Genomic DNA, 61318 nt, shown 5'->3' on the forward strand with positions numbered 1-61318 from the left:
GTGTCATGAAGAAGGCTCTTTGCAGGGACTCAGCATCATCTCTCTTTTTTTTCCCTAGAAGTGTGAAGAAAAAGGAGTGACTCATTGCCGAGACAGTTGTGTGTTGGCCTGGATCCCTGCCCCTGCCATGGATTTCCTACCTGATGCTGAGCCGAGTCACTCACAGCAACCTTTTCAGAGGTAGCTATTAGCTATGTTTTATTTATTTTGGCGTTTTGCTTTGTTTTTAGCCTTGTGCTATCCTGGGATGCTGATGTCTCATTTGCAGGAGTATTTATTGCTCCCTGCTGCATGTGAATGGGGACTTGCACTTGACTGTAAAAAAGGCTTTAAAATGCAGAGCGCTCTGGCAAAGAGCTCAGATCAGCATCCCCACCTTGCAGGCTGCATTTGACCTTCCCTCCAGGAATGCTTGCTCTTCTCAAAAACGCTATTCTCTTGCTTGGTATGAGTATTGAAACGGCAAATCCATTATTATCTGGGAAGTGCTAAGAAAGTAGAGCTGTAAAAAAGACCCTGTGAACATTAATCATTGTTTTTTGAGTGGGGGGCTGCATGTTCTGAATAAACTGTGAGTTAATGCTTTGAACAACTCTGTTGGATGTGTCAAGCCACAGGTACCCGCCTCTTTGGGAACCTCTTGAATTGCAGGTGGAAATGCATTTTTTTCTCACTTCTCATCTTTTCTTGCTTTCACTGGCCTTGAAGAAGTAGCACTTTAGTAAAGAGTCAAAGTGTTCGCCGCCGCTTCCCTGATTCCTCATGCTTTCCTAGCACAGGCAAGCCTCTCTGTGAAGAAGTGGCTTTGGTTTTCAAAGCAGCATGTCCCTCTCCGGATAGTGGGTGAAATGGGATTCTGTTCACAGTGGATCAGGCAGAGCTGCCAAATGCGACCTGGCATTTCTCTGAGGTCTGCTAGGTCACTGGAGCTCAGCTTTCCCGCAAGTTTTACTAGGTGCTATGAATATCATATATGGTGACACTGGAAGGACACCCAGCAGTGACACTGTGAATAAACAGAGCAACTCTAGTCCTTCTGCTCCTTTCCTACCTGAGGAATGACAGGACAGGCAGTGGTGAGGCTGGGTGGGTGTCCAGTGAGGTATAGCCCCCTTGGATACACCAGCCCACAAGACTCAGCCCAAGACACATTGCCATGGGCTCCTTCTACGGCGCTGCAGTGTGAGCACTGGAGACTGCCCGAGGACCTTCCCGACAGCAGCCAAAAAGCCTGCAAGCAGAGGCAGCCCATGTAGCACATCTTCTCCTTACCTGCCTTCAGCAGCAGCACTCCCTGGATCATCTAGGGATACTTTGGCCATGTCTGAATGCCGTGAAATATAGACATGAGGTGTCCCAGCTGCAAGTCCCCCAGTTGCTGAGCTAAGGGGCTTGGCTGGAGCCTCGACTCCCTTCCATGTTCCGCACCCAAAGATCCTCCCTAGCCAAACGAGGGAGAAGGGATGAGGTGATGCCTCCTTGGGGTCTCATCCTGGCATGGGGTCACAAGTGCAGCAGTGGGAGGTTAGACAGCCTTCCAGCTGCTGGAGTTTAACCAAAGCCTTAATGCGCTTTTGTAGTTGTATTCTGGTGTCTAATACAGGGCTAGACCTGAGGGGATGTTCATTTTTTGGAGAGGTGCAGAGAGAGGAAAAGATGCTTGTGGCTACCACTGCACACCAGTTTGGTAACTGGAGAGGAATGGAGGTGACTGTGAGCATGGATTCTGCCTGTCCCTCAAATTTCTTCCCTTCCCAGTACAACCCCAGCCTCTCTAGTCAGGGTCCTGCTGCTTGTATTATATAGAACACCTTTTTTTAGGCACTGGGGCAGGAGCTACCTGTTGTACCACTGGAGCACTGACAGTCCTGATGGAGACAGGGTCCCCCACGGTACTGTCTGCTACGGGCATAGCCAAAACCAGCACCCCTGGGCCCAGGCTCCCTAATACAAATCCCTCCATACAAAAAGGTGTAACTAGGCAATGCTTGGAGAGAGGAAGGTGGGTGTTATTAGATCACATGGTTAGCCAGGCTAACAGCACTAAAAGTTTGACTACAATTCAATTAAGGGAACGTTTCTAATTAAAGAGTTCTTATTTTAAGCCCTAAATGATTAAAATAAAGGTAGCTGAAGTGTCCGTACACACGTTCTGATTTCATCCCCCAAGGGCTGTGTCTACGTTCGGGATTTCTTCCAAATTCCCTCCTGCCACCTCAGCCAGCAGCAGGGGGAGAGCTGGGGCGGCCACTGTCTCCCCAGACCCTACACCTGCCTGCCAGCCAGTGTCACCCCAAACCCTGCTCCCATCAGCCATGCCGAGAGCTGACTCTCCAGGGATCCGGTTCGGATCCGTCCTTCCAGGAGCCCTCTTCATCAGAGCCCATCTCCCTCAGTGCCTGTATGGGCCTCCCTCTTGCAGCACAGTCGTGAGCGGCAGTGTTGGGATCCAGCAAATTCCCTCTCAGCTGATGTGCACCCACCAGGGCACGAGGAGGGCAAGCCCTCGGCTGGATTCGGCAGCAGCGGTGTGTTTTATTACCTGCCTTCCCATCTGTTCGCTGTTGCGTAAGCTGGGAAACAACGGAGGTTCAACGGAGCATGGGTAAGGAAATGTCACTGCTACCAAAAACTCAATTAAATTTTAACTTTTTGGAGTGGAGACAAAGTTTTGCGATAAAAATGGCCCGGCAGTGACAGGGGGAAATGGCGCTGGTTCCCAAAGGGTTGCATAAAACAAACAGGAACTATTCCCAGGTCCCAATGACCCATCAACTCAGCGCAGGCGCTGCCTGGTGACACGCAGGAGGGAGGCAGCGGGATTCAGAGCATTGTGGACCACCATCTTGGTATGGCTTGAAGCAACGACTGCTTTCTGCGCCGCACAGTGCCAGCGGGGTTGCAACTTGGGCCTCTTGGTGCCAACAGCTCGTGCTTACGTTGTGTGTTTGGAAGTTGACATGGAGGTCCTGGCCTTGATGCACCCAGGGGGTGGCCTGGTATGGTGGCTCTTGGGTTTTCCCCCATCACACTTATCTCCTCCACCTTTTCCTGACTGCAGGAACAGGCAGTTCTTGACTTTGGGATGACTGTCCCCTTCCCATTCACCCTATGCTGGCCTCCAGCCTCCCCCCGCATTCCTGCTCCTGGAGCTCCCCATGGCACCTCGCTCCTCCTTTGCCCCATCCAGCCCCAACCTCCCACCTCCTGGGAGCCCCCAAACCCTTCCCCAGCCTGGGCTCCGCTCCTGCACCCCTATGTGGGTCTGATACACCCTGGCTGCCTCCCACCCCCCGACTCAGCCGGCTCTTCCTGAGCTGCTCTGGGGCTTGCTGTGGCACGTGGTGGCCACCTGGCCCCCAAACACCCCGGGGGTACCCACAGCTTCGCCCCTATCTGCTGGTAGGCACCCGTGGGCCGCTGTCCCTCCATGTTAGGGTTTCGGTGTGCATGCTGACATTTGTGCGGGTTTGCCGGTGTGTCACCCAAGGGGTGGCCCCCCGCTCCTGAGAGGCATGAGCCAAGGAGCCCTGACCCTCTCTGTGGGGTTGGGGCGGCTCTGACACCTCGCGGGCCTTCCTGGCTGGGCATGCCCCCTCGGCATCCGCCGCCATCGCGGTGGGACCCAGCGCGCTTCTGTGAGGATTCCCCAGTGGGACCAGGAGATGAGGATCCCCAAGCGGTACCATGCAACGGCGCCATATTGGGGCTGCCCCACTGCTGCCCCCCCGCTGCCGTGGGGTGCCACGGGTGGGCTGTTGCCCCACTCCCCCTCCCCCGAAAAAGGAAAAACCTTCAGCGGGGACCCCGGGGGCCGCTGAGGGGAAACGTCCCCCCAAAACCCACCCTCTGTGTGTGTGGGGAAGGGGGAGTGGGCCACCCCCTGTCCGGGGCTGAGGGGGGCCGCCGGGCGGGCGGCGGGAACGGCGGCGGGTGGTTGCGCCTTTAACGTCGGGCGAAGGAGGAGGAGGAGGAGGAGGAGGGCTGGGGCTGCGTTGGGTGACATCAGTGGGTTTGGCTCCGGGGCTCAATGGAAACTGGGTGAGCGCCGGGCTGTGCCGAGCACACGCCGGCTGGAGGGGACGGCGAGCGGGCGGGAGGCGGCAGGCAGCGCCGCGCCGCGCTGAGCCGAGCCGAAGGAGGAGGAGGGACGCGCCGGGCACGGCCGCCACCAGCCCTCCCCAATCCTCCGTCATCCTTCCCGCCGCGGCCGCCGGGCCCCCTGACAGCCGGCGGAGCAGCAGCCCCACACGGCCCCCTTCCCGCCAGGGTGGGTATGGGGGGCGCCCGCCTCCATCTTGGGGCGCAAACCCCGGGGGAAAGGCGGCCCCTCCGGCTCTTTGTGTGTGCGGAGGGAGGGGGAGGGGGCGGGGGAGGGGAGGGCAGGGCGCGATGCGACGGGCCGGGGGGGGGTGGGGGGTGAACCGGGGGGGGGACAGCGGGGGACAAAAGCCCCTTTGTGGGGGCGCGGGGAGGGGGTCGCCCCATCCGGCGGCGGATTTTGGTGTGTGTGGGGGGGCTCCCCCCATCTTCTTCCCCTTGTCCCCCTGCCCGGGCCCTGCCGGCGGGGCCGAGGCGAGCGGGAAGGGGGCTGCCGCGCCGTTCTCCGTGGGGGGCTGCGGGGGTCCATGCCCCCCCCCTTCTCCCCCCCCCCAGTGTGATTTAACCCCCCAACTCACTGATGCTCCCCGTCTCCCTTCCCCAGCCCCCGATATCGCCTGTTTTGGGGGGATGTGTCCTGCTTTTTTGTGTGTGTGTGTGGGGGGGGGTGTCGGTGTTTCCTTTTCGGGGGGGGCGGTGAGGGCGGGGGTCGGCGGCCGGAGCCGGGTTGGGGGGTGGGGGACGACGCACACGGGGAGAAGTTCAGCGCCGTTCCCGGGGGTGGCTGCTTTTTGTTACCTACCCGGAAAAATAACAGCCCGGGTAAGGCTGTCTTCGCGTAGTGTTTTGCCTGTAGGGGGTGGGGGTGTAAGGGACATATTTATTATTATTTTATTTTTTGTGTGTCCCCCCCCCCTTCCCCCCTTCCCCCCCTCCATCCCCTTGTTTTCCTGTTGTGGCTATTTCTTCCTCAAATGTAGTCCAAATGCTCTGTACGTGGGGTTTCTCTCCCTCCTCCCCCCCCCCCCCCCCATCTTATTTGTCGCTAGATCCTCTCCTTTTTGTAAGTGTGAAAGGGTCTGGAGGGGTTTGATCTTTTGCATTTCAATCAAAATGTAATTTTTTTTCTCTTACGTTGTTTTTTTTTTTTTCTTCCTTCCCATTTTTTAAACCGGTTCGAATTATTGTTTTGCCAGCCTCTTCCTTTATTCCCTTCGCACACACGCACACAAAAAGCCATGTAAAGCCTTTATCGTCTATGGGCAAAGCAGCCCCCGCTCCCCACACTTCCCCAGAAAGCTGGAGCGGTGCTGGGCTCGGCAGCCTCCATTATGGAGCCCTGGGTTTGGTTTTGCGTGTGGCTTTTGCTAGCCAGGACATCTTCTTGCTCCCGATCCCCGCAGGTGGGACCAAGGTGGCCCTCCTGTCGTGTGTCCACCCCCCACCCCCAAGATTGTCCCCGCATCTTTAGTCGCCATCGGTGCTGGCACAGCGGAGCGAGATCAACTCTTATCGTGTGTTTATATAATGGCCTTTGTGCCTGTATGTGGGTATTTTATATTATATAAAAGGGGATTGGTGCAAAATGGTGTGTGTGGGGAAGCAGCGCTGGCGGCTGGATAGTAATTTATTTTTTTTATTTTTTTATTTTTTTTTTGAGGCCGTGTAGTATATTGTAGGTGTCTGTGTAATGTTGGGTATGCACGTATGCAGACGCTCCTGCAGAGCACACACTCGCTTTGAGGTTGTATGTGTGTTAATCCCGTATGGAAAACTAAATGGTTTAACTAAATGATTGCCCTGCAGCCCCTGGGAGCGCTGCCTTGGCTGGAGAGCTCAGGGAGGGTGGTAGGGCAGGGGGGGTTAAGCCTGCTGGGAGGGAGGGACGGCTTTTTAAATTTTACACGTATGGACAATATATAGAGAGTAATATAAATTTCATATATAATAATATAAATTTTATATGTAAAATTTTCTTCTTCTTGTAATAGTAGGCCTGAAGATCAGATGATAAGAGCGGAAGCTGTAGATGGTGGGGGTGTGTGTGTGAAGTAGAAGGAAATGTGGTAGATGTTTGAGCTCCTGGAGCAGTTGTTTGGGAGGGGGGAATGGGTGGGATGTGTGTGTCCTGCCCGCTCCCCTTACTGTAAATCCAGGCTGTTGCTCTCTGGCTGTCCTCCACCCAGGTTTTTCCAATCACACTTGTGTGTGTGTTGTGGGGGGATGGAGATAAGGCGAAATGACAGCTGTGTGAGACCCATGATTTTTCACTCCCATTATCCTGCTTCCCTGCTTCCACCCCCTCGCCCTGGAGCATTTTTTAGATTCCCCTTTGGAGCCTGTTGCTTAATCAGCTAGAAGGGCTGCTGCCTGGTTGTGCGAGAAACCCTTCTTAACCTGGCTCCTGCCTGTCCCAGAAGGGTGGGACCAAATTTTGGCTTGTGACTGTGGTGTTGCGGGAGCAGTAACCCCTGTACCCTGGTGCCGAGGGGACCTCGCCGAGACCTGTTGCCCGGCCTCTGCGGCTTTCTCGGCTGTGCTTACCCTGGCTGGGAGTTGGATCCAAGTGGAAGTGCTCAGGGTCCGCAGGCCTGGGGCGAACGTGGCCACGAAGGAAGGAAGTTCAAGAGCCTGTCTCCCTGACAGTGGTGTGACGGGTTCCCGGGGACACGGACCTTTGATCGCTTATTGGAGTAGGAGTGTAAGCAAGTCAGATGTATGTTAATGTGGTTAGACAGAACAGCAGGCAGCGGATAAAAATCATGTCTGTTTGCTGCGCCCTCACCCAGGTACGCCTGCCTCCTGGTTCGGTTCCCAAGGCTCTGCCTACATTCCTTGTAGTAAGAAAGTCAGAAATAGCCACAGGGTTTTGTAGACTTTAGACGCACAGAAACCCACATGCATAAGTAAATACTAGGTGAGGGGACTCCACCTCTAAGTGTTTTGTGTGTGGTTTCTAGTGACTGGAGCTCTGCTTTCAGGGTTCACAATGTCCCCTGAATGCCTTGATAGGATTATTTCCCCGTACATCTCCGCAGCCCGTCCATTCCTCTTTCTGTAATCCCATCTCCTGGGGCAGGAGAAGCAGCTCTGGGTTTATAGTATGCCCAGAATCCTGTAGCTGGGATTATATTTTTTTGTGCTTGTGTCTCACAAGGCCGTTCCTCCCTCCTTTCCTTCAGTGATGCTTTCTTCCCACTGAGCTCTAGCAAGGGAAAGTTCCTCTCACCTACTTGTGAAAACATGAATCATTCCTCACCTTTCCTGTCCCCAACAGGCTCTGTGTCTGCATTTTGTACGCTAATAATGTGGCAGTGCATAAATTAGGAGTGTGGCAAATCCCTCTAAAAGGAACCGCGTTGGCTATCTTGGGAAGAGCCGCGGTTTCTAGAATAAGTTGGTGGCCTTGGAAGGGGCGAGGGAAAAGGGGCTGTTAAGGGGGGAACTGCTGGAACTGTGTTCGGCTGAGGTGTTTGTAGCAGAAGTTGAGGTTGGCAGGGAGAGCAAACTCTGTGGCTGTGGTCCTTCCACCTAGTTGGTTTTCTGTGGAAGGTGAGTAGGCTAAGCCTGGGCATGTTGATGGGGTATAGCAGGTCAAAGGGTTAGCTAATCACCTCAGGTAAAGGGATGAGGAAAGGCCTGAGCTGCTAAAAACAAACAGCCAGCACACCTAGGTAGGCAGCAGAGGCGGAGAGGCTCAGGTAGACCAAAGGAGGCTGTGATCCCATCAGCAGAAGTGCGTGGAGATAAGCAAATGACGTTCCTAGTCAGTGTGCACCTTGCAGGGTTCAGTTCAGCGAGATGCCTCCTCCCTGTCCCCTGTGCTGGCCCCTGCCTAGGGGCAATGGAGTCGCTCCTGGCAGTCTGTCTGTCTCTCAAAGCCCTTGGGTCCTGTCCTTCACCGCCACCAAGGTGCTGGTCTAAGGCTGGGCCAGAGAGCGCTCCTTCTCATGGGGTTTATTTTGCATGTCCTGTCTGGTGCCTCCTGTGGTTATCACTGTCTAGGTGCCAGGTACTGTAGGTTACAAGGGGCAGTATCATTTCTCTTCACAGTAGTGTGAAGTGATCACCCACTGAAATCTTCTTAGGAGGGATGTCCTGCCCCCCCCCCAGTCTCTGAACAAAATGGTGGGGAAGAGATTCAACCCTTCTTCATTCCCATAATGGGAACATGGAGAACATACTTGAAAGGGTCACGTTCGGGCAGCATTTCTAGCTCATGCTGCCTCTGGACATCCAGGAGGTCAGGAGCGCTGATAGGGGCCATGTAGTAAGTGAAATATTTCAGGATTAAAAACTGTACCCAGCCTGTGGGTGAAGTGGGGAGGTCTCTTCTGTAGTCTTACATGATTCACTTCCTGTTTCTGCTCTGACGCTGCGTTTTCTGTGCTTCTTTTCTCAGCACGACTGAACCATGGAGCTTCGAGTGGGGAACAAATACCGTCTGGGCAGAAAGATTGGCAGTGGTTCATTTGGAGACATTTACCTAGGTGAGTGTGAGCCTCTGTCCTTCCACATGCAAGATTGTTTTTCTCAGTTGCGTCATTGTTCTGGGGTTGTTTTTCTTGCCTGTTGATATTTGTGGGCACCATGTAAGGTTGGAGGTGGTGGAGACAAAAAGAGCTTCAAGGAATACTGCTGGTTGCTGACGGTCTTTTGATGGCAAAGAAAGTGGGATGAGCTCAGTTTTGCCTCGCAGGTATTGGAGAGACAGCAATGTTTGATCAGACTGATTTAGATTTGGACTGTTCAGAGCATATTTGTCATACACCCTACTCCAGCTCTCTTACTTCCTTTTCTTGCGCTTGGGTGTGTGTGGGTGGTGGAAGTGGCTGTTCCTTCAGGGTAAACGGAATAAAGTTTTGGGAAGATTGGTAGTGGAAGAGGTGGTCCGTTGCCTGTGAGAGAGGTCTGAGACTAAGAGATGTAAAACGGGTCAGAGAGGCTGGCCTGGTTAAAGTCCTGGGGCCTAGATCTGTTAGATCTGTAATGGGATTTAGAGTTAATGTCTGGAATGACCTGAGCTGGGAGCTCAATGGACAGAGCCCATGAGATGCTGGGTTTCCTGTTATCGCAGCAGGTCACTTGGGGAGAAGCTCTTCCAAGGCAGTATGCTGATGTGTAGATATGTTCCCCGATGCTTTGCCTGCTGATGTTTTTATTGGCTCATACTATGTGGGGCCAGAGTGGTGAGACTACCCAGTAGCCTGATTGATCACTCCGTGAGAGCTGGTGTGGCTTTACCTGTCATCTAGTTCTCACCGCTACCTGTTTGGCTGTAGCCCTGCAAGCCAGCAGAATGATTGTCCTCTGCCTTCTTGGTGTTTGCACCCTTTGGGTACTTACAGATGGTCGTCATGTGCTCCTTGACTGTTAATTTGCTCGGTTGAGTTGTAGTTTGCTTCTCAGTACATCTACCACTCCTTGCTCTTGCTGCTCCTTCATTTTTTCCCAGTTTGTCCATCTGCTGAGCAGCTTGGAGCCTACACAGCATTCGAGGTGTGGCATTTCCAGTGCCTGGCAGTGAAGGGCTACCCTTGAGTGATCTGTAACGTGATGCCTCTGCATAGACTGCTTTGGATCTCCTTGGCTTCCCCCATCACCAACACCCTATCAGGTTGCAGAGTTGGCCTTAGCGCACTGTCAGCTGTATTGTAGATCTCTTCTAGGTTCTGCAACATCTTCCCATCCCTTCCTGAGTTCCTTTCATTGAATACCTCTTGTTCAGATTACTTTTCCCTGTGTTTGTATATCACCTGTTTTCTCCCTCTGGCTTTTATCTCCAGTTCCCTCTTGCTTTATTATTCTCTCTCGATTGGTGTTAGCAGCCTCTCTTGATTAAGTATCCTGTGGGAATCATCAGTAACAGGCTTTGTTGCCACCTTTATCCAGAGCATGAACAAAGATGATAAATAATGCATCTGGGATCCCAATTCCACCATGTGCTGCCTTTACTGCAGCCTGCTCCTGTATGTCACTCCTCTGTGGTCCTCCAGCCAGTTAGTGTCTCAGGTGACAGTGCTTTTAATTCCCAGGTGCTAGGGATTGAGGGATGATAGCCCAGACACAGCATTTTCCACCTATACTAGAGCTTGAAGCCTTCCAGACTCTCTCTAGGACAGTATAAATTGTTGGGATCTTGCAAAACATCTGGAGTACACGTGGAGAAAGAAGGGAGGAACTGAATGGAGAAGCCTGATACTGTATTCCTCTGCACCACGGAACAGGTCATCCACCTGTGCAAAGGGGGCATGGAAAACAGGCACTGGTGAAGGGGTTGTGCCCGCAGTGCCTGTAACCAAACAGCACGAGATGTAGAGGAAGCCCCATCGCCCTGGTGTGGTGAGCACAGCAGGATCCTCCAACTGCCGAGTTCAGCCAAGTTACTTGAATGCAGTATCAAAGCCCTTGTGATGTTCATTGAGGTGCAAGCCAGCGTGTTTTGAAGCAGTGATAGCGAGACTTCTTGGAGCCTGGGTGACTCCCCAGCCTGGAGGGATCGGGCATGTAGTCTCTGATGGTGCGTCTGGAGGACGCTTGTACTTACGCTATCCTCTCATGGTCTGCTCTGCAGACAGAGGGACTCATTCACAAGGACTTCTGTCCTGCACCAGATTCACCTCATAGTTCTCCCTCTTGATAATGGTGTGTGTCGTGGTTTGAGCCTCAAACCAGGACAGTGTGGAGACAGTGCAGAGACAGACAAGCCTTGTCTGTCTCTGAAGGCAAGCGTGGCTGAGCTGGATTTGTCCCCAGCTTCTCTCTTTCAGGATGTTAGCACCTTCACCCACTCTGTGACCAGTGGGTACTACGTGCCGTGCTCTTTGGGATTTGTTTTTGGGTTTTCCTTTCAGAAGGAAACTTGAATTTCTACATGGGCAGACACAAAGGATGGACTCCTGTTAATCCTCAGCTGGGGCTTAAAGCACAATGCCTTGCTTCCATGCCCTATCTTGGGGGATATTCTCCCCACGTCGGCTTGGGAGGGCGGGAGGTGAGATCGGGCTGCCCATGGGACTTGGCTAGCCCATTTGCCTCTAAAAAAGCTCACTTAGGATAGCAAAACCCAGTTTGCAGAGGAATTGCCAAGACCTTTGGGCTGTCAGGAGAGGTGCTTTGTCAGAGGTGTTGGCCGAGAGGCAGGGCAGGGTTGCTGGATGTGGTAGGAATCGCCAGGCTGGGATGCACTGGAGGGGACATGGGTGGTGGAGAGGAGCTGGGCAGACAAAGCATGCTGGGACCTGCATTGGCTGGGGACAGTTCCTGGTGGCAGGCTCCTCCCTTGCTGGGAGGGGAGTGCCTTCCCTTTGTTTCCTGGCCTGTTAACTCTCTCTCGCCCTATCTGACTTCTTCCATCTGTTCCCAGCCCTCCTTTTCTTCCCCTGGCAAGCTAGTGAGAGGGAACAGGGGGGCCGTGCCTGTCGGCTTGCCTGATGCGCAGGGAGGGCGGCGTTTATTGTATCAGACTTGCAGTAAAGCTTCCACTCCGAAAAGATCCTGTTTAAAAAGGTCCTGTTTAGCCGGTGACATCCTCTGTCCCCGGGGCCCCGTTTCAAACAGCTCGTGATGAATGAGTTGAATTTGTGCAGCCCCCACAGCGGAGCGAGACTGGGGGTGGATGTTAGGAATTATCCCCAGTCCTACATACATCTCTCTCGAGTGGCTGAAGGCTCTGCTGCGTTTTTCTGAAAGGGAAAGGGAGCAGAGAACTGTTGCTTTTGTATCTGTATCTTTAAAAAAAGATGGTGGTTAAAGCGTGGAACAAAGGATCAGAGGGACTCCTGCCCTTAAATTCCCTCCTGGTCTGGGTAGGTCTCTATCCAGGAAATGGTAGAGGGAGGATCCTGAAGACATAGGGTGGTTTGGGGAGGGGACGAGCCTAAAGTGTTCAGTTGGTGACCCCCTCAGCGAAGACTAATTCCTCATTAGGTCTGATCCATCTTATTTTTGCTGTTCCAGACCACAGGGTTGTTTCTTCTTTTTCTAAGAGCCTAACACCTGTGTTTAGCCTATGGAAAGTGTGGGGCTGAAAGCCACGTTGATCATTTGAATGGCATATTCACATCTTGCAGAATCTAAGTTTTCTTGATGCTTACCCCTCCTTTCCTTTTTCCTGCTTTACATGCTCACAGATAGCACTCCCCACCTGCAGACAGCCTAGTAGATGGATGCATCATCATCTTCCTAAACACGCGGTGTAATGTGGAGACGAGAACTCATTCATCTTACCACTGTTCAACTTCGGGGAGTAGGGTTCATTCAGAATGCTAATGCTACCACTGCCAAAAGTTAGCAAGACTTATCATTGTGTGTTTGTCAGCAGATGGACTAGGAAAGGGAAGAATTCCCCCAGGGAACAGACAAGGGAGATGGTGCAGAACATTTGGAGGAAAGTCTTCACAAAGGCAGGGGAAAGAGAGAAGAGAAGGAAGCGCTCATGTCTTTTTTGATGTCCTGGGTGTTTCCATGCTGAATGAGGGCCAGTGATTGAACGCTAATTTAAAAGGTAGATGCTAGTTCAGGGCCATGTTCTTACTGGTCTTTTCCTTCTTGCACTCCTGATGCTTGTAAGAAGGGTCCTGTGGTGGAGTGAAGGGAATGTAGAGACTTGTTTTGCTGGCCAGCAGTTTTTAAGTGGGAAATGCCATCATCTTCCCAAGAGTAACCATTGGTCAAATGGCTCTAGCTCTCAGGATGGCTTTTTCCCTTTCCCTTCTCCTACATCTTGAGTAAAATCCCTTATTAAATTCATCCCATTGCTCCTCCTTCCCCTGCCTTGGAGCACCCTAAATAATTCCTCTCCCTCCTTAGTGTTTACAGCCTTCAAATATTTGCAGACTGTTGTCATGTCCCATTCTTTCTCCCCACCCTTCTTAGTTGTATCTCTTGTCTATGTTACATATTTAGCTCTTTTAATCTTTCTTAGTAAATCAATCCCCCTAGGCCCCAATCATTTTTGTTCCTCTCTTACAAATTCCTAGCAGCTTGTCTGTCTTGACCTGGCGCTGTAGTATCTAGATGACGTCTTTTTGCTAACAGGCAGCTCTTGGCTAACTTTGTGTACAAGCCAGAACTCTTCAACAGGAGATGGATATCCTTAGGATCCAGAGGGAAAAGGGATCCAGTTGTGTGAACATTTCCTTTTTCTCTTTGGTCCTTGGCTCTGGAGGTGGTGTGTGAAAAAGGATGGGTGGAGAGTCCTGTCTGCAGCTGTCCTTGTGGACTCTGAAAGTAATCACATGGATCGAGAGGCACGAATTAACCAGACCTACCAAACTAGCTATGGGATATCTACAAAACATCGCCTTTGACTCCAGCTTATGTTTAGCATGCATGTTCTGGAGTAGGTTATTTTATGACAGTGTTTATAAGCTGATCGTGATCAGAGCTGCTCTCTGATTTGTGTTTGAGTACAATTTTTAATAGTTCCGGATATGAGGAAGGGCTTGTCTGTGTGTGTGTGTGAGGCAGGCATGGGGCGGGGGGGGGGGTAGAGAGAAGCAAGTCTTGAGTGTCATTCCCGTGACCTGTGTACAGATCTTCACCCTTTCCATTTTAGGATGATGTGAAACATCTGGAATCCTCTTGGCTAGTACGAGATAAAGACCAGCCTGTTGCTCCTTTGACAGCGCACTTTGGGACCAGAGTGCTGGCTTTCGTGGCTGGCAGCTCAGTTCTTTTCAGAAAGAAGCGCATGGGGTGGTCGGTTTGTGTCATCTCAATCTAGCAATACCTTCAACAAAGGCATCTGAGTAGCTTAATTCGGTACCGGATTTGGTTTACTTCTTCATGCTTCTAAATTAGGATATAGCCAATGTTTCTGTGTTGGCAAAAGATAAAGGTATTATTAAAGCCCTCAGGAGAGGGAGAAGCTGGAAATTTGGGAATTGTCTGTATTGAGCAGGTCAGGGCTGTGGAGAAACCAGAGGTAGCTGGGAATGTTAGCAATGTCTCCTCCTGAACTAATTGGCTGTGTTGAAACAATGTACCTAAGGTAACCAGTAATTTTGCTCAGGAAGAGGTACTCCATATCACTGCCTGGGGGGGCTGGCTTGGGTTCAGGGGCTAGGTATATATATCATCAGGGACAGCTAAAGCTTCCACTCGGTTTAGGTACTGCTGATACATAGAGATTGACCTCCTTAAGTCTGGTGCTTTTTGAGATAAGGAGGCAGTTAACACATTGTAGGACTACTGTTCTGGCCTGGCTGCAGGATCAGAGCTGGTTTTCTGTTCGTGTGCCTTCCTCTGGGCTTGCCTTTGCAAATGGCAGTGCTGGAAACTGTATGAAGTGGCTGAGTCTCATTGCTGTCACACAGGATAAATTTCAGGGCAAATCTTACGGTTTTACCATCTGTACGGGCCTTGTTAAAATTGTTTAGCTTCAGCAGAAGCTTGCACAATCTTTATTTCACCCTCATTTCCCTGCAGGAGCCAATATTGCGACTGGTGAAGAGGTGGCCATCAAACTGGAATGTGTCAAAACCAAGCATCCCCAGCTCCACATTGAAAGCAAGTTCTACAAGATGATGCAGGGAGGAGGTGAGATGGGGAGGAAAGGATGGGGCCGGGGGAGTGGTTGAAGAAGGAAATTATTCTGGAGGGCCTTAGAAAGGAAAGGATTTGGTGTTACATGTGATCTTCTCAGCAGGGGATGCAGCAGTTTTCCTCTGTTTCGTGGGCTTAATCTTTCTCTTTCCCCAGTGGGTATCCCCTCCATTAAGTGGTGTGGAGCAGAGGGGGACTACAATGTGATGGTGATGGAGCTCTTGGGGCCCAGCCTGGAAGATCTCTTCAACTTCTGTTCCCGCAAATTTAGTCTCAAGACAGTTCTGCTCCTGGCAGACCAGATGGTGAGTTTCCTCTGAAGCATTTGTGCCTACTCTCCTTTTCCATGCCTTTTTTTTTTTTCTTTATTTTTTCTTTTCTTCTCTCCTATCCCCTCTGCTCAAGAACTGCTATATCCCAGGCTTTTTTCATTTAGCAGCAAGTGGCTGCCAGGTTTCTATTTCTTGATGAAGCTGGGGGCCTGGAACCTGGGCACTGCTGGCTTTTCTTGATCTCCACCCCGGCTGCTCACCCTGTGTTAACATTGGGTGCATTAGCTTTTGCCTGTGTGATGAATGACTGGCATCACTGTTTGTCTCGACTCAATTGCCTATGTCCTAGGTTTAAGACCCTTGGTTGTTCTGGACTCTCTCCTTTCCCAGCCTGGCTAAGTTTTAAAGTTGACTTGTGTCAATACTGAAGCTCAAAGTTTTAGTCTGTATGAACTTGCTTTCCATCCTTCCTTGTGGTGCTAACGGTGACTTCCCCAGATGGAGGACTGGGCTGGCGTGCAGGGTTGAATTCCATCTCCATTCTTCATTTCAAGATCCTTCTGCCTCCAGAGGGTGTCTTTTTTCCTTGACTGTCATCTCTGATATTCTCTGCAAAATGTCCCTTTCCCTGCTCTGACAGGCCACTCTCCTGGACAGGGTACTTTTTTTAACAGATGCAGTTAGGGTGAGTTACCTTCTCACTTGTCTCACTATTTGTTTATTTATTCCCTCTCTCCAGATCAGCCGTATTGAGTACATTCATTCCAAGAACTTCATCCACCGGGATGTGAAGCCGGACAACTTCCTTATGGGCCTCGGCAAAAAAGGCAACCTAGTATACATCATTGATTTTGGTTTGGCCAAGAAGTACCGAGATGCCCGGACCCACCAGCACATCCCTTACCGGGAAAACAAGAATTTGACTGGCACAGCCCGTTATGCCTCTATCAACACCCACCTGGGAATCGGTGAGCCTGCTGTTGCCCCTTGGTGGGGCTTTCCAGGGGAGGTCGCGTGTCCCCGGAAGCAGGGGGTTGGGTTCTGTGCCTGGTGCTGCTGACATGTGTTGAGATGGTGGGCAAGTAACTGTTACGCCACTGTTACCTCACCTTCCTTTTGTGGCACTTTGAGCTCCTGAAGGCAGCAGTTGTCTACCAGTGTGTGTTTGTGCGCTGCTTAATACAATGGGGCCTATTTAGCAGCAAGGCTGTGGCCTCCCTGACTTTACTTCTACTAACCCTGTCTTGCACAGTTTTTGCTGGCTGATTAGATATATAAAGGAGGCGTTCTCAGGCACTGAGCCTTTGGGGATACGTGCAACCAAAACCTCTCATGTTGACTCCTGAGTGCCTTCATCAGTGATTGTTCTGCAGCTGTCAGAGCAGGAGGATACAGACCCATTGCAATATGGTCATGCTCCTGTTACCCACCGCTGAGGATGGGGACAGCTGTGTGCTGGAAGCGTACAAGAAGCTGAAATAAGGGGAGACTTCCTACTGCCTGGACATCCAGGTTTTGTGATTGAGGATTGGCTGCCATGGGCCTTGAAAATACATGTGTCTGAGAACCTCACTGCCCCAGAGAGAGACTGAAGCATATTTAAGGAGGTAGGGCTCTGTCCTTAGTGTCTATGGCTAGTACTGTGGGGATAAAACTAGTCTGGGAAAGAGTGCTGAGAGTTCAGCCAGGTCTTACACTGGTGATGGCCATCCTGACAGGTTTTGTAAAAACCTTGTGCAGGTTAGTACCCACTGCACTCAAACTTCCTGAAGTCACCTAAACTCTCGTCCTCGGCATGAATCCCTGCCTGGTGTGCCACACCTGGTTGCTGTGAGGAACAGAGGTGAAGATGTCTTGCAGTTTTTCTTCCATTCCCTGACTGGAAACTTCTCTCTGTTGTGTTATCTCTTTCCCCTGCTAAACTTTGGGTAAACTTTGTCTGTCCGCAGTGTGAGGCTTTCGTAGTTACTGTGTACTCTGTTCTGAGCAGGCTGACTTGGTTCTGGTACTGATTGGCAAATCCAAAGAGTAGAAACATTGAAGTTGCCCTGGCTGTCAACCCAGGAAGGTAGCTGCTGTGCTCGCAGCTCAGTTTTTATCTCTGGGAGACTTTCTACTGAAATGTGTAAGCTGGGAATTTGGAAATCAGAGCAGGGAACTCAAACCTTTAAAACTAACAGCTTCCACAGGATTTTGTGTCCTCATTCTTCCTAGGGAAAGCTTCCCATTCTCCCTTCTTGCAGATGGTTTCTCAAAAATCTGAAGTCAAGACTTGACCTGCGGAAAATAAAGCAGTTTCCCATTGTCTTCCTTGTTTAATACTGTATAACTGTAGACTGAAAATGCATTATTTATATCGAAACGGGGTGTGTTGAGAGTGGGCTGTGATCTCCTGACCTCTTCCATGTAGTAAAAATAGTTCTCGTAGGGTTTTCCAAGTTGGTCTTCTGTATTTTGGCTTGACTTGCTTATATATAACTGACTCTCCATCGAATTCTCAGTCAGGATTTCCACAGCCATGGTAACTGTCACAAGGGGACATGCATAAAATAATTCTCACTACTGTGTCTGTTGATACTTTTGTGTGTGCCTGCTCTGTCTGAACTGATCACGAGAGGCTAAATGTCTGGTTGTGGGGTTGTTTTTTCTTTTTGAAGGACTTTATTATTCATCCCACCCCAACTTAGCCCTTTACTACTGGTGCTTGGTTTGTGTATCAGGATGAACAAACAATGTCTGAACACTAATCCGAGGGCAAACTGCATAGGCCATCGGTCACTCTGTTCATGCGCAGCCGTCACTCTCTTCATGCCCTTTGCTTCAGGAAAGTCTGGGTGTGAGTTACTCTGTGCAACAGGTCTCCGGTGTACTATCTCCACGTTGCAGATAGTTCCCCTGAATGGCATAAAGGTTACATGGCTTGCCTGGAGGAAAGGGGATGGGGGTGTCAGGGTGGCAGCTGGAGTTTCTGTTTCTCAAGACCTTGCCACAGGGTGTATGACGGACACATTTGTGAGTTAGCAGCATTGCCATGGGAACCGTCACTCTGAATTTTTTGACTTTCCAGAGACTAAATTCTCTGTCTTAATGTTACATTAATGTGGTTTAGGGAGAGGGAAAGAACCAGGTGCCAGGGTATTCGTGTGACAGGAATAGCAAATGAATAAATGCCTTTATTTGAATGTGCAAGCTAAGGGTTGGGCATTCCAATGTCTGGAGGAAACACATTCTTTTCCCAGTGACTGGGTGTGGGGGGGGAGAGGGCGGGGAAAGTAGGAGGCAAGATCTGGGAGGGTTTCCACAGCTGGAGGCTTGCTGTTGAGGGAGTCATTGGACTGTGCAGGCTTTTGGTTCACGCATTCCAGTCAATTTTCACATGCTCTGGGGATGAGAGTCCCTTGCACCCTCTGGAGCTTGTAAAGTCTGAAATAGATGCCCGGGGTGCCCAGGAGACAGTCTTGGAAGAAGCCTGGTGGGCTCTGTCTGGAAAACAGGAGGCTGGGGGCAGTTCTTCCCCAAATGTCTGTCCTAGATGGCATCAGCGTAGGCTGTGCAGAGCATAAAGTTCTTCTGCCCATCCTACCCTCTGTCACCCATTCCAGATTTTTGTGTGTTTTAAAAGTCTGTTGCCATGCAGTGTGGGGAGAAAGGGAAATGTAGTCCCAGCATGTGCAAAATCAGATCTGAGTATATAATCAGGAAAATGTTGCTTGGTTAAGACTGCTTGCCGCAGTGAAGACAGCTGATTTCTCGGGAGTCCTGCATGGGAACAGCATCGCTTTGAATAGGATCGGGGTGAGGGGAAGCGCTGTCTTGGGGGACCAGGACGCACTTTACACCGCAAACAAGTTTTGTCACGAAACCTTGCATCCAAGGCAACCAGTCCTCGGTCTCCTGTATTTGCCCAAGCATGTCTTCCCCAGGTAACTCACCGTCCTGCTACTCACCCCTGACTCAGCTCCTTCTGAGGACCCTGCTTTGGGGAGGGAGTGAGGGTGCGGGCTGGCTGGGAGCCTCCCTGGGAGTAGGAAGGAACTGGTAACAGATTGCTTGCAGGCTGGGTTGGGTTTGAGGGGTCGTGCTGGGTTGCTACCTTGTGTTTCATGTTGGAAAGGGTTTTGGGAGGGTGGGAGGAAAGGATGAGTGTCTTATAATACAAGTAGCAGTCCCTCATCTCTTGTAGGAGAGCTGAGAAGCTGAAATAAAACGGAGAGAGGAAGTGTGATGTGGTGTCACAGGTCATGACTGTATTCGTGCTTCTGGACTGACCTGCTCTGGGCACGCATTGACGTCACTTGTGTTTCTCTTTCTCTTCTCAAACTGTAAAGTGAGATCTTCTGCCTGCGTCGCAGGCACGCTGTGAGAGTTAGTCAATGATTGTCAAGCTTCTAAAAGTGGAAAGTGGTGATGTTAAATAACGTTCCTTTGGTGTGTAGAGGTGAACTTTTTTTTCTAACTAATTAATTACTCCACTTTTGCTGTCTAATGTTACCTAGTATCATGTGGCTGTTGGCATATGAGGCCAGGCTAAAAAAAGTAATAAATTTGGAGATAGCTTGGAGACATGTAATAGTAACTGAAGATGAAACAAAGAAATGGGAGGTAGGAGCTGTAGTTCTTCACCATCATCCAAGGATGATTCATTCAGGATATTTTAGTCAGGGTCAGAGGTGGAAGATGGCTACAGTGTTTTCAGGTAGCTTGACAGGTGTGACCCAGTATGTTCTGCTTCAAGCTCCTCGTGGATTTGAATCTCACTGAAATTGTTTAAGTGGGCTACAACTACAGATTTTTGTAACCCCTCTCCTTGCCTCCAGTAAGGAATGTAGCATCCCCTGCTGACTTCAGTCTCCCTAAACTCAAGTCTTTTAATTCTGGCCTTCCCCAAATCACTAGGACTGTGCCTAAACATACGTTCGCAGAACATCTCCTCTTGTTCTGGATGGGGTCGGTGGCTGTGCTCCAAGCTGCTGTGCTCCATGCAAATAGTGATGTGTGGTCCAGCCTACTTTAAGCAGTGTGGAGCTCAAGCACGATTTTGGAGGCAAGATCCTGATTTATTTCCAAAAGGCTGATTTGTCTGTTCGGTAGGTTTCTCTGGTTCCCGCCCTGTCTTTCCCTACTCCTCTGAGGGGCACTCCCATGCTCCAGACAGGGAACCCAGTTACAGGCTTTAAAGCTTCAGCACAGATAAGTTGAGGGCTGGCAAATTGCAGGATTGAGGTTACCTTTGTCACTTGTGCTTTCAGGCCCTGGATGTGCATTCTTCTGACTCCTATTTCCACAGGCCTCCTGTCTCAGGATGTAGGTCACTATCAAATATTGCTTAGTTTTATTTATTTTGTACGCGTGCTGTGTAATTGCAGCCCTCTGAGAGTACATGTGTCCCAGCCTTGGGCTAAATGCAAAATTGGGGGATTCTTTTCCCTTCTACCTTCATAGCATCTAAGCATCCCCCAGACAGTCCTGTAGTTATCTTTGGCAGCAGCCTGATAAGATTAGGAAGTATTAGCCCCTTTAAAGTGGGCAGTGTGAGGCAGTAAGTTAGGTCAAAAAATGCTGTTATTTCTGCAGCCTCCAAGAAGGACACTTCGGGGATCTGCATGTCTGCTTTCTCCTCTACTCCTGTCTTGGAACATGGCATTTTTATGGCATTTCATGTGCTTTGAACCAAAAGCTCTCTCCTCGACTCAGTTATGGAGTGCTGACACCTTCCTTTTCTTCTGCAACCACAGTGCCTTTTTTTCCCCTTAATATTTTTAATTTGCCAAGCCTCCTAGTCCTCAAAAACACTAGGAGGTCGTGAGAGGCATGCAGGAGGAAAGAGGCCCATGGTGACCCACAGCTTGCATCGGTACATCTGGACATCTAGATCTGTGACCTGCTACAGCTATTCCTTCGACAGGATTCAGTCCAGCTAGCAGAGTAAGCTGTAATAATCTACCGGCCTTTGGATGGGGCAGGTGGTAGCATGTAACTGATAGTGAGAATTAACCCACAGACCAATACATAATCTGCAGCATCTTCTAGGACATGGCACTGAATCCAGCAAAACGTGCTGTAGTAGTAAATGAATCTAATAAATGAATCTCTTTAGTCTTTCTTCTACCCCTGTGCTCTCCCTCAAGTCATATTTTGCCTCTCTGTTATCTGTGTAAAATACTCTTTTCATAGCATTTAGTTTATTTGGGTGGGGAACAGGGACAAGAGCTTCTTGGCAAAATTTGTAGATGAATTTGTAAGTGTGTTGGAGGAGCTGGGAGGAGTTTCGCAAGTTAACCAGTCAACATTTTCAGTTGCTGAGATTCTGCATCAACTCCGTCTTGAGCTAACTTGCAACTTAAAATAGCATGGCCATTCCAGAGAACAAGTTCAATGTAGAATGTTTTTGTTTGGGAAACAATTTTTTTTGTTTCATAAATAAGCATCTAAAAGCAGGCCCTTACAACGGCATATTAAGGGCAGCCCTTGCTCTGAAGTAGAGTTAGTAGTGATGCCAGTTACACAGTCATTCCCCATTTGGAGGGGAACCTTTTGTTCTAAGTATACCTCTCAATTCATGCCTCTTTCTTCCACGGCTTGAAAAGTGCCACCAGTTCAGAAAGATCTTTGCACAGTGTTACATGTTAGGCGTCTCTAAACTATCAACAAAGTCATTAACCACAAGAACGGGTCGCTAGTTCCTCGTTTCTTCCCTGTGTAAAGAATTTCAGGAGGTTAATTAGAAGATGTGTTTAAAATGGTTGTGCTGGGCTTACCTCTCTTAACTTTGTCTTTCCCTGCCTACCTCTGCCATGACTAATCCCCAGGGTAAAGTATCATTCTGGGTGGAGAAGTGTAGGTGCCCTTCCTCTGGGACTGGGAAAGTAGGCAGTGTTGCTGCAGCACTTCTTGAGCTGTTGAATTCTTGTGTGAATTAAGGCTTGTCCAAGTGAGGAGGTAGTCAGAGTAATTATTCATTTGTGAAGTGGGTTGGGCTGTATGGGGAGAGGAGTGCTTTAACTCTGGCAGTATGAACATCCCCGCAGGAATTTGTACTGGAATGTCTTCTACAAGTTTGTCTATCTATAGAAATCTACCAAAGAAGAGAGGGGGTTTTTTTCTTTTGTTCCATGTTCACCTCCAAAGCTGTGTGATTACCAAAGCAGTTTTCGTTGTTGTTCACTTCTTGCCCCTGTGTAACTTCCTCCCACAGAACAAAGTCGCCGTGATGACCTGGAGAGCCTGGGCTACGTGCTCATGTATTTCAACCTGGGCTCGCTGCCGTGGCAGGGCCTCAAGGCTGCCACCAAGCGCCAAAAGTACGAGAGGATCAGCGAGAAAAAGATGTCAACGCCCATTGAGGTGCTCTGCAAAGGGTACCCTTGTAAGTGCTCCGATCTTTATAGCTGTCTTGTCTGGTGCATGGCTTGCTCTCCTGCTGAAACCCCATGGAGTCTTAAGTCCTGAGGGAACTTAAGTTAAGCCCAGTATCCCCAGACCAGAATGGGGTGCTGACACCAGTGATGAGAAGGTTAATAGACCAGTGGTGGTACAGCTCTGGTTCAGAAGTCGGAAAGATGGTTTTTATGGAGAGTTGAGCTTTGTGTTAGTAAGGGCATGAGGGTGCTGAGAGGGATCTTGAGGACCTCAGAAACAGCCTGGAAAGGGGCTGGGCAGTGAGGTGAGAAGGTGTGCTGATGATCCTGAGTTGTTATGCGTAATGAAGATGAGGGTCAACTGTAATGAATTCCAGAAATAACCAGGCAATGAAGTGGCAAATGCAGTTCTTTGTAGCTAAACGTGGAGTAACGTATGTGATGGGAGAGCGGAAGGCTTGATCCTCATGTCACATGCAGGATAGTAGGCTCTGAACTGACCAGTGCCACTTGCCAATGAGCTGTTGCAGTTACAATAGATATTTGTGTGAAACCATCAACTTTGTGCTTTATGGCTGCTGAGGAAAGTGGATCAGGTGTTAGGGATTACTAGGAAAGCAAAAAGTACAACCAGTGTGCATAAAGCCATAGCCCACTCGTTCCTTGCATGCAGTGTGCAGCTCTGGTCCATCCCATTATTTCAGAAAGGATGCAGTAGAACAGGAAGAATGTCCAGGAAAGGGCCAGAAGGGTGATCAGAGGTGAGGTGATTTCTATACAAGCAACAAGTGAGTGGGCTAGAACCTGGAAAAGAGGTGATTAGAGTGGTGATAGAAGTCTACACTCTCGCTGTGCCTCCAGAAGTTTGGATGGGAGTTGATTATTTGGTGTCCCCAGCTTTTGTACTGGAAGAGAAACAAAACTGGTTCCCACCAGCTTCAGAACAAAATGATGTGGTTCTTCACACAGCCAGTAGCAGATGTGTGGAACTCCTTCCCGGAAGATGATGTGGATTCTTAAAACTTATGGTAGTCCAAGGAGAGATCGGATAGATACAAGGAAGAGAGTTCTGCTGAGGGTTATTAAATAATTAGAAAGTACCTCCAGATCAGGAAGTTCCCTGAGCTGAAAATAGGTGGGAACTGGGATAATGTCAATGTAAGTGTCGGACATGCTTGCCCTGGTCTTTCTCTTCTGGAGCTGTCTACTTCTGACCACTGCTCAAGACAGGCTACTGGACTAGGAGGACTTCTGGTCTGGTCTGAGCTGAGCACAACTAGCCTTTCAGAATTCACATCCCATCTTGTTTGTGCCGCTGCTCTGAACTGCCTTGCTCATCTTCACACCATGTAGGCCTGGCTTCCCAAAGCTCACCTCAGCCTGTTTTTTAGGGCTGCATTCCTACTTGCCTCCAGCAGGCTCTGTGACTTGCTACCTCTTGCTTGAAGAAACAGCCAGAAGAGAGAGATGCGTGAGCATTCCCTATTTTTAAATAGGGATGGGATCTTATCGGTGGCCAAGGCACTGCAACCAGCAGGCTCTGTTTTCATTACGCAGCTCTGTGTCCACCCTGGTCCAGCACATTGCTGATGAAATGCTACAGTGGCTCTGTGGTGGGACCCAGGGGGTTGGGATGGTGTTCAACAGCCAACTGTTTTCTGCTTTCTCCAGCTGAGTTCTCGACATACCTCAACTTCTGCCGCTCACTGAGGTTTGATGATAAACCGGACTACTCGTATCTGCGGCAACTCTTCCGCAACCTCTTCCACCGCCAAGGCTTCTCCTACGACTACGTCTTTGACTGGAACATGCTTAAATTTGTGAGTGTGTGTGTGGGGGGGGAAAGGGCTGGAGGGGCAGGGGTTGATTCATACCATGGAGATGGGGGAGGGAATTTGGAAACTGCCTGCCATTTGTGCTTACCCTGGTGAGCAACTTGAGAAAGGGGACCAGGAGGAGTGAAAAGACGCAGAGTTATTCGGTGGTACTAACCGGGAGTATAGCTACTGTTGTATTAGTGAATGTGTCTGATGGAGCATGTGTGTCGATAGATCTATAGCTGTAGGTAGGTAGAGACAATTTTTTCAGGAGAGAGCTATGTTTGGAGGTGGGACACAGATGTGGATTGCAATATCCACTATATGCTTTCGTCCCCGTTTCTTCACCCAGAGAGGGCCTCATTCTCTTTCATGGAGTGGAAGATTGTGGAGGGAGAACGTGTTTTGGGGATGGAGCTCCGCGTTCTTGGTGTGATGGAGCACTGTGTGTTTTCTGTCTGGGGCTGCTGCTGTCTCTCCTGCCTGACTGCCGTGCATGGCATGGGGATTTCTCTTTTCCTCAGGGAGCAGCCCGGAACCCCGAGGATATGGATCGGGAGCGGCGAGAGCACGAGCGAGAAGAGAGGATGGGGCAACTCCGGGGTTCAGCCACGCGAGCGCTGCCCCCTGGCCCGCCTGCTGGAGCCACTGCCAACCGTCTTCGCAATGTCACCGAGCCCATGGCCTCCACCCCCACCTCCCGAATCCAACAGTCCGGTGAGTAGGGTGGGAGAGCTGGGGGAGGGTGCCACCCCTGTCGTTGGCTGGAAACCAAAACTATTGACTGATACTCTTGCATTTCTCTGCCCCGACAGGAAACACGTCCCCCAGAGCAATCTCAAGAGTGGACAGGGAGCGGAAGGTCAGCATGAGGTTACACCGAGGAGCTCCTGCCAATGTCTCCTCATCTGACCTCACAGGGCGGCAAGAAGTGTCACGGATTTCAGCATCACAGGTGAGTCTCTGCTGCCAAGTTCATGGCCTTGGCCTGGGTATCCCAGAAGGACTAAGGGCCCCACAGCAGTTTTTACCTGATCTGCTGGAGCTGACGTGAGCTTCTACTGTGTGGTGAGGGGAGTGATACCAGGTTATGCCTTGGCTCTCCAGTTACCTATTTTCTGGAGGCCATAGTCAGTACTGTCGTCTTAGCTTTTCTTTGCTCCTAGTAAGCCTTCATCATCTTCCAGACCGCAGTGATTTGGAGAAGTGGAACAGTAAACTCTTGGGAGGGAGGGTATCCTGAGAGAAACATGCAGCCGTTCTGTTTTGGTGTCCTTCATGCCTTTTTTTCTTCCTTTCTATCCCTTACTTATTATTCCTCTTATTTTGTAGACAAGCGTGCCATTTGATCACCTTGGGAAGTGAGGAGCAATTGCCACTGGACCAGTGTTTGCTTAGGTGAGCCTATCCTCTGTGCCTGGGATCCCCCAAGGAGAGAATTGCTGGCATTAGGGACTAGGTTACAGCTTTGATCTTGGTGAGGGGGATTGGTACGTTTCCTTTCCCTTCGCTTTACTTTGAGATAGTTTTTGGCTTCAGAGGGAAGAGTAAGGTTGGCTGCCAAAGCCTTGGGGGGATGGATTATCTTGGGCGTGAAGGTGGCTCCCATTTCTGCAGGAGGGTAGGGAAGGTAGAGAAGGTGTTGGGCTGGGGAGCTGTTTCCTTAGTTCCTAACGAATGCTTTTCTGGCAGTGTGATAGTGTTGGGGAGGCGAGTGCTGCGCATGTAATCAAGTGTGCGAGACTTTGCACAGCTAGTGAGTGCCTCTTGCAGAGGAAACAACAGTAGCTGGACAAGGTAACTCTGAGGGGTGGCAGGAGTGTAGAAGAAAGGGATGATTTGATTTGTTACGCTCCAGTTGTCATTGGAATTGTTGGGAATAGCCTTTTCTTCTAATGTCCTCTTTCCTTTTTCTTTTTTTTTTTTCCCTCCCCCCCTGTTTCTAGTGTCTTCACTGTATTTTTTCTTTTAAAAAACAAAAAACCCAAAAAAACAAACAAAAAACTAAAAAAAAAAAAAAGACAAAAAAACAAACAAAAAAACCCCAACAGAATTTCTTTTTGCCAACGACGAGGAGTCGAGCTGTGCCCCCGTGCTGGCGTGAGCCGTTTCCGAGAGGGCCGCCTGCGTCCCCCAGCGTGAGCGAGCGCCTCCGAGAAGCTGACGACGTGGGAGCCGTGCGGGAACACCTCCGCTGCCCCCCCCATGCCACCCCGGCCCTACCGCAGCCCCCACTGCCTACCCCAGCTGCCTCTCCTGACTCTCTGCTCCTGGCTTTGGTTTGTCTTTCTTTTTTTTTTCCGTTGTTTTTTTTTTTTTCCCCTTCTTCTTCTTGGATATCTTCTGCTTTTTTTTTTTTTTTAAATTTTCAAATATTATGGTTTCTAGCCATATAAATTTTAACTTTGCTCTCCTTTTTTTCTGAGGGCAGGGGATTGTGGGGGGGTTGGTGGGGGTTTTTTTTGTTTGTTTGTGTTTTTTTTTGTTTTTTTTGTTTGTTTTTTCCAGGAGCCTTGTCGGCCAGGAGGGGATCGGATTCTATCCACACTTGATGGTAGAAGTCTGATTTTTATTATTATAACAGAATTTATTTTCTCAAGCATTAAATGAATTTTAAGCTGTGAGGGGAATTGTGGCAACGGCCTAATCATTGACTTGGGCTTCCTTTTCCTCGGGTGGCTTCTCTGTGGGTTGTTTTTGGCTGTTGGGAGAAGTGCCAGACTTCCCTGATCCGAGCGGTCCTCACGCGCCGAAGGATCTCTATGGGGAGGCACCTGGTCCCATGGAGGATGGGAAGGCTGGAGCTGAAAGACAGGGAGACGAGAACCCACTTCCCATCCCTGCAGCGGGGTCTTTTTTTCGTCTGGCTGTGCGTGTTTTTCTATTTTTATTTTTTTTTTTAATTAAAACTTGTTTTAATTCCTGCGGAGAGAGTGTGGGACTTGAGGAGAAGAGAGGGGCGCACAGAAACTGGAGTTTGGTGTTCTTTCAGAGCGACGGCTCTTGCTCTCTCTCCTTCCCTCATGCAACCCCGAGTAAGATCCACCATACATGCACAATCCCTTCCTGCCCTCTCCCACCCGTCTCCCCCCCCCTCTTCCCCCCCCCAACTTTAGCTGTTTTGTTTTGTTTTGTTTTTTAAAATATAATTTAGGAATACTCAAGCTGCTTCGTGGCACTTGGGGCTTTGAAACACAATGATCACCACTGCGACCTATGGCCTGTAGCAGACACACTGTCACTAGTGTGGAGCCGATGGGTTGTTGGCAGGGCGGGGAGGGTGGGGTTAGTCTTTGTTTTGTTTGTTTTTATCCTTTCTATTTAACACTTTATTTTTCCTCCCTATTTTTTTCCTAATTTATTTACCCCTCTTTACTGTCTCTCTCTTTTTTTTAATTAAAGAGCAAAACTTTTTATTACTTTGTAATTTAAAAAAAACAAAAAAAAACCTGAAGAACTTTGGGGGGGATTTTGTACTTTTTTCCTGTGTAAATATTGGACTTTTTTGAGCTTTATCGTGGTTGTTAATTTGAAGTAATAAAGTAGAAAATGATAAAGTGACACCAGCATCTGTCATTTCTTCCTTCCCTGGCATCCTTGCTGGGAGTGACGGCTTATCGCTCAGGAAGCGCTGTCTTGCGGCCGAACCTGTTCCCGAGTTCCAGGAATGAGTTTGATGAGAATTACTGGAAAAAAGGCACAGGGCCGGAGCGCCTAAAAATAAATCTGAGCTGTTCTCTGCAGTTGCAGCCTTGGAAGGGTGAGAGCTACATGAAATCCGATGCAGGATCTCTCGGTTCCTGGATTCGAGCCCCCAGTGTCCCGTGCGTCGGGCCTTCAGGAGGAGTGGGATGGGACCTCTCCACGCCGCTGGCTTTGGGTGTGCACTGAGCGCGACAGAGGTGGACCCCGGATTTTGTATTTTCTTGCTTGCTTTCTTCTCAAAAGGAAGAAGGGGAAGGGGACGGAGAGGGGTGAGAGCAGCAGCCCCAAGCACCCATCAGCAGCAAACGTGCTGAGCTCGTGGTAAAGCGGCACCTGCTGCTCTGGTGTCTGCTGGTGTGGTTTGTTTGGGTTTCTCCTCCTTTGGTTGCCTGATGTGTCTGACAATAAATTACTAAATTTTAATACTAATTTTTTTTTTTTTTCTAAATCACCGCTCCTGTGGTTATGCTTCCCTGCATTATCCAGACGAGAGGCCTCTTTCCTGCAGGCTACGTAAAAACTCTTGAAATTTATTCCCAGCAGGTGTTTCTGAAAAATCAATGGTGGATCTTGGTGATCCTGTTCTCTTACCAGCTGAGCGGGAAGAGAAGCTCCTTCCTTTCCAGCTCTTCAGATGAGAGGAGTTGGAGGGAGAGGAAGAGGAAGGTGGTTCAGGGGTATGGGAGTATTGTCCTGTTGCCTCTATCCTGCCTTGGTCCTGCCTCCATTTTGAGTGTATTTTGGAGGGATCAAAATGAAGCTGGACTTTTTCCCTTCTAAATCTTGTTTTTGGTGAGGAAGAGGAGCGTTGCCTAGGTGGAAGGTGACACTCATCTCTGTGCGGTGCCTTTGCTCCACTGCCCGCGTGGTCGTGGTGGAGGCGGTGGAACCTTCATCGGGGTGGCTTCAGGAGAGGTCCCTGGCTGTTGGGTGGGAGCTCTTTTTTGGGAGCGGAGGGAAGCGCAGCCCCATTTTGGGAGATAGGGGGTTAGCAGGTCCATCTCTTGCAAAAGAAGAGCTCAAGCACGCCTCTAAAGAAGCAAGGGGAAGCCTCACCGAGACTTTCTGAGAGGTTGTCACCTCCTCCCGCGCTTTCCTTGTGTATTAAACGCTTGGTTTGGGGTTTTTTTTTTTAGAGTTTTTTTTTCTATTTTTAGGTTGAAAATCCCTTTTTCTGGCTTGAACGGAGCTACGGCTTTGCTTTCCAACACCTATACGTGTGTCTTTCCTCGCAGTTTTTGGGGAAAAAAAATCCCTGAGGTAGAGGCGCAAACCTGTCCGGGAAAGGAGCTCTTCCCGAGGGCAGTGCGGCCCCTTTAAGAGCGGGGCGGTTACGTCACCCTGTTCTCTCGCCGCCCCGCCCGCGCGGCGCGGCGCGGGGGAGTGGGCGTGGCCTGGCGTGCCGTGCGCAGGCGCGGAGGGCCGGGCTGGGCCCGGCGTCGCCATGGGCTCCTGAGGCCCTCAGCGCCCCCGCGCCGCTGCCGGCGCCCGCGGGGCAGCGGGGCAGGGCCTGACCCGACCCCTCCTCACTCTGACGGGCCGAGCTGAGTCCCGCCCGTCCGCCGGGAGGTAAGACGTGGCGGGGGCAGGCTGGCCGCCGAGCCGGGGCGGCTGCGGTGGGCGCGGGGAGGGCCTGAGGGGTCGCGGGTGCCCGGTGAGACGCCCGCGAACTCATCGTACACCCCCCCCCTCCCCCGCATCGCCCCGGTGTGGCTGCCGCCACCGCTCTTCCTCTCCTTCCTCCTCCCTCCCTCCTCCTCCTCCTCTCGTTCCCTAGCGTAGCTCACAACGATCGCCCGGTGCGGCCCCCCCCCAGCCCCGTGCCCTCCTCGGTGCCGCCCCCTCAGCCCTCCTCCCCAGTCCCCCTAGTGTGCCCCCCCATCCCCTCTCCGGGCCCCCCCACCCTCCCCATCCCCTCTCCGCGCCCCCCCCCATTCCCCCTCCACGCACCCCCACAGTCCCCCCTCTTCCCCCACAGCCACCACGCATATTCTCCCTGCGTGGCCTCCATACACCGCTCCTCTCCCTCCCCCCGCCTCTCACCCTCCCCCCGTGCCGTGCTTCCCCATAAGCTCCCAGTGCAGCCCCCACAATCCCCCCCAACCCCCTGGTGCAGCCTACGCAATCCCCCCCCACTCCTTGATGCAGCTCCTGCAATTCCCCCCCCCCCCGCCCCCAACATCACCCAGCTGCAGCCCACCCAATCTCCCCATGCATGCACACGCGTTGCCCCATGCAGCACCCCCTTCCCCCCGGTGCTGTCGTGCTGCTTGGTGGCATTGGATCGGTGTTTGCCCCCAGGCGGGCTGGGAGCACAGTAGACCCCAGCAGGGTGGTGGGTGCCAGGGTCGTGGCTGCTGTGCTTCCCCTGGTCTGGGCTGGATGGACTGCCAAGCACCGCGCGTGTGTGTGTGCGCTGATGTGGTAGGTGTGTGAGGAGGCTGTCGCTGTGCCTTCGTGCTTTTCTATCGCAGGTGAGTTACGGTCAGTCTTGTTCAGATGCTCACGGTGGCTTGAAATTTCAGTCGCTCCACGAGGGCTAATTCAGTCTTGGCAGCTGCAATGTGTAGTGGAAGGAGGGCTTTGGGAGAACGCGTGCGTGACTGGGCTCTGGTGGATTGTGATCCAGGAAAGGGGCTGGAGTGGTTTCAGGGACAGCTCTATGAAAGCTGCCTGGAATACCACAAAGCTGTCAAGAGTGGGAGGAGGAGGAGTGGGAAATCTAGAGGAAATACTGAAGATGGTTCCTCCTTATAGAAAGTTTGAAACGGTTCTTGCCACGTAGGGAGCTTGAACAGGAGTAATTACTGAAGACATAGACAGGCTTCCCCAGAGAGAAGACTGTTTGCCTCGTTTGAAGAGAAAAATAGAAGGCATTGATCGATAATAGAGCGAAGGCTAACAGGATGAATAGGAATGTCTGTTTCTTATCCTGCAAGAAAAAGACAACAATCGATGAAAATGCAATAAAGCATACATCCCACTAACAAGGACTCGGCTTTTTTAACACAATAGTTAACTGTTCCATTGAACTAGTGTTGCTGGAAGTTACCCTTGAGTCTTAGAGCTTAGCCCCTCCCTAAAAGGGACCAGAGATTTCTCTAGAAATGTTCGTGTTATTCAGGTTTCTAATACTAAAAGTTTGTGTGGTGCTTTTGGAAAAAAATAAACTCTCATGCTTTTAGGATGTTGGCTGAGTACTAAACAATAGGGCTTTAGGGATAGTTTTTCTTATGGTGAAAGTATTCCAGAAAGGCCTACTTCAGGCTTTTTTTCACCACTGTCCTCAAGAAAATGGGCTTCGAATCTGCTCTGGTTTAGTGGAGCAGTTTGTAAGTCCTTAATACCATTGTTGTTATGGTTGTGCTGTAAACCTTAAGTGGCATGTATGCAGCAGGTGGCTACCTGTGCATCCGGAGCAGGAGAGATTCAGTTTTGATGTAAAATGATCAGGAAAACGTTGCTAGTGAAATGAGCATTTCTAAACAGTTGAGTGGTGCGGGAAGATGTTTTTCTTTGTATTCTGCTCAGGTCTCTACAATCAGTTCTGAGTGCCGAACGGGTTGTGTTTTGGAAATGTGGGGCAAGGGGAAGAACGCCTCACAGTCACTCCAGCATCTCTTGTACTTTTATTTGCCTGTCTCCCTGGGACACGTGGCAGTTAGAAGGGGAAGGTTCTTAGACATGCATAAGCTGTTCAGAAAATAAAGTCCAGCGTGACTAGCTGGTTTGGCATAACGAAAGCATTCTGAGCTGGCTGGTGTCTAACGATTTGACAGAATCCAGCTAGAAATCCGCCTTGTTCTCTGTCAGCTTGTTTGCCTGCTAGCTGGTAGCAGGCTGGGAGATGAGCTTTTGAGGTTTGCAGTTGTGGGATTAGGGTTCTTTTCTCGTAGATAAAGGAAGGATGGGTTGTCGTTTTTTCCCAACTCATAATGAAAATAACTTTTAAAACACCTTCCCCCCACCCTAAAAATGTTATGTCAATCCATTTCTCTGTCTAGTTCTACTGCTGAGTTAACAAAAACATCTAATAATCATTAGACGTTTTGACTTAAGTCAACAGCCTTTTAATTTCCATGTGATGGAACTTAACCTTCATCCCTCCTCCCCTCCTCTTTTGGGTCTGTGTTTAATTGGCTTATGTTTGCAGCAATGGAGATGAGCTCTTGCCTCCTACTTCTTCTAGCAGAAGTGCCTGTTTCATTTTCCAGTAGCTCAAAGGATATCTTTGAGATCTTGCAGTAATAGCTGGTGGGAGCAAGGAATTCCTCAGGAGGTGTTTGTTATTTGGTCCTGGCTGCTTCAAGAGCCTGGTGTTGCACCGTTCAAAGTACTGCAGGTTGAGCTAAAATACGAAGTTGCAAATCAGACTTGTTGATTCTGAAGGGCTGCTGCTGTGACTAGTCTTCACAGGGTTTTCAGGGTAAAATTGAGGAAAACAAGGTTATAAAGCAGTGGTGAACGTACCGGTTGGGCTGTCTGCAGAATCAGGAGAATAGTAGAGCCTCAGAGAGAAATTGCACTTCACTTTTGTACAGTAGAGCTTTCCTAGGACACAACTGCTGCTAGCTATCTGCGTAACAAAGCTGCTGTGTGTTATTGAACAGGGCTGGGGGCAGAAGCTTTCCTCTCTTTTAGAGCTTGTGATTGATTGCGCTCATCGAGGCCCTGGAAAATTGAGGTGTTGTAAAGAATAGCGTGGTGTTTGGGTTTTGTGTGCTGGCTTGCCCATCTGTTTGCTTGAAGCGGTGTGTGTGTTGTGTGCTGTTCTCACTTTTTCCCAAGCTCTTTGGGGTTTGCTTTCTTGTGGTGGAAGAGCGGTTTCCTGCCAAGACGTTACACCCTATCGGAACACTTGGGACTCTGAAAGTGGTTTGACACTGTGATAAGATGGATTAAAACACTTAGCTGAAATAACTGTAAAATATGATAGCACTTGGAGTGGAAACTTCCTTTTGAAAAGGTTTTTGGTGTGGGTTTGTTTTTTCTTTTTCTTTTTTTCTTTTTCCTTACGGACTACTTTGAGAGAGAGCAACTGGAATTCTTTTTAGAGCAGCAATTCCCCAGGAAGATTTTGGAGGTGAAATTCTGCCATCTGAAGCAGTGAGCTGCAGCCACCCTGGAGCCTCACCTTGGAATCTTCCTCCTCTGGGAAAAGGCAGGGGACTGGAATACTTGCTTATAGCTAGATTCTTTCTAGTCTTTAAAAATCAGCTCAGCCTCTGTGGGGTTTTTGTTTGTGAGGGTGTAAGTAAAATGTCTGGGAAGGCAACAGAGCAAACTGTGTGCAGGAAAAATGCAGTGTATAGGCAAGCTGCCCAGGAGCCCTGCTGTATCTAGGTGTGACCAGGTCTTTATAGCCCCCGAGGGGCACAATTTACAGGAAACCTGAACAGGGAAAGAACTTACATGCTGTACGTGGAGCATTGAATGTCCTATAACCCATAGAGTACCCAGATATTTGTCCCCCCACCCTCAAGTCTGTCTCCGGATTGAAAGGATGGGAATACTGCTTTTTTCTGTTATTTTCTGACGGTCACAATGCCTGGGAGTCCGATGATACTGAAATGATCAGCTATTTGAGGATGTTGTATAATGGAGAATGACGAAGAACATAGAGAGGTGGTGTCACGGCCTTAGATTTTTTTGAACCTGAAAGCATTCCTCCCTGCCTGGGTATGTTGTACATCTGGCCCCTGGTTTACTCTGTGGCAAAAAGGTAAAAAAAAAAAAGTCTCTCTGGTTCAGCAACGAAAATGACTGCAACACATTATCTGGTGCAGCAGTGAGGCTTTGAGAAGGGGATGAGATGAAATAATAACTTAAAAGCTGACCTTGCCAGCCCACTGTTCCCTCCCCAGGCTGTGAAACATGACATGGATGCTATTGGAGGCTGCTGTGCTGATTTCTTGTGAGCCTGCAGTTGCCTGCTCATCTCCAGCACAGATAGAGCCCAGGCAGCAGTAATGTAAGTAGCTGTGCCTCTGTCCAGGTTATTTAAAATGAACCTGGAGAAGCCAGTCGCTTGAGGACGCAGATTAGAAGAGAGTGAATTTCTCTTCGTGGCTCATCACATCTTGTCTCCTTGTTGCCAGTTTTGCCAGGAAGAGGTGTTTAGTGGTGGGTGAAGGTATTTGCAGCTAATTGCCCCATGGGTGCTGGGAGTGACCTCTCTCTTCCTCCAGACTCCTCTGACTTTCAGACTTTTTTTTTCCCCTGTCCAAATGGCTTTGTGATGGCACTGGTTTTCCAGCAGAGTTTTAAGCCACAAGTTATTCATATAAATTACCATTTAGGCAACTTCGTCCAACTGGGTAATTTAATCTTACCGTGTCTGGAAAAATTGAAGTTTTGTCTTTAAGCACGCACCCTCTCGGGTGGGCGCTTGGTGCACCTCATTCTGTGTAGAGAAAATGCATTGCTGTTGCTGACTTCTGGGGTAGAGACAGGTATTTCAGAATCCCCTCAAACTGTGCTTTAGTAGCTCTTGGCATCCATCAGCTTCTAACAGTATTTGCAACTTCTCTGCAAACCTCTGTGGTTGGCTTCGTTGCTCCGTCAGGAAAGGTTGAGCAGCTTCTAGCCATTCATGTGGCCTAAGTAGCCCTTGGAAGAGGATGCTGGGCAAGGCTTTCCCCTCTGGTGCTGCCTGTGCTTTAGCCAGCAAGGGTGAGAATGGTTTCCTCCCCCAGGCATTGCTCTCTGCCTGTGAGCTTCCAGAGGTAGCTTGTGTAAGGCAAGTGCTGTGTCTGGATTCATTCTTTAACTAGCAAAGCTGCAATGCTGATGTTTCTGGGGCTTGGCATTTTTGTGTGGGGAGGAACTATCCTCTCCAAGGAGTGCAAAGCTCCTCACTCTGCTTTTGGAAGTCTGCATCTGTAGGATTTTTATTTTTCTTGATGGAATAACAGGGCAGGAGAGAAGTGTCAACGGGGCAGTGTTGAACAGGAGCAATGAAATTAGGAGTCAGTGATTTTTGGGAATTAACAAGAAGGATGTATGTGTGTCATGTCCAGAGTTTAAAAAAATAAAAAAAGCAACAGCCCACAAACAAAAATAAGCAGATCGGATGTTCTTTTAGCGATAACAAAATGGCTTCATAGAGAGTGGCTTTGGGTGCTTTGTTGAGAATTGCTGTTTTTACTTTTGCAGTGTTCATCACTGTTACATATTTGCATCAGAGAATGATTGCTGGGGAAGTTGGATATGCTGTCTTCCTCTTACGCATCGCTGCACAGTTGCCTAGGCTTGTGATAAGATATCTGGCTTCTTCCAGCACATTTACTTGATGAATTTAAGTATGGATCTGATCTGATAGATTCTGTATGTTATATTCTGTGTGGAAAAGTGTGGTCAAATGTATGTGTGACTGCCACAAGTTCAATGGCTTTTGATCCTGCTGTAGAGTTTGACTTCTCATTCTTCTTAGAGTAACTGTATACCCTGTGGCAACTTTAAAACTGTTGTCTCCTCTGTCATGGCACTTGGATGTGGGAAGGGATGAATGCAAGTGGTGGTGGAGTAAGTTCTGATTTGACTTTGTTCTTGAGAATTTGGAAAATGAAATGTAAACTTCCTCTGTTAGGGAGGACACAAGTGTTTACAACACATCCTTTTTCTCATCGTCTCTTTCCCCTCTGCCAGTTGCAGAATATTTTTGTAGTTGTTCTGTGTTTCCCTCCTGGGAGTAGAGGGCTTGACTGGTTCGTGTGGAGTGGGGCTGCTGGGAAAATGGGAAAGGGACACAGTGCACGGACCAAGTGTGCCTGATCCTACTCTCGAAGGAGAGGTTGGAAGGTTGGAGAACCTCCTTTCTCCTTCTTTCCCTCCCCCTTTCTCTCTTTTTTTCCTTTCCCCTTCCAAAAAGGGACTGGATGTTGGATGTTGACCTATCACAATCTGGGTCAGTCCACAGAAAAAAAAAAAAAAAAAAAAGAGGAGGAGGAGGATGTGGGGAGGAGGGCTGTGTGAGTACAGCGAGACAACAGAAATTAATAGAGCAGAAAAAAACTCTGGAAAGAAGAGTGCACGGCTCAGGGTAAAAGGGTTTTATTGTTGATTCCGAGTTTTCAAATGGGTGTACGGGGAGGGGAAGCTGCTCTCTGTTTGGATGACTGTGTGTAGATTACCAAAACGGGTGGGGGCTGTGTGAGCTGGAGGTGGAGAAGATTTTTGTGGTATTCTCAGAGTTTAATTTCCTTAAAACAAGAAAAGAAGTTACATGGCCTTGTTGAAGGTTAAATTGTTTATGTGTACGGTATGCTCTTACGTGTACATAGGCGTTGGATCATCTCTTGAGTATAGCTTAGTGGGTGTGTGCCTTGCCCTGGGGTTTGGTCCTCCTTGGTGCATGACTCCTCTGCCTTCTGCTTCTGAGGCTAATGCTCTTCCTGCTCCGCTCATGCTGGCGCTACTGGTTTTATGTCCCAGTGACACTTTTCTCTTGTTTCACTGACTATACTGACAGCTGTTTTGAAAATTGCAACAGGGCAAAATCCCTTCAGCTTTCACACTTCTTACACCTCTGGAGACATAACATTGTGAAGAACTGCATTTGGATCAGAATTTGTTGTGCAGAGAGAGAAGTGCATTAAGCTGATACAAAGCACAGTAACCATAGATTCAGTCACTGCATGTTTTTGTAAATCTTGTCAAATGTCCATCTTCTAGCTGAGCACAGTATTGCTCACGTGTGTTTGCAGTTATGTACATATGCTGGTGTTCGTAGTGCGTGTTGTGGGGTGACTTTCACTGACTTGATGTCAAGAAAGCTTTGCCCAGCATGAATAGTAAAACATAAATGAGTTGCACGAGTAAAAATGGCATGCCAGGTCACATACTTAACTCAGATTGTTTTGGGAATGCTGCTGGAGAGCTTAAAAGTGCACTGTTGGGACCTTTTCATGTCTCATAGCTAAGTAAACTAGATGCCACCCCAGAGAGTAAAAGTAATTTAAGAAGAAATGAATTTAAAAGCATTTGATTTTCTTTTATAGCTGTCACTGATTTGAGCTGCACCAGCAACTCTCTCACTGTATAGCATTAAGTTATTTTGTCCTGACTCTCTACCTCCTCTGTTTCCTATCTTTTACCAGATCAGCTGGTGATGCCATGCCTTTGGGGGTTGAAAAAGACTTTAAATCAATTATGAATTTGCAATATATACCTAGCACAATGGAAAGGGCTGATCCCAGTTGGCATTTCTAGCCGTTCTTATAATTAAAATAGTCTAAAATAAACCTTGAACCATTTTGTCATGTGTTCTTGTACTCCGTGTAAGTCTAGGGGACATTCTGAAAACCATAAAGCTCCTGCTTTCGCTGATGTAAAGCTCTGGCTTGTGTCCTAATAGATGCAGAAAATTCAGACTCTAAATCACCTACCACATGGCACTTCTGCATTGTTCTTTTTGGGTCCAGAATAATGATAATTTAATGGAGAAACTTTTGGAGGGATAAGAAGTTAAGAAGGGAATGGAAAATGGTTTTGTGGTATCTTAACGGAAACAAAGTTCAGCATGGTGGATATTTGAGACTACAGTAAGCGTGGAGTAGGTTTTAAGGAGGAGCAGTTTCTTGTCTTGTAGCTTTCCAGGAGAACCTTGCAGCCAGGTCATGCATGTTTTGTTGGATCATATCTTGTACAGCAGAAGGAGGCTTAGCTGTTAAGACTCTTTCATGGGATAGCTTTGTGCATCATTCTTTGCTCTCTCAGCAGTTTAGAAATTAAATTCTTTTAGCCTCGGAGGAGATGATCTATTTTAAAAACACAGATTGTGTTTGCAGATGGCAGGGAACGGCTTCAGAGTCATGTCGTTTGGGTTTCTTTTCTTGCCGACACCAGGGCAAATTGAGTGAGCTGTTGCCAGCAGCATAACAGAGTGGGTCTTGCTCAGAGCTGGCAGGCCACTCCTCCTTTTCTGGACTCCGTGATTGAATATGTGTTCAGAAGTACCCCTAGGAACTGAAGGACCAAACTTGAACGTTTCTTCCCTCCTCTTACACCACTTCTCTTGCATCAGAAATGGAGTTTACATATTTGTTTGTTTATCTTTTGTGTAGAAATAGCTCTTCCTTGGTGGTAACATTTTCCATGCCTTTACGCAAGCCAAAAATGGAGGTTTTTTGTTTTCACTTGTGCCGTATCCCTTCTGTTTACTGTTCTGAGTTTATTTTTGGTAGAAGAAGCTGCCATGTTAATGTTAGAGACAGAAAGCCTCTGTCTCCAAAAGATACAGAATTGGCAATCTGCTTCTGATCGAGAATTACTGCCCTGTTGGTTTTCTGTTTTCTGTTTTCTGTGGATGCAGGCCCTGTGGACACATCCCTGCCAGCTTTACATTTATGGAACCGGTCTCCATGCAGGTTGGAGCCCCTTCCCTATCAAGAATCTCAGTAACGGTGTTTTGCATCTCTAGGTTTTTATCAGGATAGCTCATAGGATCATAGAATGGTTTAGGTTGGAAGGGACCTTAAAGATGATCTAGTTCCAACCTGCCTGCCATGGGCAGGGACACCTTCCACTAGACCAGGTTGCTCAAAGCCCCATCCAGCCTGGCCTTGAACACTTCCAGGGATGGGGCATCCACAACTTCTCTGGACAGACGTCTTGATATCAATAGCACATGCTTTGCTTTATTTTCTTTTCTCCTCCTTGCATTGAGAGCATACCCTAATGCTCCTAAAGTGCTTTCAGAAGATCTGTTAGATAAGTTTAAGCTGGTACTAGGTTGGTGTTTAAGCGAATGCCCTGGCAGTGCAAGGTCCTGTCTTGCTCTAATGTAATGCAGTGGCTTATTGGGAATGGGGGTGTCATCTCTGCATTCCACATCTGGGGTTGTTGGCTATAGACCTCATGCAGACCTAAGCACTGCCTGAAGCTCATGTAGCCCACATACAGGAATCGTACCAGCTGATTCAAGTTTCCTGCGGCCATCCTGAAATACACCTAACCCTGCATCCGAAAGCCCTTTGTGTTTACCCGGATATACTTTTCTGTGTGCATGTTTCCAGTTTCTAAAGTTTGGTGCTTTTCCTGGCTATCTATTCTACTGGTCCTGTTTGGGACGCCCTATATTGCAGGTTACCTCCAGGGGGAGCAAGGTAGTCAGCTGGCGATGGGTAAAGCTTCAAGAGTGAAATTTAGAAGTGTTGAAATGTTTTCCTTTGATATATTTAGGAGAGCCCTCCAGAGAGGGAGAATGAGCGTGCAAGTAATTTTACTCTCCCTTGAAGTGGAAGCAATGAGGTGGTAGTGAAAGAGATGGGCAGAGGAAACATGATATGGCAGAAGAGTAAGGAGCTCTTCAAAATTTATTACGCGTTAGATTGGTTTGGTTTGTATTGCATTGGTAATTTAGGTTTCAAAATGCGCCTAATTTGCCATATAGTAATGTCAGGTGCCTTCCTCATGGTTCGGTACCTCGCAGTGCTTGGAATTGTACAGGCAGAGAACAAAAAGATGGTTGTCCCAAGGAGTTAAAATGCACAAGAAACAACAGAGACCATGTAGGCAGCTGGGAGGAGTACACAGAAAAGAGATTGCAGCCAGTAGCCTAACTGCTGTCAGGTTGTTGCACAGCTGGAGTAGCAAAGTGGGAGAATGGAGAAAATCGAGGTGAATATGAAATAGCTTTGTGGCTCTTGGAAAGGACCTTTTTCTCCAGGCGTGAGAGGAAGCAGGAAGGCACGTGTTGTGGCACTGCCATGAGCTGAGGTGGAGGTAGGCGTCCAAGAAACGCCTATCAAAACACATTCAGTGTGTCAGGTAAGAGGGAAGCTGCTTAACCAAGATGCTGGATCTGTAGCTTGTCAAGGCAGCGTGTTTGCCGTGATGTGCTCCCAGGCACTGCCTTTGCTGGAAGCCTGTTCTAATGATGTACTGGGCTGGTGTCTCCTTGCACGGCGGGGAAGAGGCATCTCGGAAACAAGGCCTGTTAAGAGAGTTGCTATAGCCTGCTCTCATGATGTTCTTTTTAGCAAGGCAAAATAGCAGCTGGCAGCCTCTGAGCTGGTGGTAGTGAACGAGCTGAAATCCACTCACCTGGTTAAGGCTCCAACCATCTGTGCTATTATCTATTTCTTAAATACAGTACGGAATTGCTCTTACAGCTTCAGCTTCTTGCATACAGTAGTCTTTCATAATAGCTTTGTGCACTGCTTGTACCTGTCACTGTAGCAGTGGTGTGTGGGACTTCAGGAGATTAGAAGGGATAATTTCGAAGGTATATGTTAATTTTGCAGATTCAGGAGTACAGTGTTCCTTCGTGTTTCACTAGCAAGGACAATGAACTGCAAGCTGATGCTTGGAGCCAATAAAAAGTATCAACCGATTAAAAAGCTGTCGTCAGGGGAAACCCGGAGGAACAGGGGGTGCTCATGGGTGAGGTGGATTGGAGTTTGGGGCAGGAAAAGAGAAGTGGAGCTCTGGTTAAGACAGTTTGTATATTTTCTTTCAGAATACAGTGCTGGGAAGAGTTATTAGTTTCAATGACTCTGTGAATTAAAGGGGATTAGGTGAAGAATGAGGCATAATCATGTAATTAATAACAGTTGATGTATAATCACAAGGGGGCAGTGTTAAGGTTACATATACAACTTGAACTTGTAAGTGTCCTTGCTTCTGAATACGTAACCCTTGTCACGTCAAAATGCTTGTTAATCACTTTTTTGTTGTTTCAGCTTCTTTTAAAATGAGAGCAGAGAAGCAGAGGAATTCCCTTGCAGGTCTTCAGTTCTGCTGATGTTACTGGCATTGCATTGGGGTCTGTGCTCTCGGTGTAGTTTGATTAGCTGGAGCGTGGAGCTCCAGATCCTGTCCCTCCTGCCACTGGTGTCCTGCAGTAGAGATCCTCCCCCCCATGAACTTTAGGAAGGGCTTAGCAGCTTCCTCTCTTGCATAGCTCCCAAAGTGCACTGGGATGTGCAGGATCGCAGCTGGCTGGACTTTATTTAGAGCTAGGTTAACCACAGGTGCATCTGCTCTGATTTCATTTTAGATGTGCCCTTTGTGAGCTTAGTGGAAGCACTCGCAGCACTGGGAGTGTTCAGTCGCTTCAGAAGCCACTTGTGTAGAAATCCCTTTCTTCTGAAAGCAATAAAAACCTTGCTACAACGTGACATCTCCATCCAGTCTTCATCTCTCCAAATTTTTAGATATAGTATGGGTAATTTAATGTGTGTGTGTATGCTTTGAAACTCAAAACTTAACAGTTATAGTTCCTGTACTGATCAGGACTGGAAAGGAATTACCCTTCGGTATGTGCAGTTATGGAAAGCTGTAACTCAGAGCAGGGATATTTTGGAAAAAGAACGACTGGAAAGAATGAAGAAAAGCCAAGTTTGGCGATTATTTTGTGAATTAAACCATCACAGTTGTGCAGTTGCATCTATAGTAAGATAATATCTACTTAAACAAATCTGGATACGTCTCAGGATTTGTATTTGTTTTCTTCCCCCTGTGGAAGAAAGCAGCAATGAGGTGGAATGTGGCATAAGTAACATTAGAGTGCTGCACGCTGCTGGTTCAGGTATGTGGTTTGGAAAACCATGTGCTGGAGGGGCCATTTGCACACCCTGGTGTGCATGTAGAAATGATTTGCTCCTGACCCTCTGCTTTTAAAGGGTGCTTGTTCCCCGATTTGTGCTGTGGCTTTGGGTGAAGCAAAGCTGGGGCAGTTCATCTATGAACGTATGTTCTCTTTCGTGTTCTGCTGTGCCCTGTCAGTAAACGACAGACGTGTCTTTCCCTGCTGCAGCTGTAAACCGTGGCGATGGATTGTTGGCCTTTCTAAAGCCCTTTCCATCTGCTGATTTTAAAGGCCTGCATAGGAGCTATGTCTTGTGCTTTTAAAGAAAAGGCATCCTGAAAACTATTAGGAGGCAGTATTATACACTTCCCCTTGGTAACTGTGTCTTTACTACAACCGCATCAGAAGCAGCTCTTCTAGTGGATAGAACCAATGGCTGCCTGCTTGTGATCTTGGTTTAAGTGGATTATCTTCCTCCAATCCAGAGGTCACATTAAAGTCTGCTTACAACCAAATTGAAAATAATAGCTGCTTTAGATCATAGACCTTCAAGAATTTGTTCCATTGGCAGAAAATAGCTTTTCATCCAGGAAATGACCAGGGGTCATGCTGCTTTGAAATCTTGCATATCTTTGTGTTCTGGGTGTGTTTTCATGGGTCAACTGGCTTTTAAAAGCCAATCAGGTTAAATTCATGTCATATAGAAAGCAATGCTAAGTTAGTAGAATTAATGATAGGCTGGCTAAGCGTACCATGCTATATGGTATTTGGTAAAAGCATCATGTTCATGCTCTTATTTCTAGCGAGGAGAACTTTTAGCACATATCCTTCCAATGAAGGTACTTTGGGTTGAGTGTCGTTTTCAAAATGGCAGGGGGAGAGATGGAGATTGCTTGCTGGAGGAACAGGGATGCTCTTCTTTCCCTCTTGCTACACAGTGACACTCTGTGGTGCATGTTCTTTCCTGCTGCTGCTCGTTCTGCTGCCTTCTGGATGAAACCATAAGACTAAGATTCTGGCTTTTCGGGACATGTCAGAATAGCCCGTGCTTTCGTGGAGTAGAGCTGTTAACTCAAGTGTGCCCGTTGTATCGAAATCATCCATACTGAAAGAGTTCCTTCTGATCTTAGGTGAATGCTGCATTCATGTTGTTCTTAAATATTTTTATCGCAGAAGGGTGGTGACAGTGGCAGTGTTCCATGATTTTGGGGAGGCTGTGTTGTGAGTGGTAGAGAGGTTCCTGAGTACCACATGATTTGTTGTATCACGAGGGGTGGCAGTGGCAGACTTATCCAGGTCCTGTTCATAAACCATGTGAGCAGCCTGGTGAAAGACATGTGAGAGATGCAAAGCACTGTTACTGTTCGGCTCCTGAGTCCTTTCAGCTGGGCTCAATTGCTTTTTGGTTCTCTTCCTTGACAGGTCTTGGCTCGTGGGCGGCTCTCTTGCAATCCCAACTGGAACCTCACACCAAAAGCCACCATGATAGTGATGACTGACGTCACTGCAGCCCCCAGATTGGGGTCAACTGCCACCACTCCAGCTGTGGCTCCCAACTTCTCCTGGATGCCGGAGGATGGCAGCCCCACGGCTGTGGAGCAGCCAATATTCCTCATGACCACAGCTGCTCAGGCCATCTCAGGTTTCTTTGTATGGACAGCTTTGCTTATCACCTGCCATCAGGTAAAACCCCATCACTCCTACTTCTCATCCTTTTCTTTTCCCCATATGGAGGAACACGTGATACCCTGGCTTATCTCTGCCAGATACAGCTGTGTGATGGGGGTTTACAGACTCTGGAGTGGTACCAGGACCTCTTCTTTGGAGTCTAATATATTGTCTGTGCTGATGAAGGTGACAACTTTATACGAAAGCCTTTTTCTGCCCAGGTTCAGACCATTTCCATAGTGCGAATGGAGAGGAACCAAACTCTTTAAAACTAGCAGAAAATATTTCACCATCTCTTGAGTGTTTGCAGAAAGGTGTGTTATGTCAAGCCATCCTTTCCCAGGTCTTGTAGCTGAATCTAGCCATGTTGTTATTGTGTCAGCTGTTAGCTAAATGATCGTGGTCATCTGTTGTTTGACATACCTCCTTTGATCTCCTGTGCCAGTGGATTCCACAGGCTGAACTCCACTGCGGAAAGGAGTAGCAGGAAATGTTTTATTTTAATTTTTCTCCCCTTCCCTCTTTCTGGGGCAGGTGTCCTGGGGGCCAGAACAAATCAAACCCTGCATCCTGTTCTGTACCTCTCTTTCACGGAGTTGTCATGTGAACTGAAAAACACAGTGGGGAAACGCAAGCCTTGTTATTTATCAACCTGTGTTTTGTACCTGTTTGTCCGTAGATTCCAGAGTGATGACTAGGGTTTAGAAAACTACAGCCTATTGATGGAGTACAGGGGCTAGTGAAGTTCAAAAACGGGTTAGTCACTGATGAATAAGAGTAACATCTGCAGTTTCACCAGCTTGGGTAACAATTACAAGTGCCATGGATCCTCCTATTTCAGAACACAAATTGATTGCCTACTGAGGGTAGAAAGAAATCTTTCCTCTGTAGTATAGCATTGCACACTTAGGCATTAATGCCTTTCTCTGAAGAAACCAATGGAGTTCAGCGCCAGAGACACAGTGTTGATTGAAACGCGCTGTTGCCCTGTTACAAGGCAGCAGTTCCTGTGCTCTTATAGGCACATGGATCACAGGGCTCTTGTGACATCCCAAGGGCAAAGCTTAAAGTCATCTGGACTCCAGCGTCAGCTGTTCCTGTGCTGGGTGAGGTGTGTCACTGGGATTGTCACAAGGAAAAAATATCCCTAAGGTTTGTTAGTTTATTTTCAACCTGGTCTTCTCAGGAAATGAGGCTTTTGTGAGCTCCTTGTGGGATGGGGAGAGGAAACAAAAGTATTTTGAGCCCTTCAGTCAATTTTGACCAGATTGGACTAAGAGGCAGGAAAAGATGAGCAACAGACAGCTGGGGAGAGGCAACCCCCTCTCCCTTGCAAGGGAAAGGCAAGAGCATCAATGTATGCTTTGTTGGACCTTGGAAAATCCTCACAGCACCCCAAAATGCATGTTGAAGCTTCAGAAAAATGCTTGTGCCTCTTCAGGCAGCAAAATTGGTCAGTCATGAGGCCTGTATGTAGTAAACTAGCTGTTATTAATCCCAGCAGTTAGGGCAGTCGCTTGATGAGGGTTGCCGTATGGAGGCCTTGCCTCTGGAGAAGTGCCCTCTGCTGACTCCGTGGCTGACAGAGTGTACCTGCAACTCGTGCTGAAGCTCTGGCTGTGTGTTATTAGGCCATTGCAGGAGTGGTGTTCATCTTCAGGGTAGGCTTGAGGTCAATACCTTTCCCAGGAGGTGAGTATTCTATGAAAAAGCATTTTAGGTGTGGGATTTAATGATGGCTAACAAACTGTGAGCGGTGGGAGTGGATAGGGTGGGGACATTGCAGTCCCCTCAGCCAGTGACTTAGGGGGATTAGCGTGTGTGCAGACAGACAAAATAAGTGTGGTTGCGTGGTTCCTTTGGTGCATGAGCTCGGTGCTCACTTGATGGCTGACGCTTTGTGGCTGTGCTGTCATCAATGTGCAGAATGGCGCTTTTTGAGCGGACGGGCTGTGGCTTATCAGTTCTTGGCACTGCTGTGAAAGGCACTCTTAGGTTGTTTCAGGTGAAAGTCTTGAAAGCATCCAAAACTGCCAAGGGCTCTCTTAGGTTGTTTCAGGTGAAAGTCTTGAAAGCATCCAAAACTGCCAAGAGGGAGAGTGTTTACAATAAGCATGCGCGTAAGTGCATGCTCCTTCTCTCTTCAGAGACAAGCAGCCTGCAGTGTTGTGAATCTTGGGTACTTAAAACAGAATAGCAGCAATATAGGATTGATAATTAGAAGAAAAGGTATGAACAAAATATGGGCAAGGTGGTGATGGTAATAACAGTAAATTAATTCTCAATGAGAAACTAGATGAGAAATGCCTCCCACTTCCTTTTCCTCCTTCTTCCCACTCTCTGCAAACTAAGGGACGCTGTATCAATGCCATATGATAACAGTGATTTTTTTTTTTATTTTATTTTATTTTTTAATGTTCATCACCTTGAGGTTGCTGGAGGCAATCAAGAGATGATTTACTGAGGTTTTTTTCCTGTTAGTCCAGTTGACTCTTCACTTCCACTTTCTCCTCTCTGTTCCATATACCACTGATCCTGGTCTCCCCTCTCCATCTTCTCAGATCTACATGCATCTCCGCTGCTATAGCTGCCCAAATGAACAGCGCTACATTGTTCGGATCCTCTTCATTGTGCCCATTTACGCCTTTGACTCATGGCTCAGTCTCCTGTTCTTCACCAATGACCAGTACTATGTTTACTTTGGCACAGTGCGGGACTGCTATGAAGGTAAGGAGGGGTCAGACAGAAAATACGGGGGAGGTGGGAAGTCTTTGCCCTGAGAGAACTTTTGCTTCTGGTTTGGGGACACGGAGAAAGCATTACTGTCACCTACCGAGACAAAATTTTACAGTGTGCCTCACTGGGTGACCATGGTTTGCTCAGTTTTGGTTTCAGCATGGTTCGCTGAAAATCATAGAATCATAGGATGGTTTGGGTCGAGAAGGACCTTTAAACGTCATCTAGTGCAATGCCCCTGCCATGGGCTGGGACATCTTTCACTGTCAGGTTGCTCAGAGCCGTGTCCAACCTGACCTTCTCCCTCGCTGGCCTCTGAGCATAAGATGTGTTGAGCCTTCCCTTCAATGTTCTGTAGAGACAAAGTTTATTATTTTCTTGGGTCTTTTGCTTCAGGAACGTGTAAAGCCAAAAATCTGATTCTAGCTGGGTGTTTAAAGCAAGGTACCGGTTACCTCCTGGTTCTTGGACAATCACTTACTTAGCAGCCAGATGCTTGCTTTGTCCTGTTTTCCTGGTGCAGTATGTTAGCGGCGTATTCTTCTGGTCCCATCCTGTGGCCGCTTTTGTGATCACGCAGGGTAGCACAGCTACCACATGCTGGTGTTGGTGAGGTGTAAAGTGCTTTGGAGTCCTGTAGAAGACAGGGTGCTGTGTTCAGGATGAATTACCAATTATATAATTTTTAGTAATCTGCTGCGGATGATACCACTAGCATTTTATGCGAGGGGAAACATTTACTCTCCAATAAATGCTATCTAAACTGCCCTCCTGATCTCATCCAGAAAGGAGAGTCCTACCCATCCAACAGGAGAAGCTGCACTCTAGCAGTGTATTTTTGAGGTCAGTTTATCGCTATACCCTCATGAAATCATAAGTTGCTGGTGCAGTTGTTTTGGCAAGATCTGCATTGCAGAGAGGTGCCCCTGGCCATGTGAACACATTAATCAGCGGAAGGGACCAGCAGGCCCTTCTTCGCATACAATGACAATGCTCTGGGATGCAGCAGCAGATGGCGAACGTGTGCATGTGATTCATAAGGCATCTTTGTTTGGGCCTGGGTTTTTTTTGGTTTTTTTTTTTTTTTTTCTTCCCTCCTTCCCCACCCTGTGCGTGTGTGTAGGTCTAGCAGGAAGCCTGCTGCTCTGCAAAACTCCTCTCCTAGCAACAGCCAGTATCTCTCTGCCTAGCTTGCTCAGGGAGTTTGCAAACATCTGAACAGCTGCTCAGGAGGCAGCCCATGCTCCAGAGTTCACCTCAGCACATTGGGCTGTGCAAAAAGACCACAGGTGGAAGTGAAAGCACCTTTGGTCAGCAGGTTCTCTCCCTCACTTTTTCTGGGGACTGCTTTGAAACAGCCATTTTGTTCTCTGCTTTCCCTTGCCATACATCTTATAATTTCATTTTTGGGAAGGTATTAGGTTGCAAAATGGGGGGAGCTCTGTTAGGGAACAGGGGGACCTGGTTAATAAATTTCGAAAACTGTCTTGGGCTGTTTATGGGATGCATTTCATAGTGTGCGTTAGGATGAACATATTTTGGTGTTGCTTTTTCATATGACTCTGCTTCTGTACAAACCTGAGTGTCAGTAACACTGACACAAGTAGACATTTCTTTTTGTTACGTCGATGTCATGAGCACCATCTGATGAATGTGGATGATGAATGGGAGAAGAGTTCTTTTGGTGGTGTGGTGAGCTTTGATAGTTAGCTAGTTAGCATTCATTTCTTTTGGGGATGGAGGGGCAGATATTTCCCTCTCCTTTATTTTTTTTTTTTCCTTGTCTTTTTTTTTCTTCTCTTCCTCTGATGTCATGTCTTCCGTAGTGCTTGTGGAATGGGCAGCTGGTATTGTAATGACCACATCAGAGGGCAGGGGTCACTGGAGGACAACAGGAAAAGCACAGCTTTTCTTCCTCTGGGTGCTGGGAGCTGTCAGCTAAGTTGCAGGAAAATTGCAGGCAAAAGGGGTTACCACAGTTATTTAAATAAGTTTTCTATGGTTGGTGTTTTCTCTCCTAATTAAGGCTTTAGCAAAATCATTGCTGTATGAACATACCTAACTTTGTTCATTAACAAGGATTACAGACGGAATAACAATATCCCAATTACATACACAGAGGCAGGTATACCGCTGGCTTTTATGTGCTGTGGCATTCTTGCCAGCTAGGCACACCTACAAGCCATAAATGTAATGTTCTGAGACTATGAGCGTTTTGGGGAGTGTTGAGTATGCCTTTTCCAGGACATAGTTTGGATGCTTGTAGAAGAATTTGAGTTGATGTCTGTCTCTGACTTTGGAAGTTCATCCACATAGGAAAATTGACCTCAGGTCTAATAACTGGCTGCTTGGTGAGGTCAGCTTCTCACCACTGTATATTATTAGGCTTTTGTTCTTATTTCAAAGTTCCTTGAGACTTCTGTTTCCATCCCAAGTTATTTTCTCTTTGTATTATGTCAATTCTGGGCACCAAAACCAGGATTTGGGTGTTGGCATTCCAGGGAATGTCCAAGGACAGACTATCGTAGAAAATAGCACTGAAAGAAGGATCACCTGGTCTGTCGTTTTTCACCAAGGAAAACGTGTCAAACTTGGGAGAATAGTCCTTGCCTTAAAAATCTCACAACTGTATGAGGGTCCAGCAGCGATTATAACAAGTCGAGATAGTAGCAGATAGTACAGGCTTACTCTGTGCACAGTTAAATGGGTTTGGATCCCATGAAAAGAAAGCATGTCTGTAGTTATGATGAGAACGCTCCCCACAGTGTCTTCCCCTCAGTTTATATATATCAGCAAAACTGAGACTTGAAGAGAATTGAAAAGGGGCAGAGTATTAGCAGTCAGTCTGAGAAGACTCTTCCTCATCTGTACTGGTTGCTGGGGAAGGCAAAAAACAGGTGGCCCAAGGCGAAGGCTGTTCAGTACACAAGAAGTTTCAGCTCTCTGAGGAGATGAAGCACAGAGCCTGTTTTTCAGAAATCTCCACCAGACATGAAAACAGAGTCTCACTGATTGGTAAAAGCCCTCTGTTTCCCCAACTCTTATGTCTATAGTCTAGTTACCTCGGAGAGAGAAACTATGTTCATCACCTAAAAGGTTAAATACAGGAGATAAGATATGGTTGATGAATCAGAGATAACTTTTCCAAATTATTTAGTACCAGTGTAATGTCCTGGAATAATGCACAGGAACCCTGTAAAGAACGTCATCTTACAGATGCCAAGTAAAACAGTTTTAAATGGTCCTGTGACCCTTTTGGCATGAGTCATGGAACTGGCCTGGGACCTTGGCCAAACTCCAGTTTAGATAGTCTTGTGAGTGCTGAGGTAGGATGATAAATGCAGTGAAAATAATCTGGAGTGCTTTGAAGGGAAAGATGCTGCATAAGCAGTCCCTGCTAATGTTTGGTCTGTTGCCTGTACTCTTGGTCCTTCCACCTGTTTTGAAGTTGATTGTCATTTTACTCTGATTGATGTCTTTGCAGCCTTTGTAATATACAACTTTCTCAGCCTCTGCTATGAATACTTGGGAGGGGAGAGCTCCATCATGTCTGAGATCAGAGGGAAACCAATTGAGTGAGTATTTATTGTGCTTAAAGCATGATGCTCTCCTCCTCCGTTGCCCACCTATTGTGCCTCTATCCCTACCCCAAAAAACTGTGTCAGGTGACAAATGTCTGCTGGGACTGAGCACTATGGATGGTGATGATTTACCAGTATCCTGCTTTGAGACACGTCAGGCTGATCACATCCTCTTAGGCAAGCTGAACTGATTCACAACTTTTCTGGACACCTGCCTACTTCTTTGTTTCTTTTCTTACTCCCTTCTCCTCCTTTAAATCTTTTCTGTCTTTGGTTGGCTGTGTGTGCTTCCTCTAGCATCTGTGTTTCTCCCCATGCTATTCAGCTTAAAAAAAAAAAAAAAAAAAAGAAAAAGATTGGAGTGTGGAGTCAGGATGTTTTTAAACATGTCTCTGAAAGAGGGTATGGCTGTAACTGTAATCACAGTTGGAGAAAGCACCAGTCTTACAACTTTGCTACAGAGAGGTAGACAAAGAGGGTAGGAATCTTGCACTCTAGCCCAAATCTTGCTTCTGAACCCTGTCATCTTGTGTTGGCTCTTTCAGGTCCAGCTGTTTATACGGGACTTGCTGCCTCTGGGGAAAGACCTATTCGATTGGATTCCTGAGGTTCTGCAAACAGGTACAGGCTGAAGGAACTGTGCTGTCCTCTAGAAATTAATGAAGTGTGTGTGGGTGGCAATGGTGCCTTTTGCTGATAAACTTCTGAGATGAGCACTCCTTTGAGGGGTTTTATTGTTTTGAGAGGCCTGTATACTGGTGAGAGGGGAGGGTGTTTCGAGGTTGGTTGGTTTGTTTGTTTTGAATGATCTTAACATTTTTCTACTCGACCCTGCATCAGGAAGGCCTTAGCAAAAGGCCCAGTTTATCTTCTGGAGCTGATGTTAGCTGTGGGAAGAAATTCTGATTGTCTCTTCCCTTTCTGGATTGCAGAGGTCCCAACTTTAAGAAATTGATGGCTGTGTTGTGTTGCAGACACCCCACAGTTGTGTAACAGCCTCCTGAATTCCCAGTGCTGCTGTTGTGGTTTGGAGTTGAGGAGAGGGTGGGGGTTAAGCATGACACAACACTTCGTAGGAGGAACCGAGTATTGCTCACCATGTGTGTCTGTCTGCTGAATTGGGGATGTTGAGGGGGAGATAATGGGGGAGATCTAAACCTCGATACAGCCCTTGTCTGCTCATCCCAGGTCAGTCACCTCTGGCTGCCATGAAACAGCAGGTGAGTTTCAAGGCTTTGCTCACTTGCTGAAGTGAACACGTGAGGTTTCTCTGGAGACAGCATGAAGCAGGTCTGGTTCTTTGAAAGGGCTCAGGTCACTGTAATTCCAGTCACTGGGTCTAGATATCTGTCCTGGCTTCTCCACATCATGTCCCATCTTCTGTGTTTTAGCAATGTGCAGGAACATCAAGGGTACAATGCAGACTCATAGTAACATCTAGTGTTAATCTCTGCAGCACAATTGTCCTATTCCAAAGGACCACATCTTTCTTTTCCCTGTTCTGTTTGTCGCATGTTCTTTCCTCATGGCTTTCCCGTTTTCTTCCCTGATACTTTTATTTTCTAAGCTGCTTCATCTGATTTTCTTGGGCTTCATTTGTACACCCCATGTTTGATTTGATGCATTACCTATTCTTTTTGCTCCTAACGTTAACTTTTACCTTTAAATATGTCATAAGCAAACATAACACCCGTCAAGGTAAAAGGGTACTGGAGAAATAATTTCCTTGGACCTCTTGTTTCTCAGGTCCTACAGCCTCTGGCAGTTATCTCCACATGGGCTGCATCTGGCTGCGTTCGGAAAGTTTTTTTCACAACAATGAAGACAAGAAGCACTTTTATCGGGGGGGGTGCGGATTCTGCCTGATTCCACAAATCCTCAGCTCGCTTGGTGACTCAGGCTTAGGTGGATATTTTGCTTTTGCTTTGCTGCTATCTGGCAGCAATTCTTCTAGTCAGGCCTGCCCTTTGCAAACTGCTAGCTCTGCTGTGGAGGCTCTGAGGGAGGTGTCTTGCAAAGGGATATTTAAGTGCTTACGTTCTTCTTGGCTCAAGCTTAAATGTTGTCCTGGTGAGAAAGCTTCGGCACCAAGACTCACTTTCTAGTACTTCTAGACTTCCAGGATTGCTGAGGAAGACCTTTCAAGGCAAATTCCTGGGTAGCTTGGTGCAAAAGGGCAACAGAGGAGATCTTGGTGCTGATCTGTGCAGTATCCACCATTGTGGTGATCAGGAGGAGGAACATGCTGGAGGGAGTACTTTGCCCATTTTATCCCTGCTCTAAGCATCTCCAGCACTCCTGTTGCCTCCCACCACCACTTGCCCGTTTTCTGCTCTTTCCAGTCCCTTTCATCCTGAAAGAATCTGTGTGTTATAACCATTCCTTCTTTCCATTTTCGCCCCCACCCCAAGCTGTTCTCAGGCAGGTGCCTGTGGTGGGTCAGTCAGTCTGCCTGCGTTGCCTGCGGCCTTCCAGCAGTCGGGTGGTATGCTGGTGGCTGTGGTGTAAAATCTGGACAGCTTGTTTCCTTAAAGATGTCTAGATCAAGATTCTTTGCCGGGTCTGTGTCTGGTGACCCTCACAGATCAGTCACACACCATCCATGTGCTTCCCATATGCTGCAGCGTCTTCTAGGGAAGCAACTAAAAATAGGACGTGGTGGTTTGAATTGCGAGGAAATGGTTAAAACATCCCCAGATTGGAAGGAGTGGAAGCTCAGAGGACAGAGTTGTTTACCAATTAACTTGACCTTTTCCAGTTCACGTATTTACAGTGACTCACTAACTGGCATGTGCTGGGGTTTTTAATCTCCTTGAAGTCTTATGACCACTAACAAATTGCATCGTATCCAAAGCAATGATTCCTGTTTGGTTTACCTTCTTTCCATACACAGCCCGCCCCACATGTGCGCAGGTCAGTGCCTGCCCAGGCTCTTCCAGTCTCCTTCAGGGAGACACGAGTGACGTTTTTAGGGTCACGACCCTCCACTTTCTTAGGACCTTGAAGATGAAGAAGGTGGCTTTGAGAGAGGAGTTGTCCTTTCTCAGTGATTTATACTGGCAGAATGGACAGAGCTGATCCCAAGTGCCACAGACCCTTTGGGGAGATTCAGTAGATGTTGTGTGGCTGACAACAGAATAGTTCTTAACTTTTGTCTGGCAACACACATCACTGTATACAAAATGCCTTAATATGGTGGCAGTTGTCAAAGTTCCTCCTCAGAGAGCTGGTTGCCACTCCTGTCCAGGAGACCTTCTTGCCTAGCTTTATGGCAACTATGGATTGGAGTTTGCTTCCCTTCCCTAGTATCCCTTTGTTAAACTTGCTGCATTCGTATCAGTGTGGGATTTTTTTCTTTTTATGATGTTACTGTGCATAAATATGCTGCAACACAGCCTATGAAAAACAGCCTTCGAAGAGAACAGCTGAGCAGCTTCTAGGAGGAACTTACAGAAAGGTTTTTCTTCACATTCTGGACAAGTAGATAGCACACATACTTCTTTTGAATCTTCTTTTATCTCCTTTTGGGTGATGCAGTCCTCAAGCACAATCGGTTAGCAAGTGGTGGAGTCAGACTCCTTGTTGGGGCTGAATTGTGTTGCCTTGCTAAGTTGTCCCAGTGGCCACACCATCGTGGCGCTGGTTTGGGAACTTGGCCTCTTGCACCTCCTGCCTTCTCATTCTCCCTCTCTCATTCCTATAGGCTACCCTGCAGTTCTGTGTGGTGAAGCCCCTCATGGCGATCAGCACAGTCATCCTTCAGGCCTTCGGCAAGTACCAGGATGGTGACTTTGAGTAAGTTTGTTTGTCTGTCACGCAAGCCTTGGCTGCCCCTTCTCTGTCCAGCTGTGCTTATAGTCCATGTATGTGCTGGGCCATGGGAAAAGACAGGGGAACAATGCAGGCTGAACACGCATGTGAAAAAAGGGGGCAGGGAGGGAAAGCCTGTTGGTTTCAGGATTTTTCTGCCTTGGTTTGGGGGAGGGAATGGGGACAGCGAGGCAGGAAGGACACTGGGTCTTAGAACTCTCCAGTGACAGCGGCAAGGGGAAAAGATCATGCTGAGATTTCAGACATACATACATCATCTCTTTTCAGTGTAACCAGTGGCTACCTCTACGTGACGATCATCTACAACATCTCTGTCAGCCTGGCACTGTATGCCCTCTTCCTTTTCTACTTCGCCACACGTGAGCTGCTGAGTCCCTATAGCCCAGTTCTCAAGTTCTTCATGGTGAAGTCTGTCATCTTCTTGTCCTTCTGGCAAGGTGAGCTGCATTTCCCTTCCCTTGGTAGGCACAAAGAGCTCTCTGCAGGGGCTCAGACACTAGAGTTGATAGAGCAGATGCTGATTAATAGCCAGAATGTCTTTCTGTATTATTATTGTATTTGTTTTATAGTCTTTCGTTGCTTTTCTCTGGGAAAACCTGTTTTGCTCATTTTAATCTTTGTTTCTATGTTCCTGAATCCTCATTGTCCCTGTGCGCGTGCATGTGCACGCTCATATCTGCCTGGCAAAATCAGCTGTTTGGATGAAGAGTCCTTTGCATTCCTGGAACAATCATAAAGCACAAGCTGCCAACATTTTATCTGCATGCTGCCATTTTATTGATTAAAGCGGCACATCTAAAAAATTTTAATACTTTTTTTTAATGCTCTATAAATAAAATTTTAATGGTAAGTCTGTGATTCATGTGAAGCAGCAAGCTGGCTGAATACAGTGTGTGCTGCCACAGAACCGCCGCCAAGCCAGAAGGGCATTCAGAATACGTACACATGATGCAGAGGCACATTCAGAAAGCTGAGATTCCACCTAAGCTTAATGCTTCTTACTAATTGGCTCTAAGCATTTCCCTGTTCAGTGCCCTACTTAGGTTTACTGAGTTGCACTTCAAAGACTAATTGAATAGGAACTTAGGTGGAATTTAGGCTGTTGGAGTATGGTCTATCCTCCCTGTCTACAGACAGACTAATAAGCTGTCTAGTTTATCATCTTGAGCCATCTGGTCACACACTTTCTGCCTTCTCTGGAATTCTTCAGCCACCTGGCTATAGACAGGGAGAAACATTGTTCTTGCAATGGTGTGTCAAAAACACTTTATGCTTAAATGGGAAGGTCTGTTACTTCAGTTTTTGCTCCAGCTAATGGAATTGCTGAGATCACAGAAGTGCTCACAGAAATATCTGACTGTTTCTTACCCACTGGGACTTGATTAAGTCCTGCAGCAGCTAGTTCCACAGATGACACGTCAGATGAGAATAGAACAGGGCCAGTGCTTGAATACTCTTTGCTTAAACATATTTGTCTCATTTATTCCTCCTTTCTCTGTTGTACAGGTGAGTGTAGATGGGAGTATCTAGCCTGCTCTGTTTGTAGCTCCTGTGTTAAATGGGTTTGCATCTAGGACATACAGCACAGACAGCTATTTTCATTCCTTATAGCTAATATGTGATCATGTTTTCTGCACATTTACATGAGCTTTATGCTTTGTTTAGGGATGCTGTTGGCCATCTTGGAAAAGTGTGGTGCCATCCCCAAAATCCACTCTGCCAACGTGTCTGTGGGTGAAGGCACAGTAGCTGCTGGGTATCAGGACTTCATCATTTGTGTGGAGATGTTCTTTGCAGCCATCGCCCTGCGCCATGCGTTCACATACAAGGTGTATGTGGACAAGAGACTTGATGCCCAAGGTAGGAAATATGCCATCACATATGACATGTCTGTTTGGTAGCGAGACTGGGTGGAGACTGGTCCCGCTGGCAGCCAACACACTGATATGACTCCCAACCTGAATGCTTGGAAAACATCGCATCCCCTCCTCCGTGGTGTCTGAACAGATTCATTGCGCAATGGCTCTGCAGGGCAGAAACCTTGCCTAAATTGCATTGTTCCCTTTTCAGTTCCCCAGTATGCCACCCACGACAGCTTGTTGCAGACCTGAGGGCTGCAAGAAGTTGCATCCTTTTGGTAGAGTGGGTTTGTCCTCCTTCCTGTCTCCCCGAAGGGGAACTCCATTGCTCCAGATTGTGCAACAGACTGAAGGCAGGAGGGACAGGGCCTGAAACAGGCTCTGTTTTGAATCTGGCTCAGGAAGATGAGGCTGTGCTTTGGCAATGTGTTTGGCTTCGAGGAGGACAATCTTCCTGTAATGATTTTGAGGGCTGGGCTGCTAGAGTCTTATTCCAGGGAAGAGGGAGATGGATGTTATCTCTGGGAAAAGGAGGATTCTCGTGCCCAGTCTACACAAGAACATTCAGTGTTCTCCAAATACAGGGGTTCCTTCCTGCTGGGGGGAGTCTGTGCTGAGGTGCAGGAAGACAGCAGCCCTTGGGCAGCGTTCATGTAGATGCTCCCACCATCCCAGCCAGCCCCAGAGGTTTTGGAAGGACAGTGGCCACAGCCGGGGCAGATGAGATCTGTGGGTGATGAAAGGGTAAACTGTTGGCCAGTACAGTGAGGGGGGATGTTTTGGTGGTGGGTCTTGTTGAGTTCTTGTTATTTCCTCTTTCTCTTTCTTTCTCTGTCTCTCTCCTCTCCCTTTTATCTCTCCCTTGCTTTGTCCACTGGTCCCTGATGCAGCTGTTCCATCATATGGGCCATACGGTAGGTACAGCATGCTCTGTGTGTTTGTCTCCGTTGGTTTTAAACTGGGATGCTTTTCTATCCTGATTCCCAGCCTACCTACTGCCTGCTTTGTTCCTTGCTCCCCTTCCTTGTAGGTCTGTAGCTTGACTGCCTCACACAGCTGCTTTAGGCTTGTCTGGATCATAAGTTGTAAAACAGCCCCATGAGCAGTGGCATAACACCTACCTTTAGAGCGTTTCTGTTAGGATTGTGTGAATGTCCCTCCAAAGAGTGGCACCGGCTCTCAAAGGAGGTGGTTTGCTCTCTCACCCCAGCCTACCTTCACTCTCATAATTGCCACAGATGATCAGCGTTGCTTTGGTTGTTTGGGGAGCTTCATCCCCAGGACTGAGCAGAGCCAGAAGCCCACACTGGAAATGGGACCTAGAAGCCATGAGAAATGGCAGCTCCTAGAAGGACACACAGCCCTCCTCTGTGCTCAGCACTTGGGTGGGACAAATGCCAACTGTTGCTTCCTTCATGGTATCACACTCCACCCGTGGAGTGGTTCTGCCTCTAGTACTGCCTGTTCCCCTCCTTTCCCTCCTATGTGCTGCTTTCCACTTTTATGATCTCTTTCCTGTGGGTACTTCGATACTGCCTATCAGTCTAAATTCCAATGAATGGGAATGGCAAATGCCATTTCTCATATATTTTTAGAATTTCTTTAGTTTTTATCTTCTGAAACCCTTTACAGAAGCACCTCCCTGCCTGACTGTCTTTGTTGCATGCTCAAGCCAGCAACAGGTAGTGTATAGTGGAGGCTGTCGCTGTGGGTATGTCCTGTTCTCATGGCACGTCCCCCACTTGGTTTTGAGGTGGATTCACTTGGCTGGCAGAGGCTGGATTTAGGAGCACTACTGGTAAAACTTCATAGAATCATAGAATGGTTTGGGTTGGAAGGGACCTTAAAGATGATCTAGTTCCGACCCCGCTGCCATGGGCAGGGACACCTTCTGCTAGACCAAGTTGCTCAAAGGCCCATCCAGCCTGGCCTTGAACAACTTGAGGGATGGGGCATCCACAACTTCTCTGGGCAACTTGACACCATTTGTGTGGCGTTTCCTCAGCAGCTGCTTAAGGAAGTCTGTAAAGTGAATTCTGCAGGATCTAGAAGTGCATGTTCCCTGTTCTCCTTACCTTCATGTTAAGGGGTGTGGGGAAGGCGGCAGTATTCTTCACTTGTCCCTCCCTGTCTTACGCCAACAGGTCGCTGTGCTCCCATGAAGAGCATCTCCAGCAGCCTCAAGGAGACCATGAACCCCCATGACATTGTCCAAGATGCGATCCACAACTTCTCCCCAGCCTACCAGCAGTACACCCAGCAGTCAACACTGGAGCATGGTCCACCCTGGCGCAATGGCAGTCATGTTATCTCGCGCTCCCACAGCTGCTTGGGTGCCCGCGACAACGAGAAGACCCTCTTGCTGAGCTCCGATGATGAATTCTAGGAGGGGAAACTCCCAGCCCAGGCTGTCATTTTCCTTCTTTTGTTGTTTTTTTTTTAATTTTCTTTTAATTTATTGAAGCAGAAACATGCAAGTCATATCACTTCCTAGAGAGTGCAGATTGCAGAAGTGGGCACTTCCCATTAGCTTTTGTGGGTACGGACACGATGAGCAGTGTGGAGGTGAGGGAATGGCCAGGACTCCATTCTCGAGCCCATTCCTTACAGCAGCAATCGACTGGAATTAATTGAAGCAAAGCTCCAAGACTGGGGGCTTCGGCCTCCCACACCTGCCCAGCTTGATGTGGAGTGTGACTGGCCAGTGCCTGGAGTTGTGGCCAAAAATGTTTTTGCTTTTTTTCCAACTGGACAACCCGATTGCTTTGTATTCCTCTTCCTGAGTGGTTGATATAGGCACAGTTTTCTCCCCCAGCTCCCTGGTACTAACATCTTGGTGATCTTTGGGAAATGGGAATAGGATGCAGCGATAAGCATTCCTGAGGACCAGATCGGAGATTGGTTTCTCTTATAGCCATTGCCTTGAATGCATAGTAAGGACCATCTGCCCCCACCCTCTTCAGCACCTGGTTGTGCAGTCCTGTACTTGAGTGAGGGAGGGGGAAAAGGAAGGGACTTTATTCTTGTTCCTCTGCTCCCTGCATCCCTTCCTGCTCCCCATCAAAGCTGATGCTTGTTGAAGCTCAGTAGGGATGGAATTGCTGTCTCTCCAGGGTGGGGTTTTCTAATCACCAGGCGTCCAAGCTTCCTATCTCCCCTGCATTCCTGTGGCGAGAAACCTCTCTGGAGCACCTCTCACCTGCTAACAAGACCAAGGATGGGCCGTGATAGGTGGTGGAAGTTTGTAGAGCTCTGGCCCTTTCATCCCTCTTTGGGAAAGGAAGATATGTAAACGCTAAAATGTTTTTTCTTCTTGTTTCCTGTCCCCCACCGACATAGCTTGCACCATGTAGCTGCCAGAGCAGGCCCTGGTCTCTCACAGGTAGCTTTCCCCATGCTTGTCATCACTGACTTCCCCTGCCAGCTGCACAAGTTTTGCCCTTAGGCTGGAGTATTCAGGAAGGGATGTTGCACACTCCGTAGCTGTTCTGGCCAAACTGGAGCAGACTTGAAACCTGACATGACTTGGCTGGTTAAAACTGTCCCTCTTTAGTTTCCCAGGCAGCAGTTCCTGCTGCTGCTGCACATTTCACAGACCCTGCAGCAACTGCAATGCTATGGAGGGTGGAGCCAGCATCCATGGGAGTGGGAAAAGCTTCCCCTTACTTTTCTTGGGTTTTGGACTGGCCCCTAGGTATTTAGTGGAGCCAAAATAAAAATGATCTCTCTGCAGATCTATCCAGGGACCAGAAAATGCCTCTTGCTTACTTAAAATTGTCTAGGGGAGGAGGGGGGAGCACACTCAGGTGCTACAGATGGGATGCCCTGACCCCCAAGCAGGAAGCAAAATGGAGAGGTTGGAGCAAGCTGCTGTGTTCTTCTTGGCTGTAGTTTCTCTGTTCCTCTCCTGCTTGATGCCTTCCCTGCCATCAGCAGACCCGCGCGTTTCCAGATTTGCCCCTCATTGATCTGCTGGGAGAACTGGGGTCTGGTTTACTGCCTGGAGTTTACCTTTCCTCTTGTGTCCTAATTTATATGCTTGCTCATTCACTTTCTCAGAAGTGACTGTGAGTGAAGAGCACCTCATTTCCTCAGCACCCCTGCCAGATGTGTGTGGTCAGGAGCAGGGGGGGAAAGGGCTTGAAGAGAGGCAGGTTTGCGCCTGCTATGAGGACAAGCCCGGGGAAGGCTTAAGGACAGTGTCTCCTTCTGTACTGGCGTATCTGGGGGGACGATGAAGCAGGTGGGAGCAATGGTGCTGACTCTTGAGGGAGCTGGGTGCAAGGTCAGTGGATCCAGCGGCTTTTCTGCTGCTGGATTTCCCCTTCTGCACCCATCCTGCGAAGCCATGCGGTTAGTTACTGCTTTTGCTCAATCTGTCGCTGCGTAAGTGGACATGCAAATGCTATCTGCCAGGCTTTTGTGTGGGCTTGGTGTAAAACTCCTTTTCCTCATGCCATAAGCCAGTTGGAAAGCAGGGCTGAAGACTGAACGGGCTTTCCTTCCATCTTCCATGGCTTTAGCGTGAGGTATTTATGTTGAACTTCCCCTCTCTCTTAGGAAAGTGGAGCGTGGGACGTGATCCCTTCCTCCCCTTTCCTTGCATTTGCAGGCCTTGATGATGTCCCAGTGTCGCTTCGTTGGTGACTGTCCCCAATCTTTGTTGCATTGGGTGGCTATCTGAAATCTCTGGGCTTGCCCTGTTGAGCTTGAAGATGAGCCAGGCTTGGGGGAAGCGTTTTTTAAAAAATTATTTTGAAATGTATGCTGCATATATATGCTGTGCAGAGGATTCTGGATATTCTCAAAGCTTCCTGTAGTGGTTTAAAGTATAACCCTTTTGCACTAGCTGCCTTTGGAATAGCCTGATGAAGAACTAGCACCCAGACAACAGCCAGCTGCCGTGCGTTATAATTTTTATATATATATATATATATAAAAAAATATATATATATAATTTTTTAACACCACACAAAATCATCTCTGAGCTTCCTGCTCTCCCTCGCAACAGGTAAGTGCCGGAGCAAGGACTGGCTCTGAAGCTGCTCTGGCTTGGAGGAACAAATATAAGACCCAGAGCTTTGAGACCAAGGCGGCCAAGGCATCCGTGGTCTTGCAGGTCTGCTTGTGGTAGCCCAGGGCCGCAACAAACCTGTTGGTTCCAGAAGTAGGCCCTTGGAGCTGCTCTCCCTCACCTGCTTCCCTTCTCCTTCCTTCCTCCCTTCTTTCCTTCCTTTTGGTTTACCATGTAACATACCCATGGGATTTGTTTATTATTTTTCCATATAGAGTAGTTCTTTGTATATAAACAACTGAAAAAAATATGTATGATAAATAAGACAGAGTCACCTAGTTTTGTACCTATCGTGTTTAACTGATGTGAGCTCAGCGACAAGCCGCTCTCTCTATTTTGGTCTTTGTGATGTTATACTCTGCAGAAATGAGCAAATATGATGACAAATAAAAATATAGAGATAATATAGATTGTACTTAAGCTGCCTCCGCGTGGTGCTGTCTGGGTGATTTCTCTGAACTGATTTTGAGTTTTTGCTGGTTGCAGGGGCTGAGGCTTAGTGGGTCAGTGTGTCCTGTCCTCCTCTTCACGAGAGGAAGGCTTCATGCTGTCTGTCTATGCAGGAGCTGAGGGAGAAGCAGTGCTACAGCAGCCTGGGAACCAAGACATCACTGGCCCAGGACAGGAGCGAAACCCATTTGCCAAAAACCTGGAGTAGAGATGAGTCCTGATGTTGGGTGCGGAACACCCATGGGACGAGGGGGGCTGCTTTCTCGGAGATGAGCCCCAGCAAACAGCAGCTCTGGGCTTTTCTTCCACGAGTGGTGGTGGGGCTGGGGCGGTTTGCAGTGGAAAGAGGCAATGAGAACGTAAAACCCAGAACCACCACGTCAGCGCTTCAAGCTGGTGGGAGGCTGGGACCTGGGCGTCAGGGGAACACGCTCATTGCTTCCGCCTCTGCTGCGAGGAAGGGTGGCTTTTCCCCACAGGGAGGAGGTCGGGCTTCACCTCTGGGTAAGGCACCTGCTGCGCTTCCTTCCCCTCCTGCCACCCACGGACACAAGCTCCCTGCTTTCCTCCTCGCTGTTCCCGAGTCAGGCGGTGAGGTCAGGCGGCAGGGAAGTTCTTGGGTAGAGCTGCCCTGCTTGCACCTGCCTCTCTTCCTGCACTGGAGGGAATTTTTCTAGCAAAAAGCATCATCTTTCCTAGGAAAAGCTGATTCAGCGCAGCTGAACTGCTTGTAAAAGCAAATGCTTGGGGGGGGTGGTGGTGGTGGTGGTGACGGTGTTCAGCATTA

The 61318-nt window shown here is 48.3% G+C and overlaps 2 protein-coding genes across 6 annotated transcripts; both read left to right on the forward strand.

Moving 5' to 3' along the window:
* Nucleotides 1-3864: 3864 nt before the first annotated feature.
* CSNK1E (casein kinase 1 epsilon) lies at nt 3865-27657 on the forward strand. The gene is made up of 11 exons (XM_074579153.1): nt 3865-4270; nt 8504-8591; nt 14533-14643; nt 14806-14954; nt 15661-15889; nt 22117-22287; nt 23951-24099; nt 24621-24813; nt 24912-25051; nt 25429-25494; nt 26043-27657. The coding sequence occupies exons 2-10, from the start codon at nt 8516-8518 to the stop codon at nt 25459-25461; spliced, it is 1251 nt and encodes a 416-aa protein (XP_074435254.1). The 5' UTR covers nt 3865-4270; nt 8504-8515; the 3' UTR covers nt 25462-25494; nt 26043-27657.
* Nucleotides 27658-29190: 1533 nt separating this feature from the next.
* Nucleotides 29191-60496, forward strand: TMEM184B (transmembrane protein 184B). 5 transcript variants are annotated; one of them, XM_074579122.1, is made up of 10 exons: nt 29192-29370; nt 42755-43015; nt 45562-45727; nt 49221-49311; nt 49863-49938; nt 53021-53112; nt 53416-53585; nt 54814-55008; nt 55898-55921; nt 57152-60496. In XM_074579122.1, the coding sequence occupies exons 2-10, from the start codon at nt 42815-42817 to the stop codon at nt 57391-57393; spliced, it is 1257 nt and encodes a 418-aa protein (XP_074435223.1). In that variant the 5' UTR covers nt 29192-29370; nt 42755-42814; the 3' UTR covers nt 57394-60496. The 5 variants fall into 5 exon arrangements, with proteins under 5 accessions (XP_074435242.1, XP_074435223.1, XP_074435233.1 ...); XM_074579104.1 differs by lacking the exon at nt 29192-29370 and adding an exon at nt 38148-38168; XM_074579141.1 differs by lacking the exon at nt 42755-43015 and having other exon boundaries at nt 29191-29370.
* The last annotated feature ends 822 nt before the right edge of the window (nt 60497-61318 follow it).

The sequence above is a fragment of the Larus michahellis genome, chromosome 1 (assembly GCF_964199755.1).
Source record: "Larus michahellis chromosome 1, bLarMic1.1, whole genome shotgun sequence".
Taxonomy (NCBI): Eukaryota; Metazoa; Chordata; class Aves; order Charadriiformes; family Laridae; genus Larus; species Larus michahellis.

What these genes read in the sequence shown, in the direction of transcription:
- TMEM184B (XM_074579104.1), top strand. Translation starts at nt 38,148, where the DNA reads ATGGAACCGGTCTCCATGCAG. An exon ending in ATCAGAGGGAAACCAATTGA is followed by an intron (nt 49,312 to 49,862) that starts GTGAGTATTTAT and finishes TGGCTCTTTCAG; the next exon opens with GTCCAGCTGTTTATACGGGA. An exon ending in TCCTGAGGTTCTGCAAACAG is followed by an intron (nt 49,939 to 53,020) that starts GTACAGGCTGAA and finishes TCATTCCTATAG; the next exon opens with GCTACCCTGCAGTTCTGTGT.
- CSNK1E (XM_074579153.1), top strand. Translation starts at nt 8,516, where the DNA reads ATGGAGCTTCGAGTGGGGAACAAATACCGTCTGGGCAGAAAGATTGGC. An exon ending in GCTCTGCAAAGGGTACCCTT is followed by an intron (nt 22,288 to 23,950) that starts GTAAGTGCTCCG and finishes TGCTTTCTCCAG; the next exon opens with CTGAGTTCTCGACATACCTC. An exon ending in ACTGGAACATGCTTAAATTT is followed by an intron (nt 24,100 to 24,620) that starts GTGAGTGTGTGT and finishes TCTTTTCCTCAG; the next exon opens with GGAGCAGCCCGGAACCCCGA.